Source organism: Argentina anserina, chromosome 1, assembly GCF_933775445.1.
Source record: "Argentina anserina chromosome 1, drPotAnse1.1, whole genome shotgun sequence".
Taxonomy (NCBI): domain Eukaryota; kingdom Viridiplantae; phylum Streptophyta; class Magnoliopsida; order Rosales; family Rosaceae; genus Argentina; species Argentina anserina.
The window spans coordinates 23,626,249-23,698,337 of NC_065872.1; the positions used below are offsets into that span (position 1 = coordinate 23,626,249).

Sequence of the window (72,089 nt, forward strand, 5' to 3'; positions counted from 1 at the left end):
CAAGGAGATAAAGCATCTTGTTCCTTTCTCCTCCCCTTTGAGCCAATGACCTTAAGGCTCGCTAGAGTCTGATTGGAGCAACAACAATAAAAATGTAACAAGAATGAAAGTGACTTGCAGAAACAGCTCTGATATTAACTTTTGTGTTTCCTCTAATCAACAAAACAGTTGAAATTAGTACACAACTGTTTCTTTGTAGTTTGTATGAGACGCCGAATAGAACAAGTCAGCATTGTTTTTGACACCCACACTTGGCATTCTCTCGGCAAAGCCGGCCTTCACATTTCCCTCCTCATAACTACGTACACCCTCACCAAACCTTCACCTTCACTTTCTCCATTTCTGAAACCAAAAACACAGAAGTTCAGATTTGAAGCGCAATACACAGTATGGACAGGCTCATTAGCTTGGAGCCATCCAATTTCGTTGCAATCCGTATCGAACCAGGTCAGAAATGTTACGGCCTACTCACTTTGCGCAACGTCATGTACACCATGCCTGTGGCCTTCAGGCTTCAAGCTTTGGTCAAGAATCGCTACACTGTAAAGCCTCAATCTGGGATCATATCTCCGCTCGAGAAACTAACCATTGAGGTTGTCTATCACCTTCCACCAGGATCGAGCCTCCCGGATTCATTCCCTTATTGCCATGACTCCTTCCTTTTGCACAGCGTGGTTGTGCCCGGAGCAGCCATCAAAGACTCTTCATCGACCTTTGATGCGGTCCCCATGGACTGGTTTACAACAAAGAAGAAGCAAGTGTTCATTGACAGCGGTGTGAAGATTATGTTCGTTGGTTCACCTATATTGGCACACCTTGTGTCCGATGGTTTGATGGATGATATCAGAGAAGTGCTCGAAAAGAGCGACCCTTCATGGAAAGCAGCTGACTCTGTGGATTCGGATGGTCAATCTTTACTTCACTTGGCTATTGCTCAGGGCCGACCTGACATCGTCCAGCTCCTTCTGGAGTTCGAGCCGGACGTTGAGGTTCAGAGCCGTTCGGGGTCGAGTCCGCTTGAGGCGGCTGCTGCTTCGGGTGAGGCTTTGATAGTCGAGCTTCTGTTGGCTCGTCGTGCAAGCACGGAAAGATCAGAGTCCTCCACTTGGGGACCTATCCACCTGGCAGCTGGAGCTGGCCATGTCGAAGTTTTGAGGCTTCTTGTAATCAAGGGCGCTAACGTTGATGCTCAAACAAAAGATGGAAACACCGCTTTACATATAGCAGTGGAAGAGCGAAGAAGAGACTGTGCGAGGCTTTTGCTAGCAAGTGGTGCTAAAGCCGAAGTTCGTAATAGCAAGGAGGGTGACACCCCGCTCCACATAGCCGCAGGGTTGGGAGATGAGTACATGGTCAAGCTGTTGCTTCAAAAGGGTACTGCCAATAAAGATATCAGAAATTTCGCCGGTCGAACGGCCTACGATGTGGCGGCAGAGAATGGTCATGCTAAGCTCTTTGACGCCCTTCGTCTCGGAGATAGTTTGTGTATAGCGGCAAGGAAAGGAGAGGTGAGAACAATTCTGAGGCTGCTGGAGACAGGGGCAGCAATCAACGGAAAAGACCAACATGGCTGGACTGCTCTGCATAGGGCTTGTTTTAAAGGGAAGGTTGACGCCGTGCGAGCGCTGCTGGAGAAGGGTGTGGATGTGGATGCTAAAGATGAGGACGGATACACGGCGTTGCACTGCGCAGCAGAATCGGGGCATGCCGATGTGATTGATATGTTGTTGAAGAAAGGAGCTGACGCTGAAGCCAGGACTAGTAAGGGTGTGACTGCGCTGCAGATTGCCGAGTCTTTGCACTATGTTGGGATTACAAGGATCCTCATGACACATGGAGGAGGGGCAATGAAAGATCAGAACATGGCACAGATTCTTTCACACTCTTCAGTTCATGCGTTTGGGAAGAAATCCGTGGGACTCGAGGAAGAGATGCTCAAGGGAGGGATGAAGATGAGGAGAAAATCGAGTCGAGCTAGAGCTCTTCGTGGTAGCTTTGATCGTTCTGTGCCATTGGCTGTGCTTTGATACTTCAAGTTAGGATTCCTGCGTGGTGTCATATTTTAAGCTCAAAATCTCTGCTGGCTTTTGGATGGCATCACTATATAATGTTCATCCTACAAACAAAATGCATATGTTGTTATTAGTACTTTAGTACAAAGTACATTTTTTATCAACCTGCATTCTACGCCAATATTGTTCAGGTCACAACGCATCTGGTACAAGAATTTATTCTATGAAATCAAGAATGATCGAGTTCTGAATTCAAAGAACGGTTCTGCTCAAGTGTTAAGACACAAAACGTTGGAACATGCATAAACAGCATATAATGCTAAGCACGTACGTACGTATTCATGTATTAGCAAATTCCTAGCCACACAAAACGTTAGAACATGCAACTACAAATTATAAGATGCTAACCAGGCATCAAGGTCCAATACTTTTGAGACAGACACCCATTGATCGAGCGTCCCGATAGCTTTTCCTGAAATTTGAGTCTCACAAGCCAAAGAAACTCCTTCAGCCAAATTGTTTACACGACCACTGACTAAAAGAGCTGCTGCTGCATTTAGGATCTGACCAAAATTGACAATGAATATATATGTTAAACATATAATCTAAGTAATGAAGTTGATATATTGCTAAAGAAAACTTACAAATGCATCTGCAATGGAACCTTTCTCCCCGGACAATACACGCTTTAATGCCGCAGCATTATACTCTGGACCTCCACCTCGCAAATCATCTATGGTGCATCGAGGAATTCCAAAGTCCACTGCCATATCAAAAATTTGATTTCATTATGAACGAAAGATAAGAATTAACCCCAATTGTCAATGCACAAATAACAAGCATAAGAATTTTCCAGTTGACAACTTGAGCCAATTCTCACATGGATCAAAAGAGAACTTCTCAATCTTGTTAGGAGTCACATCTAGGATAAGTCCAGGTCCTGTATTCAATCAATTAGACAAATTTTAGGATAAACCAATATGGAAATAGTTATTTCAAAATATGCAAAATAATTATAATATAGTATAAAAGATAAAGAGTCTACCAAGAGGACTCATTTCGTCCAAGCCTTCTGAGTGAACAACCAATGCTCTTTTCATGCCAAAGCTTTGTAATGCTTTAGCCATCTTCAAAACCTATACAATTGAGAAATGAAACACATGCATATGAGAATAGTCAATTTTAATGGTAAAAGTCTAAACTTTCAAATATATGCATTGTGTCCACTACTCTATGAAATCATTACCAATTCTTCCTTATATACACCAACAACGGCAAAAGGAACTTGAGCTGGATTCAACATAGGTCCAAAAATGTTGAAAACAGTCTTTACTTTTAGCTTTTTCCTCACGGGACGAATGACACGCATTGCTGGATGATACTTTGGTGCCATCATAAAACCAATGCCTACTTCATCAACACATCTCTTGACACCCTATTTCGCATGAATTTATTGTGAAAGCTGTTAGCACTTGAACTCTTTCGGTATAAAAATATCAAACAAACAACTCTTGTTAGCATGCCAGATTATCACCAAACTTGCACATTTGAAATTTTATATTTCTTGGTGGAATTTGAGAATTATACTATAATTCTATTCACGTCATTGTAAATTTCTTGCATCTAAGAAACTAAAGTGACCAATAGGGTTTGTGTAGGCCTTAATCAAGGCATTCAACTTTCCCATCTGACAAGAGAAGAAGATGCAACCTAACTAGACTCTTCAATACCATCAGACCATCTTTCTAAGACAAATTGTTAAAATAACCAACCTGAGGTTGCAACTCAAGGTATAGCCCCAAAGCTTCCAATACATCTGCACTCCCATATGCAGAGGAACTTGAGCGATTACCTTGCTGAAATACAAACAATTTGCTAACCATTATTCATAGTTCAAGTAAAGAGCATCATCAAAAGAAAGCATTAAAGCAAGTGTCAAGGAATTAAGAATGTGACCTTTGCAACTCTTGCACCACAAGCTGCAGCAAGTATAGAAGCCCCAGTGGAAATGTTTACTGTGTTTGCTCCGTCACCCCCAGTCCCAACTATGTCAACTGCATCATCCAAGCCCTCAATCTTCAAACTGTGCTTCATCATTGCCTTCGCCAATCCCACAATCTGTTTAAATATAAAAAGTGACATACAAATTATTGACAAAACCAATAGTGAGGACCATTTTATACAAGAAATATAGAGTACCAGCCGCAAGGAACAACACAAAGACAAATCAGAACATGAACTACTGAAACAAGAGGAAAACCAACAGAAAACTAGAACCCACCCTTTAACTCGGCCACCCCCACATACACACAACAATAGAACATGAAATTAGTAACACATGATGTAATAACCCGAATTTTTAGAAACTAAATGTCGAGTATTTTCAAAGTGTTAAACTTTTGAAATTAATTCAAGACGACAATTGGAGGTTTGCGACATTTCAAAACAAAAACGGAAACGTTCTCGGATCGTTTAATTAGAAAACGTAACGTTACCGCAACGTATAGATCGACTTTTATTCCGTCGCTCGGTTGCAAAAACTTCCTTCACAAAAGTCATAGAGCTCATCGATACGAATTCGTGGACATGTCATGCGTTCGAATCGGACGTCGGATGCAAAAGTTATTAACGTCGGAAGTTCGTTTCCGATTTTGGAAATAGTATAAAAGGAAGGAGAGGAGATTAAAAATCAGAAAATCAGATTTTTTCTAAAAATCAGATCGGGGTACTGTTCATCCGAGCTCGGGTACTGTTCACCCGACCCAAAAACCTTCTCCGGCCGATTTCTCCACCATCCGACGTCGCCTCGTGTCGTGCCACCTATCAAACTGACGGGCTCGACGAGCTCCATCTTTTGGGCTACGCCTTGCACTCCGGCGACAACCACACACGGTGTAGCAACCGCCGGAAGTTACTGCTGTGGCGGCGCCGCCTCCTCCGGCCACCATGGCTCAAGATTCTTGGGGGGTTTTGCTTGTCTCAGTCCCAGTAACATTCCCACAAAAGGAATCGAGCCAAATCGAAGTGTAAGTACCCGAATCAAAATTTCAATTTCTAGGGTTTGTGAATAGTGCCGATTTCATGTTCTTCGTTGTTTGGACTGTTTAGACTCGGATTTAGACCTTGGTGTCAATTAGGAAGTTGTTGGAAATGTTGTTTAGGTTGTGGTGGTGAAATTTGGTGATGATTGGTGGCGGTCGGTGAACAGTAACGCCGAATGAATAGTGACCGTGAATAGTAACTCCGCATGAATAGTGATATGTAACAGTAACTGTGAATAGTGATCTGTAACAGTAACTGTAAAACAGTACCATGGTAAAACAGTAACTGTGAACAGTGTTTTGGTAAAACAGTAACTGTGAACAGTGTTTTGGTAAAACAGTAACTGTGAACAGTGGTTTAGTAAAAACAGTGATTAGTAAACATGAACAGTGTTCCGTGAACAATGTTTTATGAACAACATTTAGCTGTGCTGAACTCGTCACCTGATATTTTAAGTATCATTTTCTAAGCATTTATCGTGCTATTAGGTGACTGACGAAACGAGTGAGGAAATTACTTTCAGGGTCGTGGAAGTTGCACGCAGGAAAGAAGGTGAGTAAAATCTCACTTATTTACGAATCTACCCTTGCGGTGATTCCAAGATTTTTACAAGAGTTTTTAATATTGAATTACGACACGTATACAATATAGTGGATTACGTATATATCGTATAAATGGTAATAAGTACATATATATATATAGTTTGCTATATTATATACTGTTATGAATTCATTGGAATTGGTCATTTCGAATGACGAGAATTAAATGTTGAGCATGTGATGTGATTTTTGTACAATATGAGGTATGATTATTGTACGTGGTTTTAACATGAGTTTGTTAAAATGTTTTGTCTTCGGACGAGTTTTGTCTTCGGACGTGTTTATGAAATATGACATGTATACGATATAATGGATTATATATATATTGTATAAATGGTAAATATGTACATATATATATAGTTTGCTATATAATATACTGTTATGATTTTATCGTGATTTATGTCATTTCGATGACGAGATTTAAATATCGAGCATGTGATTTTGATTTGTACAATATGATGTGAGATTATTGTACGTGATTTTAACATTGAGTTTGTTAAAATGTTGATTTGTCTTCGGACATGATTTTTGGTACAATATGATGTGAGATTATTGTACGTGATTTTAACATTGAGATTGTTAAAATGTTGATTTGTCTTCGGACATGATTTTTGGTACAATATGATGTGAGATTATTGTACGTGATTTTTAACATTGAGATTGTTAAAATGTTGATTTGCCTTCGCACGTGATTGGTACAATATGATGTGAGATTATTGTACGTGTTTGGCAAGTCGGAACCTAGCCTTTGGCCGGGCGAAAGTTACGATACAGTTAGAGCTCTAGTCTGTCTGCCTTAGTACTGCATGTGAGGTAACGGGTGGTTATCTGCTCATGGGTACTCAGATTGTTTGGATGTTGGGTAGCGGGTGGCTATCCAATATCAGCGGTGTATTACGAGAGGGGTAACAGATGTGTACCAGCGTTCTTGGTACCCGTATTATAAATGCATTTGGGTAACCAGAATGGTTACTTAATTTCTCATGAGCGCTTCTTTTCATATTTCTTTGGGACAACCAGATGGGCCGTCCATTAACTCATGAGTGCATTTATATTTGTTTGATTTGTGGATTTTCGTATATATATTAATATGCGAGTTATATTTTCATTTACTCATACGAGCTGTAAAGCTTACCGGGTTTGTATTTACAATCCCGGTGCACCAATTCGATGGTGTAGTGGATAACTCCGCAGGTGTGGATTAGCGGGAATTGACGGACCGCTCAGAGGACTTGAAGTTATTTATCTCCAGCTTGTGTGAGGATTTTGTGTGACTATCTTATGAGTTTGTTGTGAGCATTACACAATTCCATTTGTTATAATATTGAATTATAATTTGGGTTGTAATAATCGGTTTAACTGAGTTGTATTTTGAACTCAGAGATGATCCGCTGTGGCATTTTAAATGATTTCGATTCGTTGAAATTGTTTGGTGTTTAACGACTTTGAAATTTTGAGTTTTTAAGCTCGAAATTTTGGGGTCGTTACAGTTGGTATCAGAGCCTAAGTGCGTATTTGGCGATTATCAATACCATCCGGGAGCGATGATCCGACTGCAGGCGGGCTCCCATCACATGTTCCTCGGTATTGATATGTTGTCGGGTACGCGAGAGTGTTAGGAGCCCTACCTTATGGTTTGGTCCTGTAGAGAGTATTGTGACGATACTCCGATGATTCACCTTCTGAAAATTTCATGATTGATTTTGGTTGGATCTATCTTGTCGAATTCGAGACTTCACATGTATGGCTAAATGTTAATTGTTGAATGGTGATGAATTTGGAAAATGGTCGTGGACAGGGTCGAGGACGGACGAGAGGTCGAGGCCGAGTTAGGGCTGCAGGCCGAGTCCGCAATATGGAGAACCTTTATGAGGAGGCTGCTCCACTGGAAAGACAAGTTGATCTTGTTGCTATCGTTAGGGACGATAGTCGTGTGTTGAGGTTGACCAAGGACATGAGTGAGCTGTTAGTGCTGTCATTTTATGACGCTTGGATCATATGGTAGTGGACCATTGGATCGAGAGTATTGGGACTTACTTGGTAATGATTGAGTACTCTGAGTTAGAGAAGACGATGATAGCCACATTCATTTATTGATAGTTGGCAGTGGAGGGGTTAGGATTGATTCCTACGCCTATGGGAAACTCTTTATGTGTCACTTCACTTTTGGAGTGTTCCTCGAAATTGGAGACAATGAAAGGCTTATCCTATTGTGATTGGAAGTAGAGAGTTCTCTGCTTATTTGATAGTGATTCCGGACCACACTATGATGTGATCTGAGGAAACGATTGGTTGAGGCAACAGTACGCGATGATTGATTGTTTTGACATGGTGGGTTCTTTCGTAGACCCAGGAAAACAGAGTTTCGTACCTCTGACTCGAGTCGGATAATGCCATGAGAGCTTGAGTCATAGCATATGTTGAGTATGTGGACCTGAAGTAGCTATTACAGACATCGTTGTGATGTATGAGTAAAGTGAGACGTTTCCGGAGATACGGTGTTATAGCACCTATAACGAGGACGCCGTATGGATGGGACAAATGAATTCAAAGACTTAATGACTAGTGCGATCAGCTTAGAGAGGCTACAATACTCTCTGAGTTTGACATGCGATCCAAATACTGGAATGCTAACAGGTTTGAGTATATAGTTTCCTATCAGGGCAGAGAACTATCAAGGAGTCTTGATAGAGAGCGTTGACCCTATATTGAGGGATGTTCAGTGTTTAAATGTTAAGGACTAGATTTTAGTTATGCAACTAATCTAAGTTGAAGCCTAACAAGGTTGAGATATTATGTTCAGGTAAGAGATGTGTATACCATAGGTTGGAGGTGGTTAACGAAAATTTTCGTGACTAGCATCTCTAACGCTATTGGTAACAGAGTGGTAGGGCGTATGATACGTCCATAAAGTGGTAATACAATTATTGAATTGAGATTCACATTTTGTCGACGTGACTTTCCAAACTTGTTTTGGTTCGGCTATAGACAATTGATGTTACGCATTGTTCTTGGATGAGCAAGAAATATAAGGTGATGGAGAAATCTCAATGTGGCGATATGAATTAATAATTTGCTAGATGAGCATTTAAATGAGAACGCTGGTCTTTCAGGATTTATTTATTTTGGTGTTGGGGATTGGAACTTCACAATGCCACTGGTCCAAATGAGACGCAATAGCGGTGAAGTAACTCTATTGAAGGTAAGGTATGAGATGACCTTAGCTTAGTGGTGTTTTAACGAATTGGTCGTGACAAGTACCTTCTAACTGGTAAAGAAATGGTTGAGGACTAAATCTTCTTTTCAAGTGCAAGTGGTGTTAGTGTTGGAGACTTAGAGTTTTTTTCCCTCTATGCATCAGATTGTTTATTGTTGGATAAGGCGAAGTTGATTGAAGTGTTCAACAAGGGATAAATTTTACGATAAAGAGTAATCAATTATATTACTGCTTGCAGAGAAGTTATTTTGGCCGAATGCGTTGGCCATGAGGGTTCTTAATGAAAGTAAAGAAACAACTGTTTAGAGTGGTGGTATAGCGATCATTTTGGGTTAGTTTTGAGGAGATGGTGGACCTAATATCGGGTTCTGTTGAAGTAATTACTAAACTTATTAGTACTACAACGGTGGGAGGAACCAATATCTTAGATGATGCACTGGGGCATTTGTGTGGGACCGTATGTCATGCAATTGAGGCATGTATGAACCAGGGGTAAAGTATATCTCGGTTGTGGTCGTGTTGGATTTTGCGCTGTAAAGTTCACCTAATTTTTCATGTTTCACCATTGGGAGATAAATACATTCTTTGTTTGAACCCCAAATTGTGGCATACCACTCATGGAAGCAGGAAGCTGTAATTAATTTTCGACGGTAAGTTTTGGTGAGTGTGATGGGATGCGTGATGCGTCACTCTTGTGGTGGCGGTAGAGGTTCTCTACTGCCTTGTGCGTATATTAGTCGATTCTCTGGTGAATTTTTTTTAGAGTAATTCTTAATCCAAGGTGGTGTTCTGTGGTGGTTGTGAACTCAATGAGTTAAGATTTCTTTATCGTGTTGCCGATACAAATATGGTACTTGAGTGGGTATCATGCACGACAACTTTTTATGGTTATAATAAGATGATCATGAAAGGAGATTATTTTGTTGATTGGAAGGAATGGTAGGTTCGTTATTCTAGCGATGCATTGTGGTGAAGTCATGAAGGTATTGTCGTGATAAAGCACGTTTATTTGAAAACCACTATGTGTGATGAAAGTAGTAGGCATGTGTTAATCATTGATTTGACTCATGTTAGATGTTGAGAGTTTTGACCATGCTTAGTGGTAGGAGCTAACTCATGACGTGAGGATAGTCTGTCAAATCGCAAGAGAGTGGTGAACTAGACAAAAGAGGGCGTTGACGCCTCCATGCTGAAAACATCATTATGTTTCGGGAGGATGATTATATTTTGAGTAGCTCACATGCGACTATTATTGTTAGGACATGTGACAGATTGTCTGATGGAGGAAGTTTGAGGTAACGGAAGATAGGTTGAGAGATTGTATGCTGGATTTTAAGGTAGATGTGAAATCATTTGAGATTGATTGAGTTCGCCTACAACGACAGTTACCATTCCAGCATCGGCATGGTACCCTATGAGGCACTTAAGGTAGACCATGTCGATCACCTTTCTGTTGGGCCAAAGTTGGGTGCAGTGAGATTTGACAAGAAAGAAAAGTTGGCGGAGGTATGTTGGGCCTTTGAGATTCTCGAGAAGGTGGGAAAACTAGCCTTGCCTACTAGCATGTCGGACGTTCACAACGTCTTCTACATTTCCATGTTGAGGAAGTATGATCCTGATGTGTCGCATATGTGATCGATCATAACACCATTGAGGTGAAGGAAAATACCACTTTTGTTTTGAGCCGGTTTGTATTTTGAATAGATCCACAAAGAAGCTTTGGAGGAAGGAAGTGGAGCTAGTCAAGATATTGTAGAGCCATCATGATGAAGGTGATGCATCATGGAAGCCAGGGTAGGATATGAAGACGAGATACTCACAGTTGTTTATTGAGTGAACTTGAATTTCGGGACGAAATTCCTTTTAAGGGGGGTAGAATGTAATAACCCGAATTTTTAGAAACTAAATGTCGAGTATTTTCAAAGTGTTAAACTTTTGAAATTAATTCAAGACGACAATTGGAGGTTTGCGACATTTCAAAACAAAAACGGAAACGTTCTCGGATCGTTTAATTAGAAAACGTAACGTTACCGCAACGTATAGATCGACTTTTATTCCGTCGCTCGGTTGCAAAAACTTCCTTCACAAAAGTCATAGAGCTCATCGATACGAATTCGTGGACACATCATGCGTTCGAATCGGACGTCGGATGCAAAAGTTATTAACGTCGGAAGTTCGTTTCCGATTTTGGAAATAGTATAAAAGGAAGGAGAGGAGATTAAAAATCAGAAAATCAGATTTTTTCTAAAAATCAGATCGGGGTACTGTTCATCCGAGCTCGGGTACTGTTCACCCGACCCAAAAACCTTCTCCGGCCGATTTCTCCACCATCCGACGTCGCCTCGTGTCGTGCCACCTATCAAACTGACGGGCTCGACGAGCTCCATCTTTTGGGCTACGCCTTGCACTCCGGCGACAACCACACACGGTGTAGCAACCGCCGGAAGTTACTGCTGTGGCGGCGCCGCCTCCTCCGGCCACCATGGCTCAAGATTCTTGGGGGGTTTTGCTTGTCTCAGTCCCAGTAACATTCCCACAAAAGGAATCGAGCCAAATCGAAGTGTAAGTACCCGAATCAAAATTTCAATTTCTAGGGTTTGTGAATAGTGCTGATTTCATGTTCTTCGTTGTTTGGACTGTTTAGACTCGGATTTAGACCTTGGTGTCAATTAGGAAGTTGTTGGAAATGTTGTTTAGGTTGTGGTGGTGAAATTTGGTGATGATTGGTGGCGGTCGGTGAACAGTAACGCCGAATGAATAGTGACTGTGAATAGTAACTCCGCATGAATAGTGATATGTAACAGTAACTGTGAATAGTGATCTGTAACAGTAACTGTAAAACAGTACCATGGTAAAACAGTAACTGTGAACAGTGTTTTGGTAAAACAGTAACTGTGAACAGTGTTTTGGTAAAACAGTAACTGTGAACAGTGGTTTAGTAAAAACAGTGATTAGTAAACATGAACAGTGTTCCGTGAACAATGTTTTATGAACAACATTTAGCTGTGCTGAACTCGTCACCTGATATTTTAAGTATCATTTTCTAAGCATTTATCGTGCTATTAGGTGACTGACGAAACGAGTGAGGAAATTACTTTCAGGGTCGTGGAAGTTGCACGCAGGAAAGAAGGTGAGTAAAATCTCACTTATTTACGAATCTACCCTTGCGGTGATTCCAAGATTTTTACAAGAGTTTTTAATATTGAATTACGACACGTATACAATATAGTGGATTACGTATATATCGTATAAATGGTAATAAGTACATATATATATAGTTTGCTATATTATATACTGTTATGAATTCATTGGAATTGGTCATTTTGAATGACGAGAATTAAATGTTGAGCATGTGATGTGATTTTTGTACAATATGAGGTATGATTATTGTACGTGGTTTTAACATGAGTTTGTTAAAATGTTTTGTCTTCGGACGAGTTTTGTCTTCGGACGTGTTTATGAAATATGACATGTATACGATATAATGGATTATATATATATTGTATAAATGGTAAATATGTACATATATATATAGTTTGCTATATAATATACTGTTATGATTTTATCGTGATTTATGTCATTTCGATGACGAGATTTAAATATCGAGCATGTGATTTTGATTTGTACAATATGATGTGAGATTATTGTACGTGATTTTAACATTGAGTTTGTTAAAATGTTGATTTGTCTTCGGACATGATTTTTGGTACAATATGATGTGAGATTATTGTACGTGATTTTAACATTGAGATTGTTAAAATGTTGATTTGTCTTCGGACATGATTTTTGGTACAATATGATGTGAGATTATTGTACGTGATTTTTAACATTGAGATTGTTAAAATGTTGATTTGTCTTTGCACGTGATTGGTACAATATGATGTGAGATTATTGTACGTGTTTGGCAAGTCGGAACCTAGCCTTTGGCCGGGCGAAAGTTACGATACAGTTAGAGCTCTAGTCTGTCTGCCTTAGTACTGCATGTGAGGTAACGGGTGGTTATCTGCTCATGGGTACTCAGATTGTTTGGATGTTGGGTAGCGGGTGGCTATCCAATATCAGCGATGTATTACGAGAGGGGTAACAGATGTGTACCAGCGTTCTTGGTACCCGTATTATAAATGCATTTGGGTAACCAGAATGGTTACTTAATTTCTCATGAGCGCTTCTTTTCATATTTCTTTGGGACAACCAGATGGGCCGTCCATTAACTCATGAGTGCATTTATATTTGTTTGATTTGTGGATTTTCGTATATATATTAATATGCGAGTTATATTTTCATTTACTCATACGAGCTGTAAAGCTTACCGGGTTTGTATTTACAATCCCGGTGCACCAATTCGATGGTGTAGTGGATAACTCCGCAGGTGTGGATTAGCGGGAATTGACGGACCGCTCAGAGGACTTGAAGTTATTTATCTCCAGCTTGTGTGAGGATTTTGTGTGACTATCTTATGAGTTTGTTGTGAGGATTACATAATTCCATTTGTTATAATATTGAATTATAATTTGGGTTGTAATAATCGGTTTAACTGAGTTGTATTTTGAACTCAGAGATGATCCGCTGTGGCATTTTAAATGATTTCGATTCGTTGAAATTGTTTGGTGTTTAACGACTTTGAAATTTTGAGTTTTTAAGCTCGAAATTTTGGGGTCGTTACACATGACAATAAGCTCATGATGTCCATCACCACTCAAACAGACCAGAAGAATACGAACTGGTACAGGAAAGAATCATTTATATATTAAGATGATGCTTAATATATCATCAGCTCTGATCACCTTTTTTCCTGAACATGTAGCATGTAATCCCTTATATCATATCTTCTTTTCGAATTAATATAGAGTTGCCTTCCGATTACAAATAAAAAAGTTAACCAAATTCACATAAAGAAGAGGAAAAATAGCCATCCTGATTGCTTTAAGAACTCACAAACAAGAGTAATATACAATGCTGACCACGTGAGATTGCAACCATAGAATCAAACTCACGATGCTATTTATGTTTAAAGTTCTTCTCTTTAGAATTTTAGTTACCTCTTCATAGGTCTCTCCCTTGGCTCTCAACAACACAAGAAAGGCGCTAATCAGAGCCTCATTAGCCTCACTCAGCAAAAACTCCAATGAGGCTTCGGCTTCCGACTCCGATAAATCCACCTTATCAATCAACTGCGAAAACAAAAACAACAACAAAAAATCTCTCACAATTCTGTTTCAATTCACCAGAAAACAAAAAAAGAAATCAAATTGGCACCTCACTGAAGGAAGAAAACGGCGGGTTTGATCCCTTGGAAACAGTGGACTGTCCAGAGAGGCTAGCACTGCAAAGCGTGGACGGGCTCGTTTGTTTTGTACTGGGAAACAGAGCATTGCAGTAGGAGCAGTTGAACTTGAGCTTAGTGCGGTGAGCCAACGAAGCCAGACTGGTAAGAGAGTGAAGATGCGTAGACACTGCCATAATGGGTTATCTCAATTTTCTGCAATTTAACCCAAAACCCACAACAATCTTTTTTGAAAGGGGAACCCAGAACAATCTTACAGCCAGTTGCTAATGAGAAATTTGCATTCAAGCCTCAGTCTTTAGCTTCTGTTCTGAAAGACCGCCTGCGGGAGTTCACAAGTCGGTTACACAAGGATACAATTTTATTTTAAATTCTGTTGTTATTATTATATATATACATTTTTAAATTTGCTGGAAGGGCAATTAACTTTGTCGAATTGGAAAGAATTTTCGTCTTAGACACTGTACTATGCATGTGCCTCTTTTCCAATGGTGTGTGTGATGGAAGCCGCGTCACGAGTATAGCAGTAAATTTCATGCTAATCCCTAATCAAGTAGTTCTTATCAAAGTTGTGGTTCTAGTCTAAGAATGTGAAGATGATCGAGGCAGATGAGTAGTGGCGAGGCGCAGAGAGAAATCGAGGAATAGTGAATTTAGCGAAGCGAAAAATGGAATGAATGGATGATAGTTTAAATTCGAACCACATGTGGGATCGCAGGCGTGTAAAAATGAGTAGAATCTCTCGCGTTGGCATTGATGAAGTTTAAATTGATTGTTCTTAGCTCGTTTTAGCTTTTGCGAGCACAAATTATTTGAGGAAATGACGTGGTCGCGATTAAAAACAAAGGTTCCCCCCAGTGAATGTTCGATATTACATTGGTAAAACTTACCACATCCGATATTACATTCAGTTTTAGATAAATCAGACAAGTCTCAAGCAATGAAATAGAAGGAAGCTAGGGAAGCTCTTCTTTCTTTTACCTCTTCCCACAAAATATGAACATGAGATTACATTTGGAGTCATGTACCGGCCATGTTGTTTGCTAATAACGGTGCCTCCCCTTAAAAAGTAACTACAGGACTTTGAGGTTATGGCCTAGTTTATAGGGAGAATTTGATCCCTGTCTACCATGGGAGAAAATGCGTACCAGGTTGCTGTATTTAAATTGTCAAAAAGGTTTAGTGTGTTGGCCGATACAAGCAAAATCAAAGTACAACCGGTAACAGTTCCATGACCATTTCATACCTATAAGACCCAGTTGCATAATGAAGTCCATCTCCACTGATGCAACACCCAAATTCATCAAATATGCGATCATTAGTATACAACTCAGATAACTGTAGGAAGAAAAATAGATTTGTCAGCTGGAGAGACACAGGCATGCAAGTCAAGTCATGCTCATAATGACACCTGAATCATTTCATCAGAAACTCAGAGCAAAGGTTACTTAAAAATAAGATATGGTTTCCTAGTTGGTTTAGGAAACTATCGAATGACTGCTGATATGGCAACTGTATCGTGTGTTTTTATTTATCCTTATCAATCTAAACTAATTTGTTTTAAATGGATTTGATCAATTTGTTTCTATACTTATCCTGGTTTTGATTGGTAAGGAGCAAAGAGAAAGGGGGAGACTTTCTCTTATATATACTCAGCCCTTTCTTGGTTGTGTGTGTGGTTTTTCAGTATTAGTGACTGATTTTGTGCTGTTGTTTTCTGTTCAACAGATTGAGAAAAAACCTAGTTCTCGGAGTTCATATTGGCAGCACTTGTGTGCTGGTCTAGTTTCTCTGGGAAGTCTTTTTATAGAGAGATTTGATCTCTGCTGTTTCAACTGTATTTGGATCAAGCATTTGACGATTTCGATTGATTCATTACTGTATTCAAGTTGTTTAGAATAGTTCAAGTAAGTAGCGTTTGCTTAGTGAAGAGGTTCAGTTTAATCTCTACTTGTTCTTGTAACAATTTCGATATCATAGTGGATTGAATTGTGTGGACTACAATAAAGTCTCCCAGTGGTTTCTACCTTGAGGGTTTCCACTGTAGTTAACACTTTCTTGTGTTCTTGTTCTTATTTCTTTAAGTTCCAAGTGTTTACATCCATCTAAGTACTTTTAACCTGTCTTTCTAAATCCAAAGAGAAGACAGATTTTAAAATTTTGACCATAAAATCTGTTGGGACATGAATTAAGAGACATCTCATCCAAATTACCTTGGAGTTTCTGTTTTCATATCCCAAGATAAAAACTTATTTAGGAAAAAAGTACCTTTAGATTCATGTAGTCACGACTTAAGATGTGCCATCTTTTGAGAACTTGATATCAGAGATGGATGCTATAATTTCTGTGAAGAATGATTTCAACACATGCGGATGGCCATCTTGTAGTCTGTACTCCAAGTAACAAGTATCAGAATGACTTGCGTGACAGATCAATAGTAGATAATCAGTCCACAAAAATGAACAGAACTGATTTAAACTCACATTCTTGCACTGTTATCGCATGAAGCTGACTGCCTCATATCAACTAAACGAATAAATCCTCGAGCTGCTGTATGCAAGCAGATTACAATGAATGCGATGGAATTCAGCCTCTGTTATGACCTCTGAATTGACATGTCATGAATCAGCACAAAGATTCCAAACTATATGTATATGTAATCAATCAGCAAAAAGATTCCACGCTATATGAATATGTGGCCTTCAAAGTGGACTTCAAAGGCCGCAATAGTTCATCAATCTGATAGACAAACAATGACGCACAAAAGCATTGGTTTAAAAATTGAGTCACCCGGTTTGTTAGACCTGGGCACCCTGTGTTGGTTATTACTTCTGCATCCTAAAGAACAATGGTTGAAGATTCCACTGCTAAACTTAGGCATGATCCACAGAATTCCGAAATTTGCTCGCAGTTCAAGTATATGTAAAGGCATGATTTTCATTCTTAATTAGCATGCAGTAGTTTGATAATAGGAGCTCAGATGTAAAGATTACATGAGGGAATGAAGGACCAGTAAGGTCGTCCATGTTCGGCGGCTTCATGTCTATGATACTGAAACATTGATCACTGATATCAAGGTTCCACAAGTTTAATCTAAGGTCATCTGCTGAAAGAAAAGTTTCACCATCACTGTATAAAAGTTGAAACTAGATTATTTCTGAGATGCATATAAAATTGCAAGTGTATGACTAACTACTTAACAACAAAAAAGTTTCTTCTCCATTCAAGGATACCATAGTAGAACACTGAAGGAAAATGTATCTGCATAATGAAAAAAACAAAATGTTCTCTCATATTCTAAGTCTCGTGGTCTTTTCTAGTTATTAGGGACTAAACACATGCCATTAAAGTTTACCTATTAATACATGAATATCAAAATCATGAGCATGAGCATACACCTTTCGGCATCTTGTTTGAGCAGTGTCTTCAAAGTCCGCAGCCTAGTCGCAAAACAAAATACAATCACGACCATGTATACTGTGAAAAAACTGATGCTGATGCACAACGATAGTACAAAAACAAAGGTATTGACCTTGGCATGTACGTCTTGATATTGGGACACGTTATTAGCCATCTTCTCCGCCCATTCTTGACGATAGCCATTATCAACAATCGGTTTATCTTCTCTAGTGATGAAACTCTTTTCAGAGAAAAAGCATATTATCTGATCTCGTAACTGGACCAGGGTTCATTTGTTTTACTTTCTTCACCTTACCTTCCTTGACCTGATCACGAAAACAAGAAAAGCACACAAATCAGTATTTTGCAAGCATGTGTAAGTGTATATAGTCAACATAGTTTAAAAAGAAGATAATAGTCTTCCACACAATTGTTGTATCTTATTCTTTCTGTATCATTGAAAATTCCATACCTTCCACAATTTTATCTTATCATTTGTTGAAAGAATAAATTGAGATCCGTTGGATGTTGCACACCACTTTAATTTTTTGATCTTCTCTTCAATTTCAACACTCTTCAAGTAGTCAAACTGCATATAACATAAGAACACGGCAAACTGATCATCACATTGCACTAACAGAACCAAACATACACCCTGGTACAATCACAACAGTCACTAACACTCGTCCCACATAACGCGCTAACAAAAACAAGACTCCAAATCCAGCATACCTCCGGCTCATGACTTTGGAACTCGGTTCTAAACTGGAATTCCGGACGCTGAGTGGATGAAGCGTCCAACTGCTCCAGTTCACTTTGAGAGCGGTGCTCATCCAAATTCTAAGAAGCCAATTAATAATTAAAGATCATAAGCCGAATTTTCATGCCAAAAGTACAACCACCAGCGGAACAAGGAAGATAACCGTAATGAATCCAAAAGGCAAACAATGTTGCATCAAGAAATCTTCTCAACCAGTTTGAAACAACTATCTAGCTAAATTAATCCTCACATGTTTGCCATCCTTCCTCTCGAAAATGACACAGCGGCCACCTCGATCTCCGATGGTCAGGTGATCACCACTCTTGTCGAATCCAATAGCAGATATCACATCAACTACACAATCACCACAATCGATCAAAAGCTTATAATTGGATAGTTCATTCTGATTTTTTATTCTCATTTCTCCATTGCTTCAATTTAGAACTATGCTAAACAAGGTAATAATAATTAGTGTGATTTCAGAATCAAAGTAACTATTGGAGTTGGTGAGAAACCCTAACCTTCTTGAAGTATCACCGGGAGCTCGTTCACCGAAAACCTAAGAGAATTTCCAATCTAGAGATTGGTCGGAGCTGAGAGTCATGCCATAGCTAGCTTACAAAAGCTTGAAACTCACAAGGCTCCAATTGGAGGAATAACTGTGGCTCATCAAAGTGAAAGCCAGAAGTCTCTTTTTAATTATTTTGAATTTCCGACTCGATTCTTAGATTCCTCTTCTCCGTCAACCACTTGCTTTAAATTTTGGCCTTACCCTTAACATTTCGGTAAACTGAATTATTAGAAAATAATAACCACCTCTCTTTCTTGCTTGTTTTTTTGGAAGATTGTTGTTCTTCTTCCCTGGAGGACGTCCCATCCTCTTCTCGATTTCTCCAGATCAATCATCAGTCACTAATTCTTTGTCAGGCTGCTAGCAGCAACCAAAGAACCATATGGTTGCTTAATCAAACCCAGAGCTAATTAGCTGTCAACTTCTCATTTGGTGTTTTTTGCTTTTGGCCATCTTGAACTGTCGTTTGCAAGAAGTAGAAACCAGCAAGAAGCTATAATTTAGAGTTCGTGTGAATCTCGGTCTCCCTGTTCATGTGAGAGATGTAGATAACCTCATCCTCATCACCCCTCGCAAGAGCAAGGTAAGCGGCGAAGCACGCCGTCACAATTAGTGTCAAGAGTAGAGGACATGGTAGCAGGATGAAGAGATGAGAGCACGACAATGTGCGATGATGCATGGGATTTTAGGATTCGACAATGATATAGCTGCTAGGGTTTTAGGCTAGCAATATTCCGAAATCTATATAGCATTTAGGTTCACTTAAGAAAATTAATTATTATGAAAATCCAAACCATCTCTTTTTAAATTCTTTTTATTTCCCTTTCTTTTCTTTTTTTAATATTTGAATTTGGTCTACGACGAAAACTCCATCTCAATATATGGATGTGTGCGCATGAATACAGAGTGACATAAGCATCACCGACGCTCAGGAGCGTGGCACGCACTCTCGCAACCCAAAATCGAACCGTCTCCGCCGAACGTGGCCAGGTTTGCGGTGGACATTCCAAACGGCACCGACATTCACACACTCTCTCTCTCTCTCTCTCTCTCTCTCTCTCTTCCCCTCCGGCCTACTTATCTACACACCAGCCTAAATCTCGAGCCTCGAGGTCAATCTCCAACCCTACGTCTAACCTCAGATTCAGATCTGGAGGGGGCCACCACCACCCTCTTCAATCTCAATTAAGCTCAATAAGCCAAAGAGTAAGAAATAAAAGCCGAGGCTGTCATATCCAATTGGTTAATCTCTCCCTTTCCTTCTTCAATGCTGCTTAACATGGTTGCCCGCTTCCATCGGAATTCACCTCCATCAAACAAACACACGGACTCAGAAGAGAGATCGAAGAAGAAGAAGAAGTAGTAGGAAAATATATAGAATGAGAGAGAGAGACCCAAACCTAAAAGTTGCCACTTCGATGCCTACTAACCCATTATCGTCTATTTCAAGTTAAATGTTTTGGTCCATTCTCACCTACTTTCAACGACAAAACATGTTTAGGCACTATAATTTGATTTTTTTTTTCCTACTAACCAAAAGGGTGCGTTAGACATTTCTTAATTAGGGTATCTCGTACATTAGTATTACCTCCCAATCATGGTACTACAAGTGGCCCCCTTACCAACCCCCCGCATATTTCACCACTTCACTCACCAACCTCCTTTTTTCTTTTTCTTTTTTACCCCTTTTTATGTATGGTAACACTTCCATATAATTTGTTATTTTTAAGGTCGTTGGAAAATCAATTGAAATCTAATTGTGACATTTAAAATAGAGAAGACAGTATTACGTAGGCTTTGAGGCGCGTGGTGATGTGCCTAAGATTTCGTGCCGTTAGCTAATGATTTCGTGCAGTTGGGTTCTTATTCTGCTTATTTCTGATTTTGCAACAACATTTTCACAACGGATATCTCTCCGTTTTTTTTGAGTTGGTGATTTTTTTTCTTTATTTATTTTTTGGGTCGGGGTCAACAGTAGGTGGGTGTTTGATATCCAACTCCTCGTAATGGTGGCGCCTACTGTCACAAGATACACCCACTTTTTTTTTCCATGCTTTTCCTAAAACATAGATGTTATTGATATAATTGGGTCTGAAGTATCACCGGTTTTAATTTTAATTAATTTCATCATTTCTTAACAAAAATATCAATTAACTAAAATCAAATGGTGAACGCACAATTCTAAAAGACATTTTATCTCTTTTGAAATATTTGAGTCGCGGTAATAGGACGAGACTCTTTACCTTCAATTAGAATTACATTGGTGACTAGGGTGAGGGGATCTCTAGCCCTCTTGAGAGTTGAGAGTGAATCGGGTGAGCATGATGGATTTCCCTGGTACTGGTGATGTTTGGATCAAGACCAAGATTTTTATTGATGCGTTATCATGATTAGGGTTGTTAAAACCTTTGACATAGTGGCAGGTGCATGAAACAAATCAAACGATGGTTTGGGCCGGGAGGGTTTCTCTTGCCCTGGATTGCCAATGTAGAATGGATATCGGTGGTGGGCGCGAATAAGGATCTCCATATAAAAGATAGTGATCTGGTTGCTTCACATTGTTATAATACTAACGGCCGACGTGGAGATTTTGTATTTTTCCTTAGGCTCCTTAAATTGGAACACAGAGACACCCCATCTTGTGAATCTACACCTTCTTCTCTAGTCGCCCCACTCTGAAGATAACCATCGCAAACACTAGTATAACCACTAGCTTCTTGGTGAGCAACCTACCACATGGAGAAAGAGCCAATCAACCCATACTCCCCTACAAAGTTAACCAAGTCTCTTTCGACATTGCTAGAGAGCACTGTAGTATCTTATGCGGTAATCATCTTAATTAGGAAGAAAAGTAACTAATATTGCATTTTTTATTAGTTGGTGTTTTTTTATAGTGCATCGGTTGTTTAGTTGAGATTTTAGAATTTTATTTTATTTTAATTGGTTGTAATATGAGATATATATGTCCCTCTAGACCTAGAGTTGCCATTTGGCCCTACTTAAAATAAACTAATATTATTAAAACAAAAAGAATGTAACGTCAGCAATTTATCACAACTTTTATCTTCTTCTGAAGAATGCAATTATACCACGGAAGTAAATAGAAAAGATCGACCCGCACCTCAACCCGGTGACATTTCAAGGCACTGGCCACAGGGTATAAAAATCTTTTAGAAATAATTAAATTAATAAATAATCGTGTAATTAGATCTAATGTCTCCACTCCCCACCCACTCGCAAATATGTATTTGTATTGGACCCCCACCTACCGCCACTCCAAATTTCAATCACGCGACCGTGAAACCAATAAAGCGATCTACCCTTTCTTTCCCAATAAAAAGAAAAATCAAAAGCCAGTAAAAAAAAGAGGGCTCAGTAAAAACAAAAAAGGAACTCAGATCGAGTAGATGTCAGGTGGACGAAAGTAATGGATTGCTATAAATAAGGAGAACGGGTGAGGCATTCGAACTCGCTCCATTCTCTTCTCTCTCTATCTCTCCTCCGAAACCACAACTGAGGATTGCAGAGAAGAAGCAGAAGAGAAGTACCACCACCCCCCGTTTTATCACCGAGAACCAGTCTTAAGGTACGACCCTTTCTTCCCCCTTCTCCTTCTCTCCCTTATTATTATCTGCTCCCCCCTGCCCCTCTCTCTCTCTGTCTCACTCTCTCCCATTTCTCCAATGCCTACGTGAATCAACTTCTCTTTCTAAAGATTGTCATCGTTTGCCAGTCTCCAATTCCCGCTTCGGGTTTGTGTTTTCCACTTGTTTGCTTCAGCCCAACTGCCCCTGTCGTTAGGGTTTTTTTTGTTCTGCGCTACATTTTCCGTCGCAGATCTGGTTTTGGGCCTTGTAGATCTGGATATTGGGCCTTTTTCGGTTGTTTTGTAGTAGATCTGACTTCACCTTAGCTTCTTTGGAGTGTTCTCGTGACCCTCCATTTCTCTTGCAGTAGATCTACAGCTCCTCTTGTTACGAACTATGATGAATTTCAATGCTTAGATCTATTAGTGCCAAGTTTTTTCATTTTCCTTTTGGCTTGCATGATTGATATATATTCTGATCTGATTTCGTTATACTATCATTAATACGAATCACCGACATTAATATTTAATCTGATGAAGCAAGTATAATTCCTACAGAGAAATGGCGTCTCACATTGTTGGATACCCCCGCATGGGCCCCAAGAGAGAGCTCAAGTTTGCCTTGGAGTCCTTCTGGGATGGCAAGAGCAGTGCCGAAGATTTGAAAAAGGTGTCTGCTGATCTCAGGTGCTCCATCTGGAAGCAGATGGCTGACGCCGGGATCAAGCACATTCCCAGCAACACTTTCTCTTACTACGATCAGGTCCTAGACACCACCGCCTTGCTCGGGGCTGTTCCACCTAGATACGGCTGGAACGGTGGCGAGATTGGATTCGACACTTACTTCTCCATGGCCAGAGGAAATGCCTCTGTTCCTGCTATGGAGATGACCAAGTGGTTCGATACCAACTAGTACGCGATCTTGTCCTTTTCTACTACACTTTGTTTCCCTAGTATTATGAATGGGAATGCCATGTTGATGCTGACTTTGCCTAATGTATTGATGCAGCCATTTCATTGTCCCTGAGTTGGGTCCTGAAGTCAAGTTCTCATATGCTTCCCACAAGGCTGTTGAGGAATACAAGGAGGCTAAAGCTGTGAGTGTTTAGGACGTTCAATTTTATTCATTTTCTGCATGTGGTTAAGTGACATTTATATCATCATGTGTGATGAGCAATGTTGGGTTCTGTTTCATTATGAATGCTACGGTTGTGGTGGATATGTGAATGGCAATTCTACTTATCAATGTGGCATTTCAGTTATACATTTTGTTGCAGAACTGTTTGTAATTTTAAAACCTTTTGCAGCTTGGAGTTGATACAGTCCCAGTCCTTGTTGGTCCAGTGTCGTACTTGTTGCTCTCGAAACCAGCAAAGGGTGTTGAGAAGACATTCTCACTTCTCTCTCTTCTAGGAAAGATCATTCCTGTTTACAAGTAATAAATCCGCTTTGTTCTTGTATCTGAGATTCATTTTGGCTTTGCGTTTTTTCATTCTCACTTATCCTGTGTCCTGATTTAACTTCAATATATCTTTAGGGAAGTTATATGTGAGCTCAAGGCAGCTGGAGCTTCATGGATTCAGTTTGATGAGCCCACACTTGTTATGGATCTTGATTCTCACAAGTTGCAAGCATTCACTGATGCCTACTCTCAGCTAGAATCAACACTGTCTGGCTTGAATGTTCTTATTGAGACCTACTTTGCCGATGTACCTGCTGAGGCATTCAAGACCCTTACTTCCTTGAAGGGCGTGACTGCCTATGGTTTTGATTTAGTTCGTGGTACTAAGACCCTTGAGTTGATCAAGAGTCACTTCCCTAAAGGAAAGTACCTCTTTGCTGGATTGGTTGATGGAAGGAACATTTGGGCTAATGACCTCTCAGCTTCCCTCAGTACATTGCAGGCCCTTGAAGGCATTGTTGGCAAAGGTATTCAAGTTTTATGCAGTTTTTGGCAAATGATGACGGCTGCAGTTTATTAATTCTTTATATGTTTTGTGTAGACCACCTTGTTGTCTCTACCTCCTGCTCTCTTCTTCACACTGCTGTTGATCTTGTCAATGAGACTAAGCTGGACAATGAAATCAAATCGTGGCTCGCTTTTGCTGCCCAGAAAATTGTTGAAGTTAATGCTTTGGCAAAGGCATTGGCCGGTCACAAGGATGAGGTACAACCTTTTAATCTTTCATTACAAATGATCCTGAATTTATCTGTAAAGCACAAATCATTTCTCGGTTTTAAATTTGATTGAAATATTTTGTTCAGTGGTTTTTTAAATTTGATTGATCTCCTTTTTGTGTTGCATCGTCAGGCCTTTTTCTCAAGCAATGCCGCAGCTCAAGCTTCAAGGAAATGTTCCCCAAGGGTGACCAATGAGGCTGTTCAAAAGGCTGTGAGTGCTGTTTGCCTGTCTTGCTCCTTTTATGTTTGCTGTTAAATTCGTATTATATATTTGAATATTGTTGCTTACAATTTTCTGGGTATCTTCAGGCCGCGGCTTTGAAGGGTTCTGACCACCGTCGTGCTACTAATGTGAGTGCCAGACTCGATGCTCAACAGAAGAAGCTTAATCTTCCAATTCTCCCAACTACCACCATTGGATCATTCCCTCAGACCATTGAACTCAGAAGGGTCCGCCGTGAATACAAGGCCAAAAAGTAAGAAAGCTAAATGTTCTTTGTCATTTTAACAAAATGTGAGATTGTTCAATCAATTGCTGATGTATGCCTCTTGATTCTTTCCTTTAGGATCTCTGAGGAGGAGTATGTGAAGGCCATTAAGGAGGAGATTAGCAAAGTTGTCAAGCTGCAGGAAGAGCTTGACATTGATGTCCTTGTTCATGGGGAGCCTGAGGTGAGCCTTTTATAACAAAACAGGGGACGTTGAATATTGGGTTTTCTATATTTATGTGAGTCTAGAATTTATTATTGTTGATTCTCATGGCAAAGAAACGACATGGTTGAGTACTTCGGAGAGCAATTATCTGGGTTTGCCTTTACTGTCAATGGGTGGGTGCAATCTTATGGATCTCGATGTGTGAAGCCCCCAATCATCTATGGTGATGTGAGCCGCCCAAAGCCAATGACTGTGTTCTGGTCATCTGCTGCTCAGAGCATGACTGCCCGCCCAATGAAGGGAATGCTTACAGGCCCTGTTACCATCCTCAACTGGTCCTTTGTTAGAAATGACCAGCCCAGGTCTGAGACTACCTACCAGATTGCTTTGGCCATCAAGGATGAAGTGGAGGATCTCGAGAAAGCTGGTATCAATGTTATTCAAATTGATGAGGCTGCATTGAGAGAAGGGTTGCCTCTCAGGAAGTCTGAGCAAGCTCACTACTTGGACTGGGCTGTGCACTCATTCAGGATCACCAATGTTGGTGTGCAGGACACTACTCAGGTCTTTTTCCCACTTGACATGTATTTTTGTTTTCTAGTATTTTGTATGCCAGGTTGTCTTAACTACTTGTCTTTATACAAACCCCACAGATTCACACTCACATGTGCTATTCCAACTTTAACGATATCATCCACTCAATCATCAACATGGATGCTGATGTGATCACCATTGAGAATTCTCGCTCTGATGAGAAGCTCCTGTCAGTCTTCCGCGAGGGAGTGAAGTATGGTGCTGGTATTGGTCCTGGTGTTTATGACATTCACTCTCCAAGAATACCATCAACTGAGGAGATCGCCGACCGGATTAACAAGATGCTTGCAGTCCTCGAGACAAATATCTTGTGGGTTAACCCAGACTGTGGGCTTAAGACTCGCAAGTACGCTGAGGTGAAGCCAGCCCTCAGTGCCATGGTTGCTGCTGCCAAGCAACTCCGCACCCAGCTTGCCAGTGCTAAATGAGGATTTGATGAAAGTTGGGGCATTCAAATGAATTGAAGGATTCAACGCATCTTACTTGGATTTACAAATCATGTTTGATTGTTTAATAACTGTGTGATGAAATATCTTATTAGCGTTTTAATGTCCTTTTACTGGCTTCTTTTTTTGTTTTCTTGTTATATTTTGTATTTTTGAGGCTCTGCCTCCTATCAATTTTAAAGGGCATCAAACTGCTTTGCTTGGTGTATTTCTTGAATGAAAATGAAGAGAGATATTAATAGCAATGTGTCCCCTGGTGTGATATCAATCCCATTATTTTCTGCGTGCAGGTCTTTAGTTCCTCTTAAGATAATAACCTTTGGCACCTTGTTTAATTTTGTTCCCCAGTGCTTAGTGCAGACGACACTGTTGATTCACCATGCATCTTGTCATCACTGTCCCAAGTTGAATGAATCTCGGGGGAGACTAACCCGTTGTGATTCCAACATTGCTCGTGATACAGTTTTCTTCTGGCTACCAAATGACCATGTGATTTTGAAGAACTTCAGGCACAATTCCTACCAACATACAAGGAAACCATGTAAAGCCCATTCGCTTCCTTTCCTTGTTGGAGCAAGTTCACCTTCAAGCTCACTTGGTCAGAACACTGTCATCTCTTCTCTGATTTTTTTTTTGGGCAAGTAATGTTACAAACGCCGGAACTTCTCTTAGAGAGAGGAGATTGAGAATGAATCAGAATGAGAAGGAATGAGAGAGAGGAGGAGTCATTCTAATTTTTCTTTTTTACTTGTTATTCGGAATCGTAATCAATCGATTCATGTGTTTACCAATATGTATGAATGAGAATCATAAAAAGATAAATACCAAAATGACCTTAAGTATAACTCACTAGTCACTACTATAACAAATAGGGGTATTTTGGGGTTATTCATAAATTATCCTGATAATTTATGAATGAGTTTGATTCAGCCTTTTATTGGGAATCAATACTTAAGTTCCCGTTCGGAATCAGAAAATGGGGATTGATTGTTGAATGACTCGTGGGACCCACAACCATTTCATTCCGGGTAGTTGGTAAACACCATTTTGAAGGGGAAACAGTCATTCCACGGGGAATCATTCCCTTTGATGGTAAGTAAACACGCCCTTAGTCTAAGTACTCCAGTTTCCTTGTCTTCGCATTCAAGCAGACTGCAATATTGACCGTCCTTTCTTCTTCAACATTGACTCCAACCATTCCCCTCTAAAATCTTCATACTTTTTTAAAGATACAAGAATATTGTAAATTTAGGATAAATTTGGATTCCTAATTTTTTTCTTCTTATATTCACTACTAGAAAAAAGAGTTCTCACACTGATTTTAATCTGTGAGAATTGAAGGTATTTCACACGGATGTCAGTGTCAGAAAGCTATTAGACACGGTGCGCATATAGAAAGTCTATCGGTGTACTTTGGAGGAGGGGGGCTAATAGCTATTAGACACAGATTTTAAATTCCGTGCGAGTTGTTAACGTGGGTCCCATGAATATCCACGACCATACTCAATTTGTCCAATAGGTTATCAGTGTCAATAAATTTCTTTATTCACATTGATATCTGTGTGTTATACTACAATACACACTGATATCAGTGTGATGTCTTGAGTCTTATAATAGATTTAAAAAAATCAATATTGGCCTAATATATATTACTCATATATCTCCATCAATATTTATATCAATTTCTTATCCAAGAATAAAATCAATTTGAGGCTTTAAGGAAATGATTAACTTTTATTATAACTTAGAGTAACAATTACACATGGAAAATTTCACAATGACAAACAACAAGTTCACAAAAATCTATCTCAATAAATCTAATATAAGTCAGACTAGAAATACTAAAAAACATTCTTCAGAACTGTATCACACTTCCAGCTGGAGTAGCCTCATTCTCAAGTACCTGCAAAGTATGAGAACTCTAATCAGACCAATATTATGACACATGATGAAGCTCAAATTCAGCAGAAACTGAGTAATGAAACTATATAAATCCTATTCAAGTCTTTTTTCTCACCAGCCCCTTTGGCAACTGCACTCTGGACCAAAGTGAGTTCCACTGGATGGCTTTCAGCTTTCAGCAATATTAGTAAACATACCAGAGGACTTAACCATTGGCCTAGTCTTGCATATGCCATTCTGCAAATATAGCAACCAATCATCTTAGTATACAAAGACCAACAAATAAAAAAGAAAATAGAGATAGCAGAGCATTTCAAAGCAGGACTGTAGTAACTCTGGAATCAAGTATAGTATGTGATATATATATATATATATATTTATTTATGTTAGTACGAATCAAGTTAAGTATGATTAAAACCATCTTCTTCTATAAGCTAATTAGCAATTCTGGAATAAGAACTGAACGATAATAAAAAAGAACAGATGTTAAATGGAACAGATGAAACCTGAAAACTGAACTGAAAGCAAGGAGGTTCACTGAAAATTCTGGGCTGCAGACTTAACAATATTTGAATTTAAACAAACATTAATAAGAGAATTTCAACCTCCGGAACTTCCTAAAGATTCGGCATCTCATCTTTCTCATACATGTAAGAATTTTCCTGCACATAGAGAGCCACAATATATGTAAGCATACTCACATAGAACCAGAGCCAACTTATATATTTACCGACTTCATTTGTAGACATCATTTTACCACGCCGACATTGCTGGTTACTTGCCGCCTCTCCGACCTCGCTCTCTTCCACATCAACTCCATGCAGACCCAATCACTACATCTATTGCCTGCAACAAAATCATTGTGCGCTTAATTTAGCAGGCTCATAGACGTACATGCTTAATAAATCAGTTCAATTGAATTCTTTTATTTTTCAGAAGTATGACATGTTAAACAAAAGATGAATAAAAGGAACTAAGATTGTAACCTTGTTAAACATAATATTCATCAAGCATGGGAATGATCACTATGACATGTCTTGTACTTATTGTAATAATCTTCATCACGTAGGCATTTTAACTGCAAGCCAGAGATAATAGATATGTGCTCTTTCTATACACCAAAAAGATGCATGACTACTATCAAAACAAAAACAAAGTATGACTCCAAGCATGTTGATAACATGTATCACAGATAAGTGCAAAAGATAAATTGATAACATGTATCCAGCAAATTGAACAATGATATGCATAGATCAAGCTTTCACAAGAATTAGATATAAGATATTGTAAGAAGAGAAAAAAAAAACGTTTCTGCAACTCCATAATAGAGAGTTAGAGGAATCCACAAGACATTATGATTCAGAAGAGCCAATTATTAAAACTTACATATCATCTTGACAAAAAGAAAATTATACTCATTGCACTATGATTAGTTAATTACCTTTTTGGATGTTGTCTGATAGGCTTCCTCTGTATGTTCATACTCAGATTCTTGTGTGGGAAAAGTAGTATAGTGATGATCCATTTGCAAGTTTATAAATGAAATAGCAAAATAATTGCTAACTTATTTCCTGTATATTTGCCATATACTGCATTCATTGAATTTTTGTAGTGGTGGTATTGTAATATAGTTGCATATAATAGTTGTAATACAACAGCAAGATTATAGAAGCATGATTATAGCTGTAGCGCACATATATTGTTAAATCTGAGACAATATTCAATCAATGGAAAGCTATATTCAGCTTATGCATGCAGATACCAAGCTACCACGAATGCTAACTTATCATCTCATATAATCATGTACACTCTAATAACAACTCAAGCACCAACTAAAGCATCAAAATCTAACATAGCGCCTTAATAAGCTGATTTAACGCACACATCCACCGTGCCAAGATCGACACAACACATATCATACAAAGGTCATATTAGTAACCAAATCAAGATTTCAAACACAAACACACGAATTAGCACTCTCAATTTCAATTCCTCAAAGCAATAAATTGTACTAATATTCAAGAAGGAAATCGAAGCGTACCGTAATCTGGACGCGGACGCTTTCCCATGTCGAAAACCATCCCCGGCGGCGGCGGCAACTGCAGTCCATCGTTGTACCTCTAATAACATCGACCATTCTCAAGTCTCTTTGACTATGTGAGGCTTTGAATCTCAGAGATTTCATCAGCACTAGACTGAAAGCAACGAAAGAAGGGGAAGGAGAGGGCGGCACATTCCGATCTGGAGAAGGGACTCAAGGGAGAGTCCGTCGATGCGGCGCAATTTTGTTCCTTTTTTTTTTATCTCTCGAACCCTTTCTCTTCACTTAATACATGGGCATAAGGCTTATGTGAATATTAAATATACAAAGGATATGTATTGTGCTTAATACCTACTGTCAACAGTGAGGCAACAAAATCTCCCACTGAAATCTGTGTAAATAAGGTTTTTCACCGACAATCATGTGTTATCTATGTATATTCTTATAACACACTGATTTTTGTGTGTATTATTTTTTACACACTGATTTTGGTAGTTATTATTAGTTTAGAGATTGTGTGTGGACCCACATATACTCATTTCACACGGTTAACTGTGTGAGTTAGTATCTCACACATATTTATGACAATCAGTGTGAGTAAAATCAGTGTGAAAGTTATTTTTGCTAGTAGTGATTGGGGATGATTAGAGAATATGTTGGAATGAAATAGCCTTATTTTTCTATAAAATGGAGAAACTGTTGGAGACTTAGAGTTGCTCTTATAGAATTGTTTACTTTCTAGGTATAGAGAGTGCAGTCATTAGGCACGCCGCCGGATAGAGATGCAAAGCTCAGGTTTTTCTCGCAAGAATATTAGTACTGGTCTGTTTGATGAAATTTATCTCGAAAATACGATGGAAAGACTTAATGAAAAACAAATCATTAATTAGTAGTAAATGTTTAAGTTAAATACATGCATACGTTCAATACAAGAGTCAGCTCCCTATAACTTCCATAGTTGTGTAATATTTGAATATTCCGTAACCTCCAACTGCGGCCATCGCAACAAGAGCTGGTGTAATCCACATAAGCAAACTCTTGTTCGCCAACGCAATTGGATTATATGTGTGATCATTTGAAGGTTTATTTTTGGGTACTTTTATAGAAAGAACACCATCATGAAACGTTGCACAAATATCCTCAACTCTATAGACATCAGGAGAAACTTTGAAACTCTGTCGGAAGCGACTCCATCTACTTCCATTCACTGGACGTTCGCCTTCAATCTTTATCGTTCCTTTCTTGTTGTTAACATAGACACTGAATTGTGCCATCTTGAAGCCTGTATAGATAGATACACACGCATACACAAACGTTTTTTGTTTATAGCAAATGCATTTTCAATGAATCAAATCTTTTAACATGTATACTGCAGCTCCTAAATTATTTCAGAAACAGAACATATATAAAATGATATGGTACCATGGAGAGGAATCTGGTAAGTGTCATGGAGTTCTTCTTTTTGGAACTTGCAATAAGGCATGTAATCCTCATAGGAACGTATGATGGTAACGACTTCACTATCGGAATCCATATTATGGGAATGGGTAGCTGCTTTCGCAATATATATGTAGGATTAATAGTGATTAACTTGAGAGAAGTTTATGGAGGATACATCGTTTTTTCCTTGTATGCATATATATACCAGGGATTTTGTTATAAATATCTGGTCTTACAGGTTTCTTGTAGGTTTTGTCTAAGCATTTCTTTATCTCGAGGCACGCAGAGAATATATGGATGGGCAACTTTTGGATGGGAAGCCACCACTCATGCAACAGTTAACAGCTTTAATTGATCATGTTCATTTGTGCCTAAAACCTGCAATAAGCTTCTTCACAAGATAGTTGGACATGTTTTGGAGACTGTAGTGTCCTGAATGGCTGAATTTATACATGGCAAGTTTCTTCCTAGAACCCAAGAATAACTTGTAATGGGTTGTTGTTTTACTCAGGTCGGCCCTGTGTCTATGGAGGCTTAAGACATAAAATATATTAAAACCCCAAAATAAGTACTTAAAAAACTCGAAACACAAAGACAAAATAAATTCGTCTAGTACATATTAATAGCTCGCAAGTCACAAGTTTAAATTTCGACGAATTATGATGATTTCGTGATCTCTTATACGGAGAACCTCTTTGAAGTTACATAGAAAAACACTAATAAAAAGTTAAGACTTTGTTTTTATTGTAATCTCATGTGTCTCACTTGTTTAGTGAATAATGGTAACTTTTCATCACAATGAATAACAATTCGTCGTTCTAACTCATTTTCATTCATTTCTAAAATATATGGCTCTAGGCTTGAGTCTACTCACTCTTGCCCTAGGGGCTACCGGGCTAGGGCCGGCCGTGTTTACTGGCATTGATGCTTATTGACTTCCTCTGTGTATCACCCTTCCCCCTAAAAAAAATTGCATTTCCATTCTAAGAAAAGAAAGAAAAAAAGAAGAAATATTGGTAATTGAATTAAGAAGGAAAAAAGTCAAAAATATGGGCCAATTTTTTTTTTTTTAGTTTTGCCAACAAGAAGGTTGATCAGGTAAACACGATATGTGATTGCCAACAAGCAGGTTGATCTAGGCCTCATCATTTAGCCCGCGGACCCGAAAAGCCTGCGGAGGCCCGCAAGCCCGACAGACTTTTACCCGACCCGGCCCGTGGGCCCGGCCCACCAAAATCCCGCAAAGCCCGGCCCGTGAAAGCCCGCCAAATAATAAAATATTATACATACCTATTTTATTAGGTTTAGAATAAAACTATTGCATTATGAAGCAACTATATTAAGGAAACTTCTCGGGATCGATCGACACCAGTCGATATGATCGGTATATATATTTAGTGACCCTGTAAAAATTTCATCCAATTCGGAACTCGTTTGACCGTCGAAATTTCCAGTAAACCGAAAACAACACTAATATGTCATAAGGGAAGACCCATTACCAAAATGCGAACACCAAAAGTCGTTGGCATATCTGAAATCACCTAATTTTTGTCACTGATTGTGTGCAGTCGCACCAAGGAAACTCATTTAGAAAAGCCCCAGTCAATGAGGATTTTAATATGTCAAAACGCTTTTTCTTTGTTGACCGTAGGTACGGACGGTCAAACAATATCCAAAACGGACGAAATTTTTACGGGTTCCCTAAATATATATACCGATCACATCTACTGGTGTCGATCGACCATATTTCGAACTAGAGTTATTAATCGCCGAAGCGTCTACTAATGTATTATAACCTTTATATTAGGTTTATATTAAAACTATCACATTATAAAGTGACTATATGAAAGAAACTTGTCGGGATCGATCGACACCGGCCGATGTGATTGGTATATATATTTAGTGATCTTGTAAAAATTTCATCCAATTCGGACTTCGTTTAACCGTCAAAATTTTTGGTAAATCGAAAACACCACTAATATGCCTTAAGGGAGGACCTATTACAAATCTGCGAATGCTGAAAGCCGTTTGCATATATGAAATTACCTAATTTTTGTTATCTATCGTGCGCGGTCGAACTTAAGAAATCTATTTGGCAAAGCCCCGGTCAATGGGGTTTAAATATGTCAAAACGCCTTTTTTTAGTTGACCATTGGTACGAACGGTCAAATCATGTGCAAAACGGACCAAATTTTTACGGGTTTCCTAACTATATATACCAATCACATCTACTGGTGTCGATTGACCATATTTTGAATTGGAGTTGTCGATTACCGAAGTGTCCACTAATGTATTATAATATTTATACTAGGTTTTATAATAAAACTATCACATTATAAAGTGACTATATGAAGTAAACTTATCGGAATCGATCGACACTAGCCGATGTGATCAATATATATATTTAATGACCATGTAAAAATTTCATCCAATTCGGACTTCGTTTAACCGTCGGAATTTTCGGTAAATCGAAAACACCACTAATATGCTATAAGGGAGGATCTATTACAAATAAGTGAATGCCTTAAGGGATGACCTATTACAAATCTGCGAATGCTGAAAGCCGTTTGCATATATGAAATCACCTAATTTTTGTTATCTATCGTGCGCGGTCGAACTGAAGAAATCTATTTGGCAAAACCTCGGTCAATGGGGTTTAAATATGTCAAAACGCCTCTTTTTAGTTGACCGTTGGTACGAACGGTCAAATCATGTGCAAAACGGACCAAATTTTTACGGATTTCCTAAAAATATATACCAATCACATCTACTAGTGTCGATCGACCATATTTTGAATTGGAGTTGTCGATCGCCGAAGTGTCCACTAATGTATTATAACATTTATACTAGGTTTATAATAAAACTATCACATTATAAAGTGACTATATGAAGGAAACTTATCGGAATCGATCGACACTAGCCGATGTGATCAATATATATATTTAATGACCATGTAAAAATTTCATCTAATTCGGACTTCGCTTAACCGTCAGAATTTTCGGTAAATAGAAAACACCACTAATATGCTATAAGGGAGGACTTATTACAAATATGCGAATGCCGAAAGCCGTTTACATATATGAAATCATCTAATTTTTGTTATCTATCGTGCCCGGTCGAACTGAAGAAATCTATTTGGCAAAACCCCGGTCAATGAGGTTTAAATATGTCAAAACGTCTCTTTTTTAGTTGACCGTTGGTACGAACGGTCAAATCATGTCAAAAACGAACTAAATTTTTACGGGTTTCCTAAATATATATACCAATCACATCTATTGGTGTCGATCGACCATATTTTGAATTGGAGTTGTCGATCGCCGAAGTGTCCACTAATGTATTATAACATTTATACTAGGTTTATAATAAAACTATCACATTATGAAGCGACTATATGAAGGAAACTTATTGGAATCGATCGATACCATTCGATGTGATCAATATATATATATTTAATGATCATTTTCAAATTTTATCCAATTCGGACCTCGTTTAACCGTCGGAATTTCTGGTAAACCAAAAACAACACTAATATCCCCTAAGGGGGGACCAATTACCAAGATGCGAATGTGGAAATTTGTTTACATATTTGAAATCACCTAATTTTATGTCACCGATCGTGCGTGGTCGCAACAAGAAAACAATTTGGCAAAGCCCCGGTCAATTAGGTTTTATTATGTGAAAACACCTCTTTTTTTTGTTGACCGAAAATTCCGACGGTTAAACGAGGTCCGAATTGGATGAAATTTTTACACGGTCACTAAATATATATATCGATCACATCTATTGGTGTCGATCGACAATAATTTCGAAACTAGAATTTATTTGTGAATTTTGTTTTAGAATGTTTTCTAATAATTCTTTTATTGGTTCGAACCCTTAAATTAGAGTATTATATTATTTTTCTAATACAAGCCCGTAAGGCCCGGCACGGCCCGCAAGGCCCGCCTTAGGTGGGCGGGCTTGGATCTTCGTATTTTGAAAATACCCGGCCCGCCACTCATTCAAAATTTATTAAGGCCCGACCCGGCTCAAGCTTGTCACTCATGGGCCGGGCCGGGCCGAGCCCGGCCCATTCACGAGCCCTAGGTTGATCAGGTTGAGACACCAATCCATTAATAAAAAAGTTTAACTAATTAGCCCATCATTTCAAGGGAACGACAGAGATAAGCGATTGCTACAATCCTAAAACTAGAACTACTGCAAATTTAAAAGCGTTGCACATACATTTTTAAGAAAGAGTGAGGGCAAGTGGAGTGTGACAATTCAATTTTAAATTGTTAAACAACAATAAACGTGACACATGGTCCAATAATATTGTACGATAATGTCTTAATTTAACGACATTTAAACTTTTAAAGTGTTGGGTTTAATCACGAAAGACATTAATACAATATTATTCACTCACTTATAAGTTATATTATATTTGTCACTATTCTAATGTGAGATATCTCGTCTTTGTGTCAATTGCATTATGTGCATTTAATACATATGAATGAGATGCAATTATCCCTCACGGTCTTATAAAACCGTCCATTATGTCACGGACCTAGCCATTTGGCTGGCACACTTGGTCCATGCGGCGCTCCATCCCCATGGAGCCAGCCTTATCCAACGGGGCAATACACTGGTTTCGCGCTGCCTTGGGCTCATCAGGGGATCGGCTCCAGACCCCTACCTGTGTGTAGGGCGGCCAACTCGCCTCTTTGACGTTAAGTCCTCGACTAGCGACAAGCTCTCCGAATTTAACCGGGTTGGCATGCCTGAATCCCTCGGAATGAGCAGCCATATATCTCCCACACATTGAATCTTGGAGCAAATCCCACATATCCTTGATGTTCTTTCGACCAGCAGCCCACGATCGACACTCCCAAAATAGGGACGTGACAATTAGCTGACCAAGCCTTCTTAAAATAATGTCATATTCAGTAGCAGCAAACCAAAAGTAAAAATTGTCCAGGATTACCATGGATGGATCCAAGGTTATCAAGCCCCATCCCCAATACTTACGTAGAGGAAGCTTCCCCAAGAGAAGAGTAATCAAAAATGAAAAGCACTCGGATCATATAATGTGATAGAAAAACAACCGGGGTCCTATATTTGAGCCCGCGGTTAAGTTGGCTGAAAGGCAACCCAGAAGAGACTAAGCAGGACTAGTGCAGAGGTCTAAGCGGAAGAACCTAAAATATGGACTAATTGTTGTCACATCACAACAACATTTTTTTTAAGTCGGAACAATCCAAAGCTATCCCTAATTTGTGCTCCACCACCACGCCGACGCTCCAAACTCACCAAAACACCCCGCGTCCATCCCTCATCACCACATAATGCCACACAGACTGTCCTAGCGAGAATCGAGAGGAGAACACAGAAACACCGTAGAATGAGAAGATAGAGAGAGCCAAAACAAACAGAAGTTGTAAATGCTACAAACAACAACCCACAAAGGCCGCGGCACTCATCCTGATGCGCGAAGAGGCTATGCTGCAAAAGACAGCATAGCCTCTCACCATTTTGTTTTCTAATTCATTTATAAATTTGTAACACTTCAAAAGACATTAATAATTAGGAATATAGAACTTGATCTTAAACTAAAACGCCACTAAAACTATGTCAATATCGTGAGGAAGGAATCCATATATATTAACAATATTTTACTAGCTAGAACTATTGTCATAGACTTATAGTTCACTTCTGCATGTGAAAAAAAAAAAAAACTATTGGCATGTTCACCTGCACCTTGTGACTTTGCTTCATAGCTTACGTGTTCATAAAGTATGCTTTATCATGAGGGCATGAAGAAGAAAACGTACAATAGCTACCCAAAATAGAATCATTCTCTTTCATACAAAGAAGAAACCGTTAGCAGTTTAATTGGTTTTTCACGGGCAAGTATAAGAATGGGAAAAGAGAAGTATGTAGACTCCATATTATATACTGATTGGGAAATCTGAGAACAGTCGAACAGAAAAATCTACTCCCCACCGAGTGTAATGAAAACCAGTCCTGCAGCAGAGGAGGAGCAGTCTTACGAGGATTTTGTACCCTTTTGCAAATGGCAGAAACTTGAAGAATATGACATTCTCGAGATTCATTTACCAGGTAATTTAAATACCTCGATCTTATAGATGTTATGTTTTATGAGATATGATCCCTTTAACATTTTACAATCATCAAAATGTCCTTCATTCATTTCTACATTCTCTTGTACTTCTTCATGTAGGGTTCAAAAGACAAGATATTAGACTTCAATTCAACGATCAGGGAATCCTATCTATTAGCGGAAAGCAAGGTGGTAATGGTGATGAAAGTATTTCGATGACAACATCCATCCGCAGCCGCTTCCACAAAGATATCAGAATGTCTAGGAATTGCCGTGCAGAACAAATTCGGGCCAAGTTTTCACGTGGAATTCTATCCATAACTGTACCTAAGAAAGTTGTGAAGCTTTCAGAACAATCAGCTGAGAATTCTGAACAATCAGTTCACAACCTTTTGGGGTCCGTATTGACGCCAAATTTTAGCAAAGAGAACGCTCTGAAAATGGTGGTGGCTTCTCTAGCTATGGTTCTCGCAGGGTATGCAGTATATAGGTTATGCATCATATAAGAATACAAAGGAACACCCCGTCGCCTAAGGAACTCAATTGGTGTACAACAAATGAAACCAGAATTTAATAGACAAACTACGTTCTCAATTAAAAGTCTAGGATCGGACATGAAGCTGAGTAATTTACTTTCCCTTGTTATTAGGGCTAACCTTTCTTCTATATATTGATAAGCTGAAGAGAAACTCGCGCGGAGGTGGATCTCCTTAATCTTCATGGCCTTCTTATTTTGCCTTCCCAAAGGTCTATTAGTTTTCCTCTTCAAAGAAATGATAGGCTCATCCAACGTACTCTGAGGCCTAGATAAGCCCACTCTTCGTTTGGGAGAAAACCCTAGCAAAATTAAAATCAATGTTACAGAAGAATGCAATACATATTGAATAGGGAGAAGCATCATCTTTATTCATTGATAAGGAGGCCTTATATATAAGCATTACATTGAGTATCATGTAGATTCAGGGATTATATATCATTCATTATCTAGACTAACCTATCTTAATTAGAACAAGATACACCGGAAGATTATGAAGAGTAATTCTCCTACAACACTCCCCCTTATATTGCGATTCTAATGTGTCATGGTGTAATATTGTTGTCTTGGTAAAAACTTTTCCAAGCAAAACAAAAACCACTTGGGTAAAATAAAAACCTTGGTCGAAGGGAAAAAGAGCACAACGCACAAACTTCAGTTGAAGATAACATGTGGTATAGACTCCTCTTGAAGTCTGCAAAACAACTCCCCCTGATTGGTAACTCAATCTCGGAGTTTAAATAAATAGTGTATACGAACGCTCTTCACATTCTTCAAAAATAGCAATGGGTCAATGATTTGTATATAAAATCTCACTAAACATTCTTAAGTCAGAATTGTACACTTATCCGTACATAAATCAAAAGAAAGAGAATTGCATAACAACTCAAAACAAGAGTTTGCAATGAAAAACAGATTCGCACGTGGTATGACCTTCACACACTATCATAACTTCTTCGATAAAATAGGTATGGATGAACCGTAAACAATTATGGAAAGTAGACACCCGTGAATTTCCAGTGATATATGGCTCACAACCTAATTAATTCTGAGATGATCACAAAGCTCGGTCGAAGTTGACTCAACTGCAGTTTCTGGAGAGATCCATCCTATTTTACTAAAACAACTATAACTTAATATAATAGATATTGTCAAATGGTATGTGTCCCTAGAGAGTAGACACATAAGGCTTTCCAATGATACCAAGTTTACCATTTTCCAGCAAGTGAGCTGCCCTATAGGTCCCGTGGAAGTTGACCTACAAATCTGGGCAAATTCTGACATGACTTCATTATAGTGTCGTTTGTGTTGGAATATAGGATTTGATGTCATAAACATGTTGTGATCAAATATTGACATGTGTGTGGGCGCACTCAGCCATCATCTTGGCCTATGAGTTTAAACTGAATGAGGTGTCGAGTCATGTATATTACAACAAGTACATGCATACACATATTGTACTTAAATGTGGAGAATTTCATCTCTTAAGACTTATCATCGCTCATACAGCAAAAACACATCTTTTATGACTTCAACTGATTCATGGAATACTTATATTTATTAGTTTAACGTCCTTATTGTCTTTAGCCAGCCGATGAACAACATCATCAATAACGGTCATCACTTTCGAGACCTATTATTCTCAAAATCATTTCATTTTAAGTATAGCTGCATGCAATATTGTATATCCCCAGACAGTGATGGGTAAATTACTTACGTGTAACGAGGGCCCTAGCTATAAGCTTTAACTGCTTAATTGTCTTTCCTGCTCATGCTTTCATGCAGAATGAATATGGGGTTACGACGATGTCCAATCCCAACTATGCAATAAAAAGTTTTCGAAGTCATTCTCCTGCATTGTCAGGGTGGTGAACCCTGAGTTTTGAGCAAGTAACTTCGGAAAACAGTATTTGGCTCTTAGTTCATCAAGAGTCCATCACACTTCATTTTACTATTCCTACCTTAATCAAGTTATCGCACTCTGTGGTCTGGAGGCACTTGAATTAGGTGAAAACCAATCCACTTAGGGTTTTTATCTACATCTCTTAACTTAGTCCTAATAGAGATGACATGTGACCACAAGTTGCAAATTCAGTTATTTTGGAAACCACCTAACTGACAAGGTATTATGAGGACAAACCGTCTCATATTTGATTCTAGAGCATTTTGCTAGAGAGTTTGCGCCATAAGGTGAGTCTAAACTCTTCTCTTTCTCACTACGCCTAACAAAGGTATAACCGATAGGATTTATATTTGTGGTGTTGGCATTACCTGACCAATGACCTATCTCTTTGTTAAAACTGGATCCTACGACTTTCCAGGAGGCTGTGGCGGTGACATGGGTCGATCATTACCATCAATTCCTGCCGGATAGCACTTTCCATGTAAGCAAATCTACAATGTTAGAATTTTGCTTCAACATAGTATGTATGTATGGTTCGACATCAAACTCTTTCAACATCGTCATTCTTCGAGATCTCTCATTTAGATCAGTATTGACATTGAGGCGTCCCCCAATAATAACCATCATCCAAGAAAACAGACGAGTGTGTATCATTGATCATAGATCAAGTTGTGCCATAACTCGCATTCAACAAGTATTATCGAACCAAGTGGTCTCTCTGCACTTCGTAAGAGCCACGGTCTAGTGACACCATCTACCACATTTGCGGAGTCACCACGTCACCAACAAAGAGTGACTACATGTCCATTTGTCGGACATCAATCCTTATAGGCATAGTTGCAGCATGTATCTCTAATCTAGTCACTTCCATTTATAGGACTATTAGGAACATGATGAGGCATAGTGGGACAAACCACGACAAAAATCAAATCGTTGAACTTTGAATGAACTTGTTCTTCTCTCCCCCTAACGACGGAGAGACTGGCCCATCAAAAGTGACTAAACGAGATCACATGTTAAGGTCTTTATATAAGCGGACATAGATTGGAAGTTCATGTCTTATTCAAGATGAAATTCAACATCAAATAACCCATCATTATGCCCTTGTGAAGGCACAATTTGGCACATAAAATATGTGGACGATAAACCGTTAACATAATCCGTTAACAAACATGCATATTGTTAGGCTCGAAACACTAACATGCGAATCGTTTCAACCGTAACATCAATAATGGTGATATAAATGGATACCGTAAAACAAGACACACTACAAGCTGTAGCTTATGGTTCGAATTGTTGGTTCGTTGGAAGCCTAGGCACATCAACAAGTAATACTGAACCTCTGTTTTACACTTCCTTGAATGGTTCATTGACTTTTCGAAACCCGAATGCTACAAATTTTTAGGAGCAAGTAAACATGGGTGTTAGGAATCCAATGCCATCAGTTGCACTATCGTAACTGGTCAGAAAGTACCGAATCGGCAGAAATAAACGCCAGAGGTCAGTGAACACTTGTGTCAAGCGGTTCACCATGATCCAAGTCTCTAATGGGCTCAAAATTTGGGAGTATGCAGCCTTAGATGTTAGGAATCTGTGACCGCAACTCCGCAAGTATCACCTCAATAGCCCACTGAAAAGTAGGTGAAATGGTCCTCACAATGACAAGTCCGCAATCTGTAAATCCTGAAACTTTATGCTTTTTCAACTTTTGTCATTGTTTGGGTGCTCCATAACATCTAAGTGTTATGGTTTGAGTTTAACATGATATATGTATCATCACAATATATTTATCCTCAAAGTGAATCATGATAAGCCAATTTCGACTTCCATCTTATGTCACATTCTCTTTAGCGTAGGAGGGTATATGTCACTCCAAAACTTTGCTAGAGAATAGGCTTGGAGATTGAGTACAGTCAATGTGAGCCCCTACATTTTTTCGTCATTTATTTATATATAGAACACGCTAGCCGACATTTTTATGAGATGTCAACATTTTAGTTTACTATTTTGTGTTCAACTATGCGTTGTTGTGAGCGCGGAAGTATTCGTGAAATTTTTTTCTGACGCTCGATTTAATTCATATGAATTTTTAAAGTTTTCGTATATTAGAAATGTTCTCATTTTAAAATCTAAAACCGTCAATATTAAATCGACTGATCTCAGCCATTGGTTTGGATCTACTTAAGGGCCTAAGCCCATTTCTCACTTTGGCTCTCCTCCTTCTTACTCTCTCTCGGGCTCTCTCTCTCTCTCTCTCTCTCTCTTCCCCTACGAACCTGAAAAAAAAACTGGCTTTGCCGCCATGCTTGCGCCGCCGTCAGGCCGACCATGGCCTCACCGCTACCACCAAAATGTTCCACTTCTCTTCCTCTTCCTCACGCACCAATTGCATGTGAGATTCAAGCCGGATCTCTGCCAAATCGAAAATTGGGCAGATTGTGCCCTTTAAGCTCACGGTGAGATTCTGAACTCCGACGAGTTTTATGCCCTTCATGTTGGTAAGTCTAGTCTCTTCTCCTCATACCCAACTCGTTTCTACCCTTGATTTCATTATTTTGATACTAATTTGAGGATTTTCCTTCCTGATTTCCCTGTCCTCCTCCGCTGTAACGTTGCGAGCTCCGGCGATATCAACCTTTGAACTAGGCGATGGGACGAGCATGATGAGCACCTAGCAGCAGATGCCTTGGTTTGGCAGTAGCAACTTGAGGCCGAGCTCGAGGGAGCACAAAAGCTCCGACTTCAGATCAGCGACTTTTAGAGGTAGCAATCCTACCTCGTTTACTTTGATTCTTCTGATTTTGAACTGTTTGGGATGTTGTGATCCTTATTTTGGTTGTGCATGTTGGATTTGGTTGCCTAGAAACTGGATTCCAAGTCGGAATCCTTAATCAAAGATGTAAGGGTAACTCCCTTGGTTTTTACAAGTTTACTGTATATGTGAAAACACTGAAATGTCCCTGACAGAATTACTGTCTTCAAATTACTGTTTTACTGTGTTCCCCATTTCTTATTGTCAGTGGTTTATATTTTTATTCAGCCTTGTAGCTTCGAGTTGATAGGTAGTCGACACGTCGGCCCCAACGTGTCGGCTGCTTATTAATCCGGGACTACGGCGAATATTGTTGCATTCCGGTCCCAGAAAAGGTCCCGGGGTGTGACAGTCAATGAAAGGTCATAGAGGGAGCTTATGCACATGATAATGCATAGATTACATCTCCATTACTTTGGAGGATTTTTATTGATCCGTATAACATCTTTGCTCAAAAGGATAGCCTAAATGAGTCATCGATTCATTATTCCGAATCATAGTATCGTGAAAGAATACGATTCACACTATTTTGACTCATGAGATGCGCTACATCATTAGAAGCGATACATAAGAACTCGTTCACAATGAGTTTGTAAGTGATAAATAATGTTGACACAAGGATTGTCTTCAAGTAGTTTATCGTCTCACCAATTATTATATATGGTATCCTTGTGAATTCATCAACGTAGACAACTACTATGACAAAGACCATTTCATAGGTTCAATTGCTCTCTTGATGCATAAAAGCATGCGACTTGAATCATAATACTGTAAGACATTTAAACTCGAGCTCCTAAACCTCTCTTGATTCTATGTGTGATGATCTCGTCATCATAGTCACAATGGATTAAAACTAAATCCATTAATAGCTTTCATTTAGCTATGCACTCAACGTCTCATTAACATATTCATAAACAAGAATATATAGACAAGTAGTCGTATGTTAAGACATAAATATCACAAAATAAAGCTCGGTAAGTGCACTGATATAGCCCAGAATGGTTGCTTAATGTTTACTTAAGGGTTTTAGACATGAGTGATTTGACATGAAAATATCATGCATATACACTATAGATCCAAATACAAGGATTGGTGTTGCCTACACATACCCAAAAAAGGTTTCTGGCATTAAAAAAATAGAGTCAAATAGGCTAGGAGTTCGTGAGGAGGCCATGTGGGGGATGCTGCGGAGGCCGTGTGGGGGCTATGAAGGGTTTGCGGGAGGCCTGCAGGGGGTTGCAGGATGCCTAGGGGGCCGAGACAAGAGCTTGGCCAATTTTTGATGCCATTAGGGGTAAAATTGGGCGGCACACGGAACATCTTAGCGATACTGCAAAGGCCGTAGCTCGTGAACCTATTATAGTTTGCCACTCTCCTAATCTTGTACGAGCGTTAGTTCAATTCGAGCTTTGTGAAAACATCACCATATTTTGAAACGATGGAATATATAGTGCATTATATGGCGTGTAACACTACAAATCATCACCAAAATAAAGGGGAAACATGTTATAACAAGACATCAATCAAGGCTTCATCATGCCAATGAGACATAAATATGCTACAACAAGCATTGTCGGTTCGAAATAAAGCCAAGAGAAAATGCTCATGGCACGAAGTCCTTCGGCGTTTTGCAATGCTAGTTTACAAAGTGTTGATCAAAATCAATAGATGATGACCTAATCCGCCAAAGATTATGGAGAACCGAAACAAATGTATAATAATAACATCAAGGATCATACAAGTATGCATTGCGCCACACAAAGATCGTGTAAGCCGGACTTATGCCACAATTTAAACCATGGACTTATGTAGGTAGTGCCATTAGTATGTAATGCGTTATATTGCATTAACACATTGCTTTTGGTAATGAAACCATAAATGCATCGAGACATTCTCGTATGTTTGTTTACTTGAACTACATGAGAATTTTATAGCCAACAATTGGATTGAGATCTTGACCATGAGCCAATTTAAAGTGTAATGACTAAGTAACTGTAGTCACACTTGTGCGGTGAATACATTCACAAAAACTTGGGAAAATACACGGATTTGTAGTCATTCAGACTATTAACCGAAGCATTTATGCCCCATTATTTTCTTTTACTAACCGCAATGTATAATTGCTTTAAAAATCTGTAATAGTGAGAATATATTCTCATGGTCTTCCATATAATAAGTGTCTTGTTTCAAGAACTTCTCATATCTACCACTTGTATATTTTGACCATTATGTTTATGTCTTTCAATGAAACGATGTTGCACCAAAGGAAATTAATCCGGACTAGGTGCATAAACACATCCAACATGAAAATGCCAAATTTCAAGCGCATGTTACGGTCAACAAGAGGGAAGATTTATTATGTATCAATATACGACACAATTTCGAAGTACTAAATTGGAGGTCAAGTCCCAAATTATGGTAACTGAATTCAATAAATCGTGACAAATTCCGTCATAATGGTATAAGTGACAATTTCAGTCACAAATCGGTGGTATAAGTGACAATTTCTATCGCAAACCAATGTTTGTCTCATTTTTTCGAACTCGTAGCTACACACAACGACTACGAATGGTAACAACAACACTCCCAGCTGCTTCTAAAACTCGGTACCAGGGGAATCATATCCCTGTATACCACCCGAGAAGTGAAAAAATCGGGTTGAAAAGGAAATGGAGGTTGAAAGTCCCCGATGAAAGACAAAATTTAGAGGAATTTAAATTTGCATGAAAGCAGCAACGTTAATTAAAACATACTTGTTTGTTTGCCAAATAAACAACGTATAAGTGTTGCTCTTGCTTAATTCCACGATCATGCTTGAATCCACGAATATACGTCGCGAAGTCACTCTTGCCATTCGATTTTGTATCGTCATGTGATAAATTGCACCAAAATGAAAACATATGATTAATTTAAATCTATCACATAAATAAAACAGTAAAATTCAAATCAAATTACTGAGGGTGAAAACCACTTTTTATCACCATGCCCCTGTTTTTACTAATTTATCGAGAGATAAAACTCTCTCTTTGTCGTTGTCCAGTTGGAGAATACCGACCGGGTTGGATATGCAAATTCGGGTTGCGCTCTCAGCTGCATAACAAATGGTGATGTCGGGCGGTGGGCTACCAGAGGTAGCAGGTGGAGCGGTTATGCGCGCCGGCAATTGGGAAACGTCGGTTATTGATAGCGACGTCGAAAGAAGGAGGCCGATGTTCTCGTCAGGTCTGCAAGAAGGAGCAGCGTCATCGACGAGCTGCGATTTGGATGCTGCAGACGTGGAGGCTCGCTGGCAGGGGTGACCTCAATAGATCGGAGAAGAAGTGGGGTGCCCATAACAATATTCTGGGTGCCCATGTCAAGAACGATTTCTATTTTTTTTTCGTTTTCTTTTCCGCGATTTTTTTTCATGACAGAAGGAACTTATGTCTTCTTCTGTCGAATTATTTTCTTGACAGAAGGAATTTTTTCAGAAATTAGGGTTCTAGAACTATGAACTCATGGTTAGAACTACGTGCTGATAACGTGTTACAGAAGAATGCAATATGCATCAAATAGGGAGAAACATCATCTTTATTCATTGATAAGGAGGCCTTATATATAGACATTACATTGAGTATCATGTAGATTCAGAGATTATATATCTTTCCTTATCTAGACCAACCTATACTAATTAGGACAAGATACACCTGAAGATTACATTGAGTAATTCTCCTACAACAATCAAATTGATTTTCAATGTGTGATTTTGCTCATACTTTAGCTAGAGTGCATATAATAAGTAATTACTTCAATGATAGGAAATATATTGAAGCAAAATTTTATGACTGCTTATTTATATTCCAAGTTGGATGAGATATATATATATATATATATAAAGTCACTTTTGCTAGAGTTTCGGCACTATGAGAGAACTACGTAGCAAGTTTAAAATTAATATTTTCACATAAACTTGCTACGCAATTCTCTCATAGAAATATGACGATATAGGCTATGTTTGGCAACCCATATTGGCATTGTATTAGGATAATTAATGAATTTGATTAGGATAAGATTGGATTTCCAATAATGCTTTCAAGTGTTTGGTAAAGAGGATTTGAGCTGGAATGTATATCCCCATTTCAATTGAGAAGTGAGAAATGGACTGTACACTTCATCCTTACAGTTGTGTTTGTTTGGTCAGATATGTAACAGAAAAGGAGCAAAATAAATAAATCCAATCTGGTGTTTGGTGATTCAGATTGCAACCGGATAGACAATTTAATTCTTGTCAAGGTTGTATGTCATCTCCTGCTGTAGAGGTGATAGAGCGTTAATTAAAGCGTCTATAATAAACCCTGTAAAACATAATCGTTAGTATAGAATAAGCAGAGATCGTTCTTTCCGGGGAATTGAAAGGAACTCTAAACTTTTTGTGTTAACATATAATGGGGGGTTCGCGATTGATTATTAACTACTAAAATAAAACCTAAATTACTATTTACATGATCGACTTCTCTTTAACAAACTTAAACCAAATTTACTATTACACCACATAATTACAAGTTTGAACCTATCATGCATTCTAATTCGACCAATTACATACTTTTTAGACACCAATATATACAATTAGAGCCTTAGGGGATGATCTAATCATGTAAGATTTCAATTAACATTTAGATTGACTTAAGGCCTAATCTAAATTTGCATGCAATAGAATTCAATAATACTTAGAGTAGAAATCAAACAAGATTACATTTAAGCACCAAATATTTGTTGGAGACATGTTTCATGTGTGGCGTCACCCACCATGGTTTCACATGCAAATTTCCAGAAATTTTACCACTTTTAATCAACACAAACCGAACCTACTTAGGGCATGATTCAATTTGTGTCAATATGGTTGATGAATCTAGCACTCAACACAATCTTAGGGATTACATCCAAGCACTAAATTCATATGCACATATCTCAAAATTATCTAAAAGTATGAGAAAGATGATTAGAACACAACAATAGAAATACAAACTTCAATAATTATAAGAACATAGATTCGGCATAGTCTCAAAAACATATCAAATACAATCTGAAAATTCTAAAACAAATACAAAACCAATATTTCCACATAAATAACAACTTACAATCTTCATAGACAAAAAATTGTAGATTAACACAAATAGACGAAGCCATGGAGATGAATTGCGAGAATCACACGTTGTAGAAACCTTGGAGGTGTGTCTTCAATGGCGAAACTCGGTGGAGATGATGATAGTTTTGGGGTGGACAACTTGACTAATTTGTGAGGGAAGTTTATGGTGGTGTTTTGGTAGAGTTTTGGCTCTTGAATGCTAATGAGAAGTCATGATTTTTCTTTGTGAATGATGTGCTATTTATAGAAGAGTTTTGGCTCTTTAAATATTATAGCTTGGAATTTTTCTCCTCGATTTCTTTCACTTCTTTTTGTCATTGGTGGGTGCAATCTCCTTTGATAAATTCATTCTTTTTCTTCTTTTTTGGTGTCTCATTCTTTCTCTTTTGCATTATCTATTTTTATTCTCTTCCATTTTCTTTCTCCCAAGCTTCATTCAAAATGATATTGTCAATATATCTCGAGAGGGGGATGCTTTTATTGACAACCAGTTTCTCCGCCTCACCAAAAGCACACAAGACCAGGAGAAATTTATGAATGTTGGTCGAGCCATACACCTACAATCGACCCTTCCTCCTCCGAGACAATTCCACCGGAAAGCTCTCCGACTTCACCACAACTTTCATCTTTTCAATATATGGGTCCGATTATGAACAACCATCCCAATGGTTCTTGCAATGGAACCAATAGCACACTAGGATATGGTGACCGTATCGGCCTTCCCTCCGATCATCAATTCCCATTTGTGGCGGTGGAATTTAACATATACAAGACACAACAACACACTTTACGCGGTATGGATAAAGGTATCGAAGGCCATACGGGATATCATGTTGGCATTGTTGGAGAGGAGAGATCTCACATTTAAGAAGTGACAAAGAAAATAAAGCTTATAAGTGAGTGGATAATAATCAATTGTATCGAGGCCTTTTGTGATTAAAACCCAACGCCTGTGAGGTGACTAAATTGAGACAGTATCGGTACAGTTGGTCCACGGGCCACGCTTGTCGCTGTTTAATATGGTATAAGAGCGGATCCCTCTCCAGTCGCGCCTCCAATCTGTCGTGGGTCCGAGTTGGGTGCCACTTTGTCATGGGCCCAAGATAAGTGTCATTATCATGTCATCGGAGAGTTTCTGATTAGATGATCACCAAGTGTCGTTGGTTACTGAACCTTGGTTTATTTCGTCCCAGTATGTGGGATGTTAATCTGTCACGTGCATACCTAAAAATTAGGTTGCACGTGAGGGGGCGTGTTGGAGAGAAGAGATCTCACATCTAAGAAGTGACAAAGAAAATAAAGCTTATAAGTGAGTGGATAATAATCAATTGTATCGAGGCCTTTTGTGATTAAAACCCAACACCTGTGAGGTGACTAAGTTGAGACAGTATCGGTACAGTTGGTCAACGGGCCACGCTTGTCGCTGTTTAACAGTCATCGACGTCAACACTGTGAATTCCTTCACTACCAAGCCATGGAACGGTAGTATTGAAGAGGGACACATCAACAATGTCACGATTAGTTATAATTCGATTAATTCCAACACAAACAATCTGAGTGTAGAGTTCACAACCATCGTCAATGGCACACAACAGATGGACTATCTTTTTTACGAGGTTGATTTGAAACAGTACTTACCCAATTGGGTCATTGTGGGGTTCTTTGCTTCAACAGGTTCAAATACTGCTTCATTACATAAGATCATCTCGTGGAGTTTTAGTTCAACTCTTGTGGTTGATGATGAGACTGATGAGAGTGCAAGGGACAACACGGTAGCTGTTACACCCTCGCTAATGCTATAGGCAGGGGCGCGCAGGGTATGGTTTCACCTTGCACCTTGTCCATGCGTGGGAAGCTTAAAGCAGGGAGTAGGAGCGTAGGAACAAGACAGAGAACAAGTGCAGACCCGTGCGGAGCTATTAGCCTCGCTAGCAGTGAGGCTAGCCTCAGTGGAAGACAGGGAGATTAGCCTCGCTAGCATGCGGGGATATTAGCCTCACCAGAAACAGCGCAGGCAGACTGACTTGAAGGCAACATAGACCCAAGCAGGGATGACCCGAAGGCAACGCAGATCCATGCAGGGATATTAGCCTTGCCAGCAGTAGCAGTGGCGGAGGGCAGTGCAGGCAAATTAGTCTCATTAGGCAGTTGCAGACCGTGCAGGCAGTTAGCCTTGTCAACAGGCGGTTGCGGGGATATTAGCCTCGTCTGCAGGGACAGTTGCAGAGCAGGGATAATGGCAGTTACAGGGGCTTTATGGGAGGTTACTTGGCTGCTTAGTGGGCGGTTATCAAGGGCAGTTGATGCACGATTTGAGGGGCAGTTACTTGGGCAGTTGCAGGCCTTGGCAAAACATGCAAGCTGCCACCTCGTCTTGACAGTTAATAAACCTAGTAGTGGGGGCTGTCCACTATACCTATAGTTAAGGCATGCATGACATGTGTCCTAGGGAAGTTGGGGATGTCAACTTCCATGCAGATTAGTAGGTTTAAATAGTTGTGGGTTACTGCATGAGACTTTGGGGGAAGAAGACTTGTAAAGGTCCATGCTAGAATTGTAGGATTGTACTTTGAATTCATCAATGAAAACGGAGCAATAGTTCCACAAATCGAGTGTGTGTGTTTGCATGATTCTAACCCCCGCACATTTGGGAAACACTTGTGTGTAGAGTGACTTGTGAGTTTGGAGCTAATCGCTCATAAGGGTAATTATAACGTAGAGATTCCGCTGCGTAGAAGGAAGGCTAGCTGGGATTGATCACCCTAGCGCCATCATAGGTAGAAGGCAGGCGAGAAAAATTAGCTTGCGCACGGTGGGCATATATTGCACGTGATACCTGTGACAGTAGCTGTGTTTAAATCTGACTCCGGTAATGACAATAAGGGACTGGTGTTTTTGTTGGGAGTGGGTGCATGTATTATTCTAGTTGTTGGACTGGCTTTGGCTTGCTTTATTTGGACGAAGAAAGAAGCAATGGAAAGTGATGAAGATTCTACGTTTAGTGACGAAGAATTTGAACAGGGAACTGGTCCGAGGAAGCTTACTTATGGAGAATTAGTCCGTGTAATTGGTAACTTTTAGGAGGAAGAAAAGCTCGGACAAGGAGGATTTGGGGGGGTGGGGGGGGGTTATAGGAGTTTCATTAGTGATTTGAACTCCTATGTTGCTGTTAAGAGGATATCTAGAGGATCTACAAGGAATCAAGGAGTTTGCAACAGAAGTAAGAATTATCAGTAGACTTGGGCATCAGAATCTGGTGAAACTCATAGGTTGGTGCCATAAAAAGGAAGAGCTCCTACTTGTATACGAGTTCATGCCCAACTGCAGCTTAGATTCACATTTGTTCAAAGAGAAAAGCTTGTTGACTTGGGAGACATGGTACAAAATAGCTCAAGGCTTGGCCTTCGGGTTGCTCTATCTACACGAAGGATGGGAGCAATGTGTGCTGCACAGATATATCAAATCTAGCAATGTTATGTTGGATTCCGATTTCAATGCAAAACTTGGGGACTTTGGAGCTCGGCTGGTGGATCATGGGAAACAATCAGAAACGACAGTTTTGGCTGGAACAATGGGATACATGGCTCCTGAATGTCTAACCACTGGGATGTCTATAGCTTTGGGGTCGTTGCTTTAGAGATAGCTTTTGGTAGAAAATCCATAGATCCCAAGCTGGGTGCAGATCAAATCAATATTGTCGAATGGGTTTGGAAGGTTTATGGAAAAGGGAAGGTAATCCCAGCAGCTGACCCAAAACTCTGATTGTGAGGGTGAGTCTTCTAGCAAAGTTTTTAACACATGTTCCTCATAGATTGCTGCACCTTCCACAACAAAATCCATTGCACAATTTTTCATCACACAAATAGCTACTCATTCGTGAGTCAAACTCAAGGTCTTTCGATTACAAAGAAATTATTGCCACTAAATACCATGTAATCTATGTGTTATTGTTTCTGTTAACTGATTCTGATTCTAAGTTTTGAAGTTTTAATTTTAAATTGGGTGTTGCTAAATGTACCCAGGAAAGTTCTAAATATACCCAGCAACAATATTTTGTGTACAAATATTCCAATTTGTCCTTTATTTTGCTACGCTCAACAAGCAAATTCAAATTCCAACAAACGCAAATTTTTCTTGACATAAACTTATCACAAAACTGACAAAATAAAAGTTTTTAATCAAGGAGAAACCTAGAGCACTAGTCTTGTTATTTGATTTCATCTTACATGTTTATGAGCAATGATCCTCTTCTCTTACATATATATGCCCATTTTGTTCTTATTTTTTGCGTGTGTTTTTCTTATACTCGCCACATCAATCTCAATTCTCAAGCATAATTTAGGAACGATCGAATGAATAGAAAACATAAAATAATAGAGCACAATGCTTCATCCATAAATTGATCTATGTTTGATGTGTTTTAACTTTTATAACTTATTCAGCAAATCTTGTTGGAAGAATCGAAATGAGATAACGAATGGATGAAACTTTTTTTGATACTTATAATCTCTTATGCTCCATATCTAGATGGTGAATGTACTTGCACCAATGAATTGAATCCTTTTTGAAATACAGGTGTTTGGGCCTAAAATAATACTCCGGTATTATCTAGACTACTTAGGCTCGTGGACCGGTTATTTGGGAAAAATATATCACAAAGCAAGATTACCTGCCGTATTGGAATAGATTTAGGGACTATCGCCGTATAGAATCTGAGTTGATTAAGGAAGGTAAATCTAAATCAACTAGGAGGTTCTCAAGACTTGATTCGCAAGAAAGAACAAGTTGTGTTTTCTATATAAAGGGGTTGAATGCACAGAATAACACACGCAACGTCAAACAAACTATCGCGCAACCGCATAGTCAAAATCTCCCCACGGAGTAAAAGTCCGATTCGCTTCGGCAACCAAGTCTCCCATCGGAGTGGAGCTACCCAGATGCACGCCTCGCGCTGCATGTAGCAACAAGTCCGGTTAACTCCGGCAATTCGAGTCAAGTCCATCGAGTCGCTGGCCTAGCTTCTAGCAAATCCAAAAGTCTGCACTAGTCAGCAAATTCCATTCGCGAGAGAGTCCTGCTATTAACAACACAGTATAAGCTCTGCTTTTCCCCAAGCGGTCAAAAGTAAGATCGGCCATCTACTTGAGGTGGAGTGAAAGGTACCTAGCAACTCCGGTTGTGTATAGGTCATTCGAACTTCAGCGGTTTATCAGCAACTGCGGAGCAATCATTTGAGAAGAAGACAGTACGTGGAGCGCGATCATTGTCAAACAAAGCAACAGTTGTACCTAACTCAAAGGTACTGGCACGCCAACAACAACAGAGAACGAAGGGCTGAACCGTCTAGGGTTCGGTACCGGGGCCTACTGATTCTTCTCTGAGGAGGATCCGTTTTCCCAGCTCGAACAACAGGATTCATCAATAGTTTTGCTCAGGCTTTTATTCAATGAAGGTGAAGCATCTGTGTTTGCGTTGTTGGGTTCGTCATTAGAATTAAGGATAAAGTTGGAAAATAATTAAATGCTGAATTTTGATTAGGGGTGGGCATAAAAAACGGAAATCCCGATCTCGTCCTGATCCCGTCCCGAAATTCTTAAGGACGGGACGGGACGGAGGTCTAAAAACGTTTGTCCCGTCCCGATCCCGTCCCGTTTCATAATAGTGGGATGGGACGTGGGACGAATAATTTCTATCCCGCTTCGTCCCGTCCCGTCCCACCTTTAATGAAAACTTAAAAATTCTTATATATTTGTATTAAAATGAAACTAATTTATGTTCTTAATAACTCTAAAATTATATCAACTCAAATAATAATAGTAAATTATAATATTTTGAACATAATATGCATTTTTTTGTTAAAATTTCATTATTAAATGTTACTTTGTTATGAAAAAGTAAAAATATAGGTTTTTATTCAACTTCATAGGAAGGTCAGATTTGTCCCGTCCCGTCCTAACCGAGATTAATCTCGAGTGTGATGCATTCTTAAAAACCCTCGTCCTGTCCTAATTCCGTTCCGATTCAAAAAAGTGAGACGGGACGTGGGCTGCCATCCTGTCCCGTGTCCACCCCTAGTTTTGATAGAAATTTGTTGGGTACAATTGGAAACACCCTTTTAAATTTATAGTTCACTTCTAAAAGATGTCGTCTATGCCACTTTGTTAATCGTTGACATGTCATATCATTATTTAAGGTCAGTCATGAGGACACCTGCTCTATGCAACACCTGCTCTATGTAACACGTAAGGGTCGGGTCACAAAACTTGCAGTGGAGCTTTGATTCAAAACGTCAAGTTAAAACTAGATATGTACTGAATACACATTTTGGATTTCAATCTAGAAACATAACAAGTAAAGGCACCTACGTTTTCATTAAACAAGAATCACACAAGTTTGTTGTAATAACGAATTCAACAGGCATACTACAGAGGAAGAATGCTTTATAAAACAAACCAAAAACAAAAACAATCAAGAACAAGAAACTACAAGCAACATCTGAAAAGGAAAAAGGAATGAACACTCCAACAAAAAACATAACAAAAACGTGAATAAGTGTTTCTCCCTATCCCATTTGAGACCCAACACAGTATAAGTTTGGGCTCTACATCAATAACCACAGTAGGAAATTAAACCATTTTAACCGGGGTTTGGCTTTCTCAAACATATATAACCAGCACCCTAGTCCCTAGAGAATGAAAAGGCCACCAGCTTTCAAGGCACCAAAGCTTCTCTGGATAGCATATACATTTTCTGCCGTTATGGCACGAATATTCCATCCCCACAACCAAAGAAAACCTATGCAGAGTGGTGTTCCCACTTCCCACTAAGAGACCAACTATCATCTCACCATAAATGAGCAAAAAAGGTGATAAATAACAGTCACAATGATTTTCAACAGGCTATTACAACGGTAGAGGGAGGGGAGAAGGTGCTACCTCGCAAAATTATCGACCTCCGAGTTATAATTCTAACCCTCCGAAACAAAATTCACCAACAAAATCGATTTCCATCTATCTTCAAATCCTTACAAAGTTTCACACAAGGCAGACAAAATGAAAACATAGAAAGCACCTTTTCTTAGTATTCTGACTAGAAACTAACAAGTGCACCCTAGTCCCTAGAGACTGAAAATGCTCTCCAGTATTTAATGTTGAAACAACTAAGCTTATGGCTTAATTCAATTTGGCTAAGTTGTTCAGTTTAGTTAAGTAGCTAATAAGCTAGCTGTTGGATGGGACAACTTCTTTTTCTTCAACTTGGCTTCTTTTCAGCTTTGTCTTAATCTTGGCACCCCTTGCCCTTTCAGTTTTGTTCGTACTTGTTTCTTCTGTACATTGTGATATAGATACTCACTCTCTCTCTATTGTAATTACTGAAAGCATATCAATCAAAGAGAAATCTCCCTCCATCTCTTGTGTTCTTGCTATCAATTTCTTCACGGTATCAGAGCAGGTCGATTAGTCGCCTGCTTCTGCTTACTGCAAATCCCTATTCCATTGAAACCTTTGATTTAGTTCTATCATGGCTGACTCAGAAGTTTCATTTGTAAATAATAATTCCAATTCCGCCGCTACCTTCTCTGATGCTGATATAAATACCAATCTGCATTTAACATCAACCTTATTTGATGGTTTCAATTTCCATTCATGGTCTAGAGATATTGTCCTTGCTCTTGGAGGGAAGTCTAGGTTAGGTTACATCAATGGATCCATTGATATGCCTGAGACTCTTACTGAAAAGTATGATTTGTGGCTTGCAAAGGATCAACAAGTTATGTCTTGGCTTTGCAACTCCATGGTGCCTCATATTGCAAAAATTTTCAACTACTCCGAATCTGCTGCATCTCTTTGGAAAGCAGTGAAAGAGATGTATGGAAATTTGAACAATGCTGCCAGGGTTTTCCAACTGCAAAAGGAGATAGCTGACTTGCAACATGATAAAAAGCTCTTCTCTGTGCATCTGGGTGCTCTTACCACTTTGTGGAATGAACTTAATCAGTTCAGACCTCCCACTAATGATCCAACTATTATATGCAAGCGTGCAGAGGAAGATAGGATCTTTCAACTCTTGCTAGTTTGAACTCAGACTATGAAGATCTGAGAAGCATGATTCTCATGAGTTCAACTCTTCCCTCTTACACAAGTGTGTCTGCCACTATTCAACAAGAGGAAACAAGAAGGAAAGTCATGAATCTGGAGGTCAAAGCCACTAATCCTGAGGTGACAGCTTGTCTATCTAATCACCAGCCTGAGCCAAGAAGCTACAAGGGAAAGAAGCAAAACTTGCTTTGTGATCATTGTGGATCCACCACTTATGCAGTTGAGACCTGTTGGATCTTGCATCCAGAACTCAAGACTAAGTTCAAGAGGGAGAGGGAGATGAGAAATAAGGCCAAGTCAAATTCTACTGAAGGGTACAGAGCGAAGATGGTTACTTCCTCCCCACCTTCTTCTGAAATGATTGATTTTACTGCAAATCCAACTGCCCTCATCAATGATTTTGCTAAGTTTCTGCAACAGAGGCAACAAAATGGTGAAGTGAGTAGTCCATCTGGTAATCATACAGCTATGCTGAGTCAGTTTGCAGGGTTCTTAGCTGATGCTGATCACTGTTCTACCTCTGATCAAGCAGGTATTCTAAAAGCTTTTTCAACTGCCTTGGATATGAGTGATAAATTTGATTGTTGGATTGTGGATTCTGGAGCCATTGATCACATGACTAATCAGTTAGATAATCTGAAAGATTTTAAAAGATTCAATTCTATTGTTTCTGTTGCTAATGGAAAGGGTGCAACTGTTAGTGGGAAAGGGAAAATTGGAATTTTGTCAAACACTATTGAGTCTGATGCTTTGTTTGTGCCATCTTTCCCATTCAAACTCTTATCAGTTGGTCAAATTACAACATTGTTGCAATGCTTTGTCATTTTCACTCCTGATAGAGTATTTTTTCAAGATATCATCACCAAGAAGATGACTGGTGAAAGTTTTTTTAGGAATGGACTTTATTACTTTCTAATGAAGCCCTCTGCATCTAAAGCATTTCAAGCTAGTTCCAGTTCATCCTCAGACTTCTCTCTTTGGCACAGGAGACTTGCTCATCCCTCTGAAAAAGTTTTATCTATCTTATTTCCAAATTCATGTAATGGCTATAATCATTGTGATGTATGTCAGTACTCTAAGTCTACTAGACTCCCTTTTGCTCAATCTTTGTCTAGAGCTAGTTATCCTTTTGAAATCATCCATTCTGATATTTGGGGGCATGTCCTGAAATTTGTCAATGGATTCAAGTATTTTGTAACTTTTGTTGATGATTTTATGAGGATTACTTGGTTATATGTCATGAAATCAAAATGTGAGTTGTTTGACATGTTTTGTGATTTTCATAATTTGGTCAAGAATCATTTTTCTTCCACAATTCAGACCTTGAGGTCAGATAATGGATCTGAGTATTTATCAAACAAAATGAAAAAAATTCTGAGTGACAATAGAGTACTTCATCAAACAAGCTGTGTTGGGACTCCTCAGTAAAATGGAATTGCAGAGAGGAAAGATAGGGATATACTTGAGAAAACTAGAGCTCTTTTGTTTCAGATGAATGTTTCCAAAAAATTCTGTTCTTATGTTGTCCTTTCTGCAACTTATTTGATCAATAGACTGCCTAGTCGTGTCCTTGGTTTTAAGTCACCAATGGAAGTTCTGAAAAATATGAAAATTGATATTTCTCATTTAAGAACTTTTGGTTGCTCCTGCTATGTCCATGTTCAGTCTAACAAGAGAGACAAATTGGAACCAAGAGCAATTAAATGTGTGTTTTTGGGGTATGCTTCTACTCAAAAAGGCTATAGATGCTACAATCATGCTACAAAGAAGGTTATTTTCAAGAGATGTTAAATTTGATGAAGATCTGCCTTATTTCAGTATGCAAGATGAAATTAACAGAAAGGGGGAGTTATATGATGATTTAACTTCTTTCTTTGAAATGCCTATGTGTGACAGTGGTAATTCTGATATTCATGTGACTACTATTCCTGAGGTCCCTGTAGTGACTGAAGTAACTGAAAATAGTCAATTGTCTGATTCTCCAGAAATTGCTAATGTCAATCATGAAATTCATGCTGTTGTTGATGCTACTGATATAGAAGAAAATATGGATGTTTTTGAAAATGCAGATTCAGCTGTTGATGTTCATCTCAAACGCAATCCTAGTCGATCTAGGAAAAGACCTGCAAAATTCGATGATTATGTGCTAATGACTTCTAAGCACTCTATGATCAATCACTGCTCTTTTAAAATCTTTTCTCTCAAACATACTGCCTTCTTGAACAGTCTTGATGATGCATCTGAGCCTCAATCCTTTGAAGAAGCAAATTCTCATCCTGAGTGGAGAGCTATTATGGTCGATGAACTGACTGCACTTCACAACAATCACACTTGGTCAGTGGTTGATTTGCCTCCTGGCAAGAAAGCTGTTGGTTGCAGATGGATCTTTAAAAATAAATTCCACTCAGATGGTAGAATTGAGAGAAAGAAGGCTCGTCTGGTTGCTAGAGGTTTTACTCAGACCTATGGAGTAGATTACAAGGAAACATTTGCACCAGTTGCAAAAATGAGCACAGTTTGTGTTCTTCTCTCAATTGCAGTCAATAAAGCTTGGAGTTTACACCAAATGGATGTAAAAAATGCTTTTCTGCATGGTGAGTTAGAAGAAGAGGTCTATATGAAGTTACCTTCTGGTCATACTGAATCAGCAAATCCAACTAAGTCTTGCAGACTGCATAAGGCTATTTATGGTCTAAAGCAATCACCTCGAGCTTGGTATGCTAAATTAAGCTCAGTGTTGGAGAAGATGAATTTTTCAAGAAGCAATGCTGATTCCTCATTGTTTGCTAGGAATGGAACTCAAGGTAAATTAGTTGTTCTTATTTATGTTGATGATCTAATTATAACTGGAGACAATTTAGCAGAAATCTCAGCTTTGAAGCTTGCTCTGCATAAAAAATTTGCAATCAAGGATCTTGGCAATCTGAAGTACTTTCTTGGAATAGAAATGGCATCATCCCAAAAGGGTCTATTTCTAAACCAAAGGAAATACATTCTCAACCTTTTAAAGGAAGCAAACATGTTAGATTGCAAACCTGCAAACAGCCCCTTATGCAGCAAGTTTCAGTTAAGTCATGCAGGAGTTCTTCTTCCAGATATCAGTCACTATCAAAGGTTAGTTGGAAAATTGATTTACCTCACTATCACCAGGCCTGATATTTCTTATAGTGTGAGTATTGTCAGTCAATTCATGCATGCTCCCACTACTAATCACTTGAGTATTGTTAAGAGAATCTTGAGATATTTGAAAGGTTCAATTGGTAGAGGTTTACTCTTTAAGTGCAATGGAGGAACTGACCTTGTTGGTTATGTTAATGCTGATTGGACTGGAAATGCCTTAGATAGGAAGAGTACAACTGGTTTTTGCACTCTTGTTGATGGCAATCTTGTTACATGGAGAAGTAAAAAACAAACAGTGGTTGCTAGATCTAGTGCAGAAGCCGAGTATAGAGCAATGGCTGCTGCTGCTTGTGAAGTAATATGGCTTAGAGGGTTACTTGAGGATCTTGGTTTCAAAAATTCTCAACCTTTGTCTCTTCACTGTGACAATCAAGCAGCTATGCATATTGCTTCTAATCCTGTATTTCATGAAAGAACGAAACACATTGAAGTTGATTGTCATTACATTCGCAATCAAGTGCAGGACAAGGTCATCCAAACTATCTACACTCGAAGTCAAGATCAGTTGGCCGATATTTTCACCAAAGCTTTACCAACTGCTTCCTTTCTGCATGTCTTGTCCAAGCTTGGTTCCATCAATCTTCTGGAACTTGCTTGAGGGGGAGTGTTGAAGCAACTAAGCTTATGGCTTAGTTCAGTTTGGCTAAGTTGTTCAGTTTGGTTAAGTAGCTAATAAGCTAGCTGTTGGATGGGACAACTTTTTTTTCTTCAACTTGGCTTCTTTTCAGCTTTGTCTTAATCTTGGCACCCCTTGCCCTTTCAGTTTTGTTCGTACTTGTTTCTTCTGTACATTGTGATATAGATACTCACTCTCTCTCAATTGTAATACTGAAAGCATATCAATCAAAGAGAAATCTCCCTCCATCTCTTGTGTTCTTGCTATCAATTTCTTCATTTAACTCTCTAGATTTCTAGGCACCAAGGCTTCACTAGAGAGAATGATTTTTTTTTTGCAGCCATGGCAACTGGCAAACCAAAGAAAACCTATGCAGACTGTACCCATGAAAGAAAAACTCTCATAATGGAAGAGTCACAATTAATTTCAATAGGCTATTAAAATTGTAGAGAGGGAGGATGAAGGCAGTCATAATCAAACTTCCTACTTATCACCTAAACCTCTGAAACAAACATAACCAAACCCCTTTCATGCCTACGGAAGTTCATTGTTTGAGAATTGTGGCTTGAACAACCCGAAACCCTAGAGGTACCACTACTTTTGGACTTATCACCCTCGTTGGCGTCGTTCCGGCTAACTCTCGGGGGAAAACAATGTTAGAAAATTAATATATGTGGACTTTGGCATTATGACTTAAGCATTTTTAATTGAATTAATTTAAGTATAACTAGCATTTCTGCACGCGCGATGGGCATGCGGAAAAGCCACGCTCACGTGTGTGTTTATTTGTTTTCCGGTCTGAATACAATGCACACATATTGTCTTCACTCTGTATGATTTTCAAAGAGAAGAATAACAATTTGCAGTTACAAACCCCTTTTATCCCTTTAAACAAATACTGTGAAGTATTAGCCTTCTTGCGCATGTGTGGAAAGCCTCGCTCGTGTGTGTTAATTAGTATTTGCATCAGGCATTAATAACATATTCATGCTTGATAAAAAAAATCGTATCCGTATGTGAAAGATCCTCCGTGGAGAGTCAATTTTTGCATCGGACATTAATAACATATTCATACTTGATAAAAAATCGTATCGGCATGTGAAAGAGCAGCCGTGGAGAGTCAATTTATTTGAAGTGATTAAAAACATCCATACGTAATGGCTTTTTGATAAACTTCAAGTTATTGTACATGTAGTATACCATCAGGGCACTTCCTTGAAAATTAAAATGAGTGTAGTATATATCATCAGTGGCAGCTTCATGGTAAGACATCATTACATGTATTTGTACCAAAAGCTGGATTTACAAATTTCAAAAGAGACCACCATTACTAAATATTTTGAATAACGTATAGAACATTACTCTTCTTCTCCTCTACAGTAGCAAAAATATGACAAATGTTGCGTGGTTGAATCCGGGGTAGGCCAAATCTACGCAGCTCAAAGTAAGTCCATGTGGTCCGATTAACCCGCACAAAGCCGGAGTTAGAGTCGAGGGTCAGCGGTGTGCCGGCCTTTGACTCTAAGAAGCTTAAGTTAGTTACTCTGGAGGAATTTAAGCTCGAAGCTTAAGGACTTTAGGAGATGTTACCTTATTTGGGAGGTTTTTGGATGACTTTATAGGCGTATTGGGAGGAGAGTCTTTCCCTTTTCCCGATGTAGGTGAGAATGTCAACACATGAGGCTTTCTGCACCTTGGTGAGCCTCCCTGACGGCCCCTCCACTAGTGACACGACAGTTCGACCCGCCAGACAGGTTGCTGACCCTATTGGGTCCGCCCCGACAGGTCCGGCAGTCGGAATAAATGGGAATACTGCCGGGAATCTCCCTGTTAAGGGGAATGTGTTAACAACAAATACATAAAGGAATCAAATTCACTCATTCCTTGAGTAGCATCCTGGAGTTGGGAACCCGTGAAGGCCGTGACTACTCTCTCACTTCATACTTATTATTAAAGCTGGTCTACATTGCAACACAGAACAAAAATATATATTAAAAATGAATCAAACCAATGGAAATCATAATCTTGATGACATGAAAAGTAAATCAACCACCTAGGGAAACAATAATCGATGGAAATTATCTAAAGTCTGATTCGGATGTATCAACAGACAATTGGTAGTTACAAAGCATCTATAACACTTGACATTCATTAATAGAAACAGAATAATAATTAGTAAACCAAACTCATTATTCCTTGAAAGAATGAAGAGTGGACTCACCTATTAGTAAATGCCGAAGAGAATGTCTAAAACCTAGCAAAGACTACAAAGACCATTATGAAATGTCTACTACTTCTGTGTATTGGTAAGACCTTACAAAAATAGCAATGAAGTCCACACTCCACACACATAAATGTACATATTGAAAACTTGAACTATGAGTTTCTCTTTTTTTGTAATTCTATTGTCTTGCTCATTTATCTTTGCAACTGGACCAATTGAACTACATCACCAGGATTGAAATGAAATAGAAACAAATCATAAAAACAACATGAAAAGTAAATGTCCAACCTCTTTCGCCTGAGATTCTGATGCGAAATTGCCTCTTCAATTGCTTGCAAAACCCAAATATCAACCAACTTATCCATTGATCTTTGCCTGATTAACCAATGAATCCATTGACTTCCTTGAGTAAATTTGTTACGACCCCAAAATTTCACGCTTAAGAACTCAAAATTTCAAAGTCGTTAAACACCAAACAATCTCGATGAAATCGAAATCATTTAAAATGCCACAACGGATCATCTCTGAGTTCAAAATACAACTCAGTCAAACCGATTATTACAAACCAAATTATAATTCAACATTATAACAAATGGAAATGTATGATCCTCACAACAACCTCACAAGATAGTCACACAAAATCCTCACACAAGCTGGAGATAAATAACTTCAAGTCCTCTGAGCGGTCCGTCAATTCCCGCTAATCCACACCTGCGGAGTTATCCACTACACCATCGAATTGGTGCACCGGGATTGTAAACACAAACCCGGTGAGCTTTACAGCTCGTATGAGTAAAATGAAAATATAACTCGCATATTAATATATATACGAAATTCCACAAATCAAACAAATATAAATGCACTCATGAGTCAATGGACGGCCCATCTGATTGTCCCAAAGAAATATGAAAAGAAGTGCTCATGAGAAATTAAGTAACCCTTCCGGTTACCCAAATGCATTTATAATACGGGTACCAAGAACGCTGGTACACATCTGTTACCCCTCTCGTAATACACCGCCGATATTGGATAGCCACCCGCTACCCAACATCCAAAACAATCTGAGTACCCATGAGCAGATAACCACCCGTTACCTCACATGCAGTACTATGGCAGACATACTAGAGCTCTAACTGTATCGTAACTTTTGCCCGGCCAAAGGCTAGGTTCCGACTTGCCAAACACGTACAATAATCTCACATCATATTGTACCAATCACGTCCGAAGACAAATCAAAATTTTAACAATCTCAATGTTAAAAATCACGTACAATAATCTCACATCATATTGTACCAAAAATCATGTCCGAAGACAAATTAACATTTTAACAATCTCAATGTTAAAATCACGTACAATAATCTCACATCATATTGTACCAAAAATCATGTCCGAAGACAAATCAACATTTTAACAAACTCAATGTTAAAATCACGTACAATAATCTCACATCATATTGTACAAATCAAAATCACATGCTCGATATTTAAATCTCGTCATCGAAATGACATAAATCACGATAAAATCATAACAGTATATTATATAGTAAACTATATATATATGTACATATTTACCATTTATACAATATATATATAATCCATTATATCGTATACATGTCATATTTCATAAACACGTCCGAAGACAAAAACTCGTCCGAAGACAAAACATTTTAACAAACTCATGTTAAAACCACGTACAATAATCACACCTCATATTGTACAAAAATCACATCACATGCTCAACATTTAATTCTCGTCATTCGAAATGACCAATTCCAATAAATTCATAACAGTATATAATATAGCAAACTATATATATATGTACTTATTACCATTTATACGATATATACGTAATCCACTATATAGTATACGTGTCGTAATTCAATATTAAAAACTCTTGCAAAAATCTTGGAATCACCGCAAGGGTAGATTCGTAAATAAGTGAGATTTTACTCACCTTCTTTCCTGCGTGCCACTTTCACGACCTTGTTTACATGACACTGTTCACATTTACTGTTACAGTTCACTATTCACAGTTACTGTTACAGATCACTATTCATTCGGCGTTACTGTTCACCAACCGCCACCAATCATCACCAAATTTCACCACCACAACCTAAACAACATTTCCAACAACTTCCTAGTTGACACCAAGGTCTAAATCCGAGTCTAAACAGTCCAAACAACGAAGAACATGAAATCGACACTATTCACAAACCCTAGAAAATTGAAATTTTGATTCGGGTACTTACACTTCGATTTGGCTCGATTCCTTTTGTGGGAATGTTGCTGGGACTGAGACAAGCAAAACCCCCCAAGAATCTCGAGCCATGGTGGCCGGAGGAGGCGGCGCCGCCACAGCAGTAACTTCCGGCGGTTGCTACACCGCGTGTGGTTGTCGCCGGAGTGCAAGGCGTAGCCCAAAAGATGGAGCTCGTCGAGCCCGTCAGTTTGATAGGTGGCACGACACGAGGCGACGTCGGATGGTGGAGAAATCGGCCGGAGAAGGTTTTTGGGTCGGGTGAACAGTACCCGAGCTGATTTTTAGAAAAATCTGATTTTCTGATTTTTAATCTCCTCTCCTTCCTTTTATACTATTTCCAAAATCGGAAACGAACTTCCGACGTTAATAACTTTCACGTCCGACGTCGGATTCGAACGCATGACGTGTCCACCAATTCGTATCGATGAGCTCTACGACTTTCGTGAAGGAAGTTTTCACAACCGAGCGATGGAATAAAAGTCGATCTATACGTTGCGGTAACGTTACGTTTTCTAATTAAACGATCCGAGAACGTTTCCGTTTTCGTTTCGAAATGTCGCAAACCTCCAATTTTCGTCTTGAATTAATTTCACAAGTTTAACACTTTGAAAATACTCGACATTTAGTTTCTAAAAAATTCGGGTTATTACAAAATTATGTTGAACCATTATTACAAAGACTATGGAATGAATGATAATAATACCTCAAGAGGCTTCTTAGGACTCTCTGTAAAGAACTATCCATCAACACACCGTTGCTTCGTACATGTTATCACATTATTGTTTCAGGAAGCATTCAAGAACATTGGCACACAGCAATATAGAATTAATTCAGATGAAACAAATACAGAAATCCTAATATGTTATCATGCCTAGATAGTAAGCATTTAAAGACAAGAAAAAAAATGGTCACCAAACAAATAGACGATTTCCATGGCCACCAAATTCTGTAGTAGCATCAACTGTTAACAGTTCTTAAGAACTATTATGAAGACAACAACAACATAATTAAGCAAACAGGGACAATAGCCTAACTGGTTCCTATGGGCAGTTCCAATATGATGCAGGAGCATCCAAAAGGAATAAAAATGCTAAAATAAATTAGGAGTTATTATCTTTCATTGTTATTTTGGGTCTTTATGTTTTTTTTGCAGTTTTAGGTCTTTATTATCATTTATTTCTGTTTTCATTAGGATTACAGTTTCATTTCTTAACTAGTATATTAGGGTGTTTTCAGTCTTTGTAAGGAGCTTGTTTTTGATTATTTCATATAGAAAATAGAGTTTCTTTGGGATACTTAGCCGAAAAACCAAATAGATCGTTCTTATCCTAGTCTTACAGCCTACATCTTATGTTTTTGATTGTTTCTTGCTGAGTTCTTTGCTTCCTAGTGTTATTATCCTAGTCTAGCTAATAGGGCAGAACCTATCAGCTTCTGCCTTTGCATTAGTTGGTATCAGAGCAGTGCTCTAGGCCTGCAAAAAGTCGTGGGTCATGGTAGAGGACGTGGAAGAGAAGCCTCAGGGGATCGACATACAGAAATGGATGAGATGCGCCGTATGATTGAGGACCTGACAAGAGATGTGGAAGCTCTTCAAGGTCAGGAGCGTAGGGGAGCCGATATGGAGAATCCGGACGGTGATCCTAACCCCTCTAGAAATGAATTGGAAAGTTGTTCCGAGGATCAACTATCTGTTGACAACCCGTTTCATGCTGATGATGATGGAAGGCGTACACGTCGCAACAACTTGGAAGAGAGGCTGGTTCGTGCACTAGATGTGAGTGGTGGAGGAATTAAAATTGAAGTTTCTGATTTGTATGGGCCAAATGCATGCAGAAGACTATTTGGATTGGGAGGTCAGTCTGGAGAATTATTTTCAGTGGAAGTCTATGGCAGAAGATAGAAAAGTGTTGTTTATGAAGCTTAAATTAAAGAGTACCGCACTTAAATGGTGGAAGAGAGTTGAAGAGTAGCGCAACAGGCAAGGAAAGCAGAAAGTTAACACATGGGCATATATGAAATCAAAGCTACGAAAGTAATTTTCGTTAGCCAATTATGCAATGGAGTTGTATGAAAAGTTTCATTCTTTAAAGCAGCTGAATTAATCCGTTGAAGAGTTTTCTTCAGCATTTGATAATCTCTCAATTCGAGTTGGATTAAATGAGACCAATGAGAAATTGACCTCTCATTTTCTCAGTGGATTGCATCCATCCATTAGAGATGAGATGGGGGGTTGTTCAGCTGTACAACTTAGAAGATGCTCGGCAATATGCCTTGATGGCAGAAAAGAGGCTACAATGTCATGGAGTAAGATCCACTACTGGGAGTTTTGATGGCGCTTGGCCAAGGAATTCTACTACAGCTCGTGGAGTTAGCAAAGATCAGGTGATACTACTCAGCCAAGTGGTAAGAATGTCATTGATTTTGATAACAATGAAAAGGGAAAAGAAGTGGCAAGACTTGGGTTTTAGAACACTGGTGCAAGTGCTTCAAAAGTTGGAAATTTTGCTTAAGTTCGTTGTTTTGCTTGTGGAGAAAGAGGCATACTTCTTATGCAGGCCCACAAAGAAGGTGAACTTCGCATAATTTGGGGGTGGAGATTCAAATTGTCTTGAACCAGTTTATGATGAGTACGATGGTAAAGAGGAAAACATTGATCTTTTGCCTGTAGAACGACAGTCTTTGGTTCTAAGGCAAGTGATGACAACACCAATGGTGGAAAAAGAAGATTGGAGGTGGCGTAGCTTATTTCGCACACGTATTCTTTGTTGTGGAAATGCCTACAACTTGATTCTTGATGGGGGGTGGTAGTGAGAATATTATCTCAAAGGAGGCGGTAGAAAAGCTAAAGCTGTCGGTGGAGAAACACCCCAGCCCCTACAAGATTTCGTGGTTTCAAAGAGGTAGTGAAGTACCAGTCACTTCGCGTTGTTTAGTTAAATTCACTATGGGCAAAGCTATTGATGACGAGGCTTGGTGTGATGTTGCTCCTATGGATGTTTGCCATATATTCTTGGAAGACCATGGTTGTATTACAAAGACATGGTTCATTATACAAAAGCAAAGACATGGTTCATTATACAAAAGCAAAGACATGGTTCATTATACAAAAGCAAAGACATGGTTCATTCTACAAAGATGGCAAGAAACTGACTTTGCAGCCGCTGAATGAAAGAGTTATCTAACTCCATGAACGCAGCTAGAATCAACAAGTTCTTAATTGGACATGAATTTCAGCTTACAAGTCAAGAGACTAGAGTTGTGTTTGCTTTGGTTACAAAAGGGGTGCAAGATGACCAACGCTTGAATGTCGATGAGTATTCTCCAAAAATTCAGTGTATACTGATGGAGTTTGAAGACCTGGTTGGTGATGAGCTACCTCAATGATTGCCACCACTCAGGAGCATCCAACATGCCATTGATCTTGTACCAGGAGCAGCCTTACCAAATCTGCCCACATATAGAATGCCGCCCACACAGCAAGCAGAAATCGAAAGGAAAGTGGAAGACCTGATTGTTAAAGGATTTGGGCGAGAAAGCAAGAGCCCTTGCAGTGTTCCAGCATTATTAACACCAAAAAAAGATGGATCAGGTATGAACAACACACTATATGTTAAATTTCTTGGAAGTCTCATGTATGCTCAAGTTTGCACGAGACCTGATTTGGCTTTTGCAGTTGGCATTCTCTCTGGATTTCAATCTGACCATACTCTTGAACATTGGATAGCTGGAAAAAAAAGTACTTAGGTATTTACAAAGGACTAAGTCTCATATGCTAGTTTATAGGCAGGAAAAAGAGTTAGAGTTAGTGAGATAGTATGTATCTTTGCAAGTTGTTTTCTAGAATAAAAAAATCAACATGTGGATTTGTATTCATGCTTGCTGGAGGGGCTGTGTCTTGGAAAATAATGAAACAAAAATTGATTACCACCTCCACCATGCAAGATGAGTATATAGCACTTTATGAAGGAATGTGTTAGGGGTTATGGATGAGGAATTTTATAATTCAAATTGAAATATTAAATGTTTTAGTTTCTGATGCACTTAAGATAATTTGTGATAATGAAGCTGCAGTGTTCTTCACCAAGAACAATAAGAGGTCATGCAACTCTAACATATTGATCTAAAATACTATAGTACTAAGGCCTTACATGTTGAAACATTCAAGAAACATGCAAAGAATATGAGAGTTTTATCCAAGTTGGACGATGCTTGAATTTAGTGGGAGTTCTGAGCAATTTTTGAATTTTTATCTCACCGTAACCATTTAGTTTAAGTTTCTTTAGTCTACTGCAACTTTTGTATTTTGCTTTTGCAAGTAATCAATAAAATTTGAGGTATTTCAGAATCCTACTTGTGTTTTTAATTCAAAATCTGAAACTTTTATATGAATTATTCCATTTTATAAATATTGTGTTTACGGGTGAACATTCATGCTTTTAAGCATTTTAGTTTAGTCTAGCAATTCCAAGTTCACTGGAGTTCATTATATTGCTGGAGATTTTGTTTTGACGTAGGCATACAGAGGGATGTGAGAGATTGGCATTTACAGGTCGATATACCAGCCATCATATTTCACTTTATCTTTTAACTTATGTGAGTACTGTGACTTTTGTTAGTGGTTTTTAATCAACTTGTTGATCGTGACATACTTGATTCTAAATCTTGCATTAGTACTTTTACTTGACCAAGCTAGATGAGAGTTTGATTGTATATAATTCAAGTGCACACTTCAGTAACTATTACTATAGCTTATAGTATTCAATGGTTCAGTAAAGACACTGCCAATCCAAGTGGGAGATTGTTAGAAAATATATGTGGACTTTGGCATTATTAGTTAAGCATTTTTAATTGAATTAATTTAAGTATAATAGTTGAATTATATAACAAGTAAATCCTAAATTAGTTGTCATCAAGTTGGATATCTCTTGATGAATCTAGGACTTTCATAAAGTTGTTAACTTGTACAACGTTATAGAAAAAGATAAGATCGTAATCTCCAAATAGAAAATTCTATACAGAATTTTGAACTCTTTATAGGAGAGCACAAAATCAGGGAGTTAGACCGATATAAATATATAGGGGATATCCCTGAGCACAATAGGAGAAAATATATTGAGTTCAGCCCTATTCTGAATCTTGTGTTGTGTTACAGAACATATAACCTTGTGATGCTGTTGTGTAGACTGAAGCAATGGTTGTGTTGTGATGTTTTTCAACTGGTAAGTCTACTGTATTTAGGATCCTATTATGTTTCATTTCTTATTCAGTGTGTTTTGTTTGTGGAATTGATCCTTGTTTAAAATGTTAAGATGTTTCCATTTACATCATTCATATAACATACACTATCGGAGCACGCAAGGATACCACCAATTGCATTAAAGAATTTCTTAAGAGTGAAGTAGTCTCTACATAATTCAAAATGATTTTGGTATATAGATTTCAATAAAGGACCCAAAAAATAAAATAAAAGACCAGCCACTTCCTTCTGACTAACTCTCGCTGAAAACAAATTACTGGCAAATCTCAACGGACACGAAACACCTCTTACCATTGCGCACGGCATATATGGTTTTCGCTTGCTGCCCTCCTCAGTTGATTTGCGCATGAAATAGTTTCACTGATTCCAGCCCAATAGTCATCATCTTCACTCTGAAAATTGAAGCCTTGATCTTGTAGTAGGCTTTGCATAAATCATACTGCTCATAATATACAGCTTTCACTAAGCCGACCAAATAATCTGTGTTATGTTGCAAATTCCAACAATATTTAATGATGTTCCAAGTCATTCTCCGGCTCGTAGTATTCCTCTGGATTGCACATATGCGCAACAACGCTAACATGTGATCATGAGGAATCTGTTGGTTTTCCATTCTGGTTGCAACCTGTCACCACAACATTCTCTCAATCTTATATATTTTTCAAGCAATTAATACAATTTGGCATGTGAAAACGCTTACTAGTTCCTAGTAATGTAGTAATCTGCTTTGTTGATGCAAGTAAAGTGTAAGTATTATGTATGCAGAACATCAATAAAATTCGGAACATGAAGTGCCATGTGTAGTGATATATGTAAGTGCTTCTTAAATTAATCACCATAAATCTCATGCTTGTCTAGTTGTATATGTATTGTTGGAAACACAAGAAACAGTTAATACTATTTGGCATGTGAAAACGCTCACAATTTCCTACTTATCACCTAAACCTCACAAACATAATCAAACCTCATCTCATCTTCAGATCATTACAAAGTTCCACACAAGGCAGACAAATTGAGAATAGAGAAATCACTATCTCTTGGTTTTCTTTAACACAGAAACTAGAAGTATTTTACTTTGCTTCAAATAACAGTTATTGAGCCGAACCAATTGTTGTTGAGCCGAACCAATTTCAACAAAGCCCAACAAGCTCTCTATGAATCCAATATTCATGATACAATTAGTCACAGTACATCATACAGATAAAGAAGATATGAAATTATCATCTCATTGATTGTAAGAGAATAAAAGAATAGAACAAGGTCTCAAATACACAAAGTAAGAAACAGACAGTTAGAACCTCCACGCACATGCCAATTTGTTTAAACAAATAGATGACTGCCAAACAATGCTTCAATTTTGAAACTGGAATCAAGATTTGATTGAAACACACAACCAAAAGCGAAGCACGCATCCGATGCAAACCATCGAACAACTTATGGGCATCCTCAAGAGTAATCGATCTGGGCTGTGAGGGTGGTGGGTCTCTCACAAATTTAGGATTCACATAGGTGGAGGTGAATTTGGGTGGCTTTGAAGATTGTGAATGACACAAGATCAAGTAATCGTTCACCATAACTTGTTGAGTAGAAGGACTCAGAAGTGACCGCCGTCGTTTTCTCCAGAGTCCCAGCAGAAAGTGGCTCATTTTGTTTAGGGTTCCTCACACCTCTAGATATATAGCTCTCCAACCTGTCGTTATCATTTACTTTTTTACTCTAGTTATAAACTACTTACCCCATAACTTTTTATAACCACGTTTAATTTTTTGACCTGGAGTATATTACTGTTTCAAATTCTCAAAATACCACGGTGGCCTAGCTGCACGGCAGAGTCTCCTCTTCCAGTATCGCACCGCAAACAAAGTATGTTCACCGGCAACGGCGACGAGGCTTAGGTAGCGGCTCCTAAAACGCATCGTTTTATCATTGCTCCTCAAAAAACTCCTCTAGAGCTAAGCTCTTCAAACACCTCAGCTGGTTCGATCTTGCCGATGTCCTTAACGTCTTGCTAGTCGGTGAAGCTGCGAGAAGATGCCGACGAACAACTCTTCATCCATTCGGTAATAAGTGCAGTACTCTTCATATTTTGTTTAAATCTATTTTGTTGATGATTCATTGATAATAAGAGTACCTCGGTGTCTGGTTGAGATTATAACTTTTAAGTTTCATTCTTTTGGTTTTTCTAGCTCATTTTTAAGTTGCAAATTGATTTTCAGAATGAGGTTTCTACTTTCTAGTGTCCTATATA

General features: G+C 38.7%; 4 protein-coding genes, 1 long non-coding RNA gene and 2 pseudogenes across 7 annotated transcripts; 4 read left to right on the forward strand and 3 right to left on the reverse strand.

Annotated features, from left to right (window-relative positions):
- Nucleotides 1-355: 355 nt before the first annotated feature.
- On the forward strand, nt 356-2,221 carry LOC126788519 (protein VAPYRIN-like). The gene has a single exon (XM_050514521.1). The coding sequence runs from the start codon at nt 390-392 to the stop codon at nt 2,025-2,027; it is 1,638 nt and encodes a 545-aa protein (XP_050370478.1). The 5' UTR covers nt 356-389; the 3' UTR covers nt 2,028-2,221.
- Nucleotides 2,222-2,398: 177 nt separating this feature from the next.
- Nucleotides 2,399-14,330, reverse strand: LOC126804426 (anthranilate phosphoribosyltransferase, chloroplastic-like). Its single transcript, XM_050531967.1, has 9 exons — nt 14,127-14,330; nt 13,910-14,041; nt 3,969-4,130; nt 3,785-3,868; nt 3,259-3,447; nt 3,058-3,148; nt 2,893-2,952; nt 2,657-2,775; nt 2,399-2,575 (listed from the first exon to the last, which is right to left on the reverse strand). The coding sequence occupies exons 1-9, from the start codon at nt 14,328-14,330 to the stop codon at nt 2,399-2,401; spliced, it is 1,218 nt and encodes a 405-aa protein (XP_050387924.1).
- LOC126789084 (uncharacterized) lies at nt 4,755-13,423 on the forward strand. 3 transcript variants are annotated; one of them, XR_007671480.1, is made up of 3 exons: nt 4,755-5,038; nt 5,543-5,606; nt 13,225-13,423. It is a non-coding gene; the product is annotated as an uncharacterized LOC126789084 (long non-coding RNA). The 3 variants fall into 3 exon arrangements; XR_007671479.1 differs by lacking the exon at nt 5,543-5,606 and adding an exon at nt 11,937-12,000; XR_007671478.1 differs by lacking the exons at nt 4,755-5,038; nt 5,543-5,606 and adding exons at nt 11,149-11,432; nt 11,937-12,000.
- An 897-nt stretch (nt 14,331-15,227) lies between the features above and the next one.
- LOC126804442 (serine/threonine protein phosphatase 2A 55 kDa regulatory subunit B beta isoform-like) lies at nt 15,228-18,917 on the reverse strand (annotated as a pseudogene).
- A 3,415-nt stretch (nt 18,918-22,332) lies between these two features.
- Nucleotides 22,333-26,553, forward strand: LOC126789048 (5-methyltetrahydropteroyltriglutamate--homocysteine methyltransferase). Its single transcript, XM_050515109.1, has 11 exons — nt 22,333-22,470; nt 23,029-23,382; nt 23,480-23,567; nt 23,778-23,905; nt 24,008-24,399; nt 24,474-24,637; nt 24,782-24,862; nt 24,961-25,127; nt 25,218-25,321; nt 25,415-25,869; nt 25,959-26,553. The coding sequence occupies exons 2-11, from the start codon at nt 23,033-23,035 to the stop codon at nt 26,325-26,327; spliced, it is 2,298 nt and encodes a 765-aa protein (XP_050371066.1). The 5' UTR covers nt 22,333-22,470; nt 23,029-23,032; the 3' UTR covers nt 26,328-26,553.
- Nucleotides 26,554-31,163: 4,610 nt separating this feature from the next.
- Nucleotides 31,164-31,843, reverse strand: LOC126788989 (inactive protein RESTRICTED TEV MOVEMENT 2-like). Its single transcript, XM_050515036.1, has 2 exons — nt 31,711-31,843; nt 31,164-31,570 (listed from the first exon to the last, which is right to left on the reverse strand). Exons 1-2 carry the CDS (start codon nt 31,820-31,822, stop codon nt 31,224-31,226), a joined length of 459 nt encoding a protein of 152 aa, XP_050370993.1. The 5' UTR covers nt 31,823-31,843; the 3' UTR covers nt 31,164-31,223.
- Nucleotides 31,844-37,690: 5,847 nt separating this feature from the next.
- LOC126804459 (L-type lectin-domain containing receptor kinase IX.1-like) lies at nt 37,691-51,965 on the forward strand (annotated as a pseudogene).
- Nucleotides 51,966-72,089: the final 20,124 nt, after the last annotated feature.

Bases quoted from the DNA above. Each gene is read 5' to 3' on its own strand.
- LOC126788519 (XM_050514521.1), top strand. From the start codon at position 390: ATGGACAGGCTCATTAGCTTGGAGCCATCCAATTTCGTTGCAATCCGT.
- LOC126804426 (XM_050531967.1), bottom strand. From the start codon at position 14,330: ATGGCAGTGTCTACGCATCTTCACTCTCTTACCAGTCTGGCTTCGTTG. The intron at 3,149-3,258 runs GTAATGATTTCA...TCAATTGTATAG, and splicing joins GTGTATATAAGGAAGAATTG to GTTTTGAAGATGGCTAAAGC. The intron at 2,576-2,656 runs GTAAGTTTTCTT...AATTTTGGTCAG, and splicing joins GTTCCATTGCAGATGCATTT to ATCCTAAATGCAGCAGCAGC.
- LOC126789048 (XM_050515109.1), top strand. From the start codon at position 23,033: ATGGCGTCTCACATTGTTGGATACCCCCGCATGGGCCCCAAGAGAGAG. The intron at 23,383-23,479 runs GTACGCGATCTT...GTATTGATGCAG, and splicing joins AAGTGGTTCGATACCAACTA to CCATTTCATTGTCCCTGAGT. The intron at 23,906-24,007 runs GTAATAAATCCG...ATATATCTTTAG, and splicing joins AAGATCATTCCTGTTTACAA to GGAAGTTATATGTGAGCTCA.
- LOC126788989 (XM_050515036.1), bottom strand. From the start codon at position 31,822: ATGGATTCCGATAGTGAAGTCGTTACCATCATACGTTCCTATGAGGAT. The intron at 31,571-31,710 runs GTACCATATCAT...CTATCTATACAG, and splicing joins TTACCAGATTCCTCTCCATG to GCTTCAAGATGGCACAATTC.